The 72,089-nt window shown below is 35.0% G+C and overlaps 1 protein-coding gene across 2 annotated transcripts; it reads left to right on the top strand.

The window, feature by feature from the left end:
- The first annotated feature begins 26,986 nt into the window (after positions 1–26,986).
- On the top strand, positions 26,987–64,678 carry LOC149547894 (DNA glycosylase superfamily protein). Of its 2 annotated transcripts, none has more exons than XM_089791945.1 (4): positions 26,987–29,945; positions 30,133–30,333; positions 63,995–64,051; positions 64,198–64,678. In XM_089791945.1, exons 1-4 carry the CDS (start codon positions 27,318–27,320, stop codon positions 64,420–64,422), a joined length of 3,111 nt encoding a protein of 1,036 aa, XP_089648071.1. In that variant the 5' UTR covers positions 26,987–27,317; the 3' UTR covers positions 64,423–64,678. The 2 variants fall into 2 exon arrangements, with proteins under 2 accessions (XP_089648071.1, XP_089648072.1); XM_089791946.1 differs by having other exon boundaries at positions 27,170–29,945; positions 30,133–30,316.
- The last annotated feature ends 7,411 nt before the right edge of the window (positions 64,679–72,089 follow it).

Below are 72,089 nucleotides of genomic sequence, written 5' to 3'. Positions count from 1 at the left end.
AATGATGACACCTTTAAGAATGTGCAGAGAGGAAAATATTTGACTGTTGTGTATAATGGTCTTTTCTCTAAAATAAATTTGAATAGGGGTTAATAGTTAGGACCTAAAACAAAAATTTCACCTTAATAATATGGAATTTTTTTTTATAAAGGAAAAACATTTCAAAATAAGAAGTTTTAATGCAATCTTCAAGTTGTAACAAAGTCTTTGATTTAGAATAGTGAATGTAAATGTAATGTACAAAAACTATTGCAGTCATTTAAATTGAATAATTTATAGAAATATATAGGTCTACTTTGCGTGATAATTAGACACTTGATTTTATTAGTTCCTACCGATAGGAAAGATACTTACACAATCATTAGGTACCTATTTTTTAGGTTTACTTTGTCAGGGAAGCAATCACTATGAAGTATTAAATTTTGTTGTGCAAAAATATTATAGTTGAATATAAATCTTTGATTTTAAGTATTCTAAAATATGATTTTTCTTAATTTTCTTTCAGTCAAGCCAACATAAAAATATTTTTTGCTTAGAAAAAATACAAAATTTTCAAAGATTGCAGCAATGGAAAAAAATGGAGAACATTCGAAAAGCTTGTTGTCTGCCTTGTTAGCCATCTAGATACCATGTCGATGTAGTTCATGCCCAAAAATATTCCTTCTTCCCACACAATCACCTCCTGCATATCTAAGCTTGAAAGAAAATATGTGTAGAAATAGTATGTGTACTTCTTGACACTAGTACATTTGAGACCATTTTTCGACCATTAATGGTCGAAATTTCGACCCAATTTTCGACCAAACTTCGACCAACTTCAACCAACCCATTGGTCAAAATTTTTTTGGTCGAAATTTTGACCAACCTTATGTTGGTTGAAATTTTGACCAATACGTTGGTCGAAAAACCTCAATTGCCATTTGCAAGTTTTGACAGGAATTGGTCGAAATTTCGACCAATAAAGGTAGAAATTTCCACCAATGAAGGTCGAAAGTTTCGACCAAGCAAGGTAGAAATTTCGACCAATGAAGGTCAAAAATTTTGACTGATGAAGGTCGAAAATTTTGACCAATGAAGGTAGAAATTTTGACCAACAAAGGTGAAAGAAGTTGAACCAAAAAAAGTAGAAATTTTGACCAATAAAGGTCAAAAATTTTGACCAACGAAGGTAGAAATTTCTACCAACAAAAAGGTGTAAATTATTTTCAGGCATTCTATAAAACAGTCACATGTCTTGCATATGATATGACATTTTGCATGCATCCTACACTCTCTCATCCGGCTGATGATAGATTACAGAGAGTGATCTGAAACCATGATGCTAAAAAACACACACAATCAAATCCAAAATGAACTTGCATTACAAATGGATTGTGGAAATCTGATATTGTTAATTTTGCATGCATGTCTACGAGGACAAATATATGTTTAAGTTGTGATTGTCCTGGTAGACATGCATGCAATTTTACCAATATCAGATTTCCACAATCCATTTGTAGTGCATGTTCATTTTGGATTTGATTGTGTGTTTTTTAGCATCATGGTTTCAGATCACTCTATGTAATCCATCATTAGCCGGATGAGAGAGAGTGCAGGATACATGCAAAATGTCATATCATACGCAAGACATGTGACTGTTTTATAGAATTCCTAAAAAAAAATTTACCAGTGAGTTGGTCAAAATTTCAACCAAATAAATTTTGACCAATGGGTTGGTCAAATTTGGTCAAAAATTTGATCAATGAAGGTCAAAAAATGAACCCAAATGCACTAGTATGCTCGCCAAGTTGACTCTTTGAGTTCGATCATCAAGTCACCCCACCAAAGTGCCTCAACAAGGTCAATCTTTAGGTCTGCTCATCGAGCTTACTCCCCAAGTTAGCTCGCCATGTCACATCTCTAAGTGGCCTCGCTAAGTCGGCTCGCCAACTTGGCCCACCAAGTTGCCACTTTAAGCCCACTCACCATGTTAGATTGCCAGGCCGACTCCCAGCCAAGTCAGCTCACCAAGCTGACAATTGAAGTACGCTCACCAAGTTGACTCTCTAAGTTCGCTCACCAAGTCCGCCCCCTAGGCCAACTCTCCAGGTCAGCTCCCCAAGTCACCCCCACCCAGTCACCTCAACGAGTTGACTCATTAAGTCAACTCACAAAGTCGACTCACCCAATGGTTTTACCACCTTGCCCCACCAAGTGAGCTCACTCAGTGTGCTTACGAAGTTGCCCCATACAGTTGCTTCTCTAAGCTCGCTCACCATGTAAACTCACTTGGTTGGCACGCCAAGTTTTGTCATCAAGTCACCCCACCAAAGCACCTCATCAAGGTTAGTCTTTAAGTACACTTAGTAGGTCAGCTCACCAAGTTGCTTCGTGAAGTTGCCTCACCAAGTGGCCTCGATAAGTCAGCTCACCAACTTGCACCACCAAGTTGCCACTTTAAGTCGACTCGCCATATCAGCTTGCCAAGCCGACTCTCATAGTCAGCTCGCCAAGCTAACAATTCAAGTACGCTCACCAAGTCAACTCTTTAAGTTTGCTCACCAAGTCCGCCCTAGGTCAACTCTCCAGGTCAGCCCACCAAGTCACCCACACCGAGTCACCTCAACGAGTTGACTCTTTAAGTCAGCTCACCAAGTCTACTGTTCAAGTACGCACGCCAGGTCGGCTCGCCAAGCCCACCAAGTCATGTCACCAAGTTGATTGTTCCAACTTTGTTACTTTTATACCAACTAAAGCTTGTGCTTGGACTATTGACTTGACCTATCAGAGGCTCTACAAATGATTCTTCTTTTACATTGACTGAAGGAAGTGTATAGGCTGAAATTTTTTTTGTACTTGCAGAGTTAAGGGCACTACTGAAAAATGGCCCAATTCCTGATGTTGATGGTTGAACTTCCTAAAATAAGAAAAGATGACATCAATGCATCAAGAAAATTGTTATGTGCTCTACTTTTCTAACAGAAATATTGGAAAAGCACCCAAATGCTATTGTAATAATCAATAAAGCACACAAAATAATAATATGAAAGATTAAATTGTATAATGAACATATAACCCAGTCAGACTTAAGCCAAGAAATATGACATAACTTCACATTTCATTACTTTGTAAGTCCAATAAGTAGGAAAGCCAACCTGATTTAATATAGTTTTTCCAATTATAGTTACCTTTTGGTCAACTTAACTAAATTGCTAATATAATAATATTTTTAGCTCAAAAAAGGGACATGTCCCCTTCTCAGTCTTAATGCATATTAAAAACTTGGTGTATGCAATGTAAAGGCAGAAGGCGATTCAATGATCATTAGCCATGTCATTCAAAGCAGGAGATTTTCAAACTGGACAAGCATCAATATTAAACAAAAATATTGACTTATCCTATATCGTCAAAGCCCTTTCCCTACACCATGTATATAGACTTTAGAGAAATCAATGATGAAGCAACTAATCAACTAACTATACCATTGATAAAGAAGTGGAGTGCATAATTGACAAACATGTAGATGCGTAGAAATCTTTTGATACTAAGAAATTATTAAAAAGTTGCTGTCTCCAGCATTGATCTTCAATCATATAGTTTGGCAAAGGGTAAAATTTCATAGGATTTGGCCTTACACAATAAATTATTGATGAGCAGCATTGGTGACTTGAGAAGCATGCAAATAAACTGATTTCATAAAGAAACATAATGGGTGAGTACAAAAACTGTAATGACATTTATGTAGGAAGAATTATGAACATTAAGTTGAAAGTGACTTCTATGCTAGTTGTGATATTCATATCTGTTGATATATGACAACTTCGGTCAGATTATCTTCATAACAAGTCTGAAACTATACCAGCTTCATATCTAAGTAAGTTAAACAATGTGCATAATATATATATTCAATATCTTGTATATGGATCAATTATATTGGATTCAGTGAGTTACTGAACACCAACTAATCGTGACCTTTCACAATTAAGAGCCATGACCGATCCTAAAGTTGCTATTAAATATAATATATATATGCTTTCCTGATGGGAAGATACACATTGAAATCAATAAATGTGACATACTTCCTACAGTTCGCAGATCATCATATTTGCAGAACAATACTTATCATCTTAATCGACTATCTCATTTTAGCTGGTATCAGAGCAAAATCTGGGAGACATAAAAGTTACAGTAGGATAGTCAATTGGCAGGTGAAAAGGATTCTAGTTGTCCTATATGAAAATAACTTCATGAAGCGATAATGGAAGAAGGGCATTAACATTAGAGGAAGTATTTCAACACCTTCTTAAAATTGCAATATTAGAGCCACTCGATCTTAGGGGTCTTTCGAAGGACTAAAGTTGAATAAAAAATGGATTGTTAATATAATGAATAGTAATTGTATGCTAACATTGAAAATGACAAAAATGACATACCTTAGCATATGCAACATTGCTACATTAGATATACCATTCATAACCTTTAAGTTCACCAACAACACTATAGCCGAGAGTAGAGTTGTTTGGGAGCCTTCGTATAAGGGCTCGTGTGCCTTCTCAAGCAAAGGTATATCAAGACCATCTTCATCATCATTATCAGATTCACTAGTACCATCATTGTGAGCCTCTTCATCACCTGCCCCAATACCATCTTCTTCAATCATGTCCCTTAGCACATTATCATCTTCTTCCATGAGAGTGTTATCCTCAACTTGGATATTCACACCTCCATCTTCCTCCAGTAGGAAATCCACATTTAGCAATGGATGAAAATCGTGGCCCCCTTCAACATGACCATGTTGCCTACAATGACTCTGGGCTGTTGTGATTAGAATTCTTCGAGTCTTTAAGCCTTTACACTTCTTGCAAGGACAATAACATTTATTAGGTTTTCTTCGAAACTAAGCCCACAACGCAGCCATTGTCTCATTTTGTTCAGCGTTCATATTGTCAGGCGTGGTCTTTCTTCACAGGAAAATATATCTACAAATAAATTGGACATCATGTGATTAATGTTTATATCTGCATATATGGTTTTTCTTGATTAATGTTTTCAAATGTAACTAAAATGATCCTATAATTTCTAGAAGGCGTAGATGTTTGCAAAATGTGCAGTACCACCCTTCTACCAAAAAAATACACCTAGTATAGAATAATGGATAAGATCAAGACAACAATAATACTGGTCCTTCTATTGATACGCCTTTTGAAGGTTGAATAAGGTCATAATTTTGCTAACCCACTCTGTTTTATCTGTTATACTTTCTGCTCTTAGCACAATTGCACTATGTGCTGGAATAGAAAGCCATGAAACAAAGATCAGCAACCATTTGAGCATAGAAGGTGCCAATTTAATATACAAATATGTGCACTTGCAGTTTGAAACTTGAACCCTAAAAAGACACACACCTTTTAGTACTATTCTGTATGAAACCTTGTTGTTGATTTTGAATGTAAGACTTATAGCTACATCATCAGAACCATTTGCCTTTTTTGAGTTTTTAGAACTTGATTTAGCTAGAGTTGGAGAATCAGAAGTACCATCATTAATTCATTTATTCAAAGACATTAATTCATTAAAAAATTTTGTGGTGCTTGCTAGATAATGAAGAAAACCAAATACTCCATATAAAATTACACAATGGATAAACAGATAGAAACAGTCAATCTCATTTTTCCATTACTTGATTTAGAAGTTTAAAGGTTCCAATTACAAAACAATTTTTGTATCCTTCGGGGAACTTTTGAAAAAGACCAAAAGCCTTTACAATCACAAGAGATCAACTTATAGTATACTTAAATGTTAGTAAAGATCTGCATTGTAAAGTTTCCTGGAAGTGACTGGCGCATATTACAATTACTATGCCACTTAGGCACCACGATATTGCCACATAGGCACTATGATAAACTTAACCATTTCTATTACTATGCCACTAGCGTAAGAGTCCTACACCTTATCAGTCAAATCCTACAACTCTTGTCATCTTGGTGTGACCCTTGACTAGAGGTGTATCCAACATCTTAGGATTGTCCTACAGTTGAACTAGTGTACCTAGGAAAAGGATTTCAGAACTATGAAGTTAACCTCTCATCCTATCCCACTTGAACTTAAGTCATGTTAGATCATGGGGTTACTAAGGAATAAGATTCCCTCCTTTGGTATTCGAATCCTAGAGATACATGAATTTAACTTCTAATTACAACTACTGAAGAACATCATCTCATAAATTATAATGATTCTTGTCCATGGATTAGTTTGGTAAGTGTAATTGTAATTTAAAACTTGGCTCCAATGGATCAAATGTCGCTATACTTGGAATTGCCCCACATCTTGTCCATTTGTAAGTTTGATCTGATAATTTAGAATTCATAAAATAGTTGAAAGTGTTATAATTTTCTAAATAGAAGAAATATCTTCTACCATCATGCTACATGCTAGAAGGGAGAGAGAACATACAAAATTTAGTTGTGTTACTGGTAGAGTCCTTTGACTGTTAAAGTATCACTTTCATATGCTTTGACTTTCGAGACACAAAAATTCAAAGCTCATTGTTAAGATAGTTTCATATTATAGCAGATGATTTTTTTTCCATTTACATATTTTATTTTCACATTAAATTCAGTCTCTTTGGTTTTGTCCATCCTATTGTCAACTGATGCAATGGTTTCTTCTTCTAGAGTATTTAGTCAGTTTTCTTATTTAAAAACTATGGTGATTAGCACTACCATTTTTTATTAACAAAAAGGATATACAACATACTAGTAAATGATGTCATTACAATTTTCTCAAGGTTTATTATTTCTAGGTTGTGTATGTTACTATCTAGGCTCAAAAGTTTAGTCTTTTTGAAGATTATCTTATAGGAAGAATTATTAATGTTTATATTTCAAGAAGAATGTAAAGTAAAAATGTAGACATGAATACCTTCTTGGGCATGCTATAACTATAGAAGATTCGAGATCACATATGGAAAGTTTTAAAGTAGAATAAAGAATTGATAGTCTCTAGGGAGCTACAGCTAAGAGGTTAGGAATTTTGTACATTCTAACTATATATGTTAAGTAATCTTAATGGAAAGATCAAATTAAAGTAAGATTTTAGAGAGATTGGCTACAATTAACATGCCAAAACCTTTGAGAGTTATACGAGGCATAGGTGACTTGTAGATGGAAATGTATGCTAGAAAACTTGGTTCAGTTCTTTATTACTTGAGAGGGGATCTCAGTGATAGCAATCGGTCACTACCTGTGCAGTATTCTAAATTAATGCAAACCTGCACCGAACACCAGCAAAAGGAAGGAAACAGAGCTGAATTTGCATAGTCTACTCACATCACCCACCTGTAGACACTTGGACCATTCTTGGCTCAATTTTTAAATCTCAATAAGAATGGTTCCAATTTTTGCCATCGCTAGATAACAAAGAGGGATGTCAGAGTCATTGCCAGTTTTTTCACCATTCTTTATGCTGAAACAGAGATTCAAAAATGCCTGTAATAAAATCTATCGGATCGCACGTGTAAAATTCAAAATAATATACATCCACTATTCATGTCACGTCATCCCCAAAATAAATGAAGATGCATAAAATAAATGCAACAATACTAATAAAAAGAGGATGAGGATAAACTAAACGTAGAAAAATGCTTCTAAATTGTCTGAAAGGCTCACTTAGATATAAACAGTGGGGAAAGACTTCTTTTGAAGGCATAGAAGACTGGATAATCATAAGATAACCATAGTAAATTCTGGCCTAAGATATAAGACAGTTCTGATATGCATAAAGGGAGCATAGGAATTAAGGAAGGATTGATGGAAGAAGGGAGGGGAAGATAGTAAGTAAGTACCTTCATTTGGTCAACAATGATGAAGAGTTTGACCTTATTTTAAGGGTGGTAATTGTGAAAGGCTGCGACCAATGCAAGGGGCACATGTGGTGAATAGAAGTGACTCTTACATTGTAAGATATAAAGAAGAGGTTTTGTTTGAGGAGGGCATCCAAGGGAGATAAAGTTGGGGAATAACATATTAATTTAAAGTGGTGATTCAATTTTTATGACAGGTGTTGAACCTTCCACGAATAATATATAAAAGAAGAAATTTTTTTATGATCATTTACCATTCATCACTTCCAAATACATTAAATCAACACAAAATCATCACTCCTCAATTTATGAATTACAACATTCATTTAGTTGTACTTGCATCATGTGTCTTAGTTTTTTTTAGATTAGTGGAGTTGTGCTTGCATCACCTGACTTGTATTTTTCTAGTTTGGTGGAGATATTCTGCATGTATGTGACAACATCTCCTATCAACCCACATTGGTTCTACATTTGTATCTTTTAATGGTGTATTCTATATATCCCCATTTGCATCTTATTGTGTAAAACTGATAATAGATTTTTTTGTATTGGTTTTGTACATCTATTTTATAAATTTGTAGAATTTGGTCAAGGTGTTTGATCTCTTTAGAAGTTTCAAGAATATAGTAGTGAACAAGAGAGTATTATTAGAAAAGTTATGGTTTATTGTGGTTGATTCCTCTTTTAATTGTTGGGTGTTGTATTGCTTCTTTTATTCATTAGTTTCAGGAATTGTTCTACGTAGTTTCTCCCACATTATTATAAACAGATATGGGCCTAGACATATCCTTTTTTGAGTTCTTCAAAGAAAGCAAAAATTGTCCTACTTCTCCATTAAGCTTAGTTCTGTAGGTGGGAGTGTAGGTGCAATAGTCTATCCACTTGATTGCTGACTGATTGAAATAAAAAACCCATAGTTTAATGTTTATGAATTGTTGGTTACACAGATCTAAGGATTTAAATATATCAAGGTGGTCTTAAACTCAGGTCGAGTCTACAAGAATGAATCAGTTTTAGTATTTGATTCCTTCTCCAATTGTTGGCATGCCATTATGTTTCATTTGTTCCTTGGCTTGATACAAGGTTTTACATAGATTCTCCTATGAGGGGCTCAAGGGATCTTCTGGTTGGAGCTCTAGAGGGAAAGCTATATATAGATTATTTGATCTTAGTATAAATGCACAGGGACTCAAAGGATCTCCTGGTTGGAGTCTTGTAGAGAAGGTGATAGATTGTCTCATTTCCCCATCAATGGTAACTTTGTGCATATGCAACTATTTAGCCATTTCATTTCCAATTTATTGAAACAAAATGCCCAAAAAGTTTCAACTTTTATTCATTGGTTATGGACTGAGTCTATGAAAGGATTTGGGGATATTTAGCTTGATCACAAATTGGGGAATTTTTTAATTTCCTAGAATAGATTAGATCCTTTAGTGTGATAATATTGTTTTTAATTTTTTTCTAGGTGGAATAATTGAGTGCGTTCACTCTCAGCTCAACAAAGTGATGCTTTATCCTTAAAGCCATTAATATTGGCAGAAATTAACAAGACATGCTACATTGGCTATAAGGTTGTATTGTTCCACTTTTGTAGCTTGGGTAGCCTCTAGGATAAGAGTAAGCTTTAGTATATTTAAAATAGTTGAGTATCTTCTAATTGATGATTTATTGTAACTTCAAAAACTTGATTTCCTCCTCAATCACTAGTTTAGCAGTGTATTTTTGTTCATTTAATTGATAATGTTAGGGTGCCAAAGTAATTCCTATTGGAAGAAATTTTTTTTTTATTAGTAGGGTTTTTGTTGACATCTTGGAGATATTCTCAAGGACTTTAAATGTAATGCTAGTTTCGGTCCTTTAAATAAGGTAGACAACTCTACTAATGTAAATAAAATCAAGATAAGATATTTCCACATTTCATTTATGATACATTGGGGTCCCAATGCAGACCCATCACTTCTAATGCAATCAAAGAAAAACTAAGTGAAAGGCCACCTTTCAAGTAACTCTTTACACACAATCTCTTCTAACATAAAGAAGGAATATAATTAACTCATAACTTGCATTTCATTTGAGCAACCAAGATCAACATAACATAAAAGTATTCAAAACTCAAGTTCTAATTACAAGTTGTGATCCATGAATCTAGTTGCAACTACATTTATTGGCACTTAACCAGCATACAAGGTCACCAAACTTTAGTACCCTTATTTTATGTACTATACTGTTAACAAATAACATCATCCTTAGTTTCTTTTTCTAACAACCCTTGTTGTTCTTTCAACACCATAATTGATAATATCACTGTTTACCTTCAGTGTTACCTCTATCTTTTCTTATTTTTAATCTACCTTGGCAGGATTCTTGGCTTATAATTCCACCAAAAGTAACCCATCTTTTTCAACGCTTTTTATCATGTATAGTATAGTCATCTACATACATGGTCAATATGATCAGATGCCAACAACTACACTCAACCTCCACTAATATTAGTTGTAGATAATTGTAGGTAATAAATATTATTATCTATACCAACTTCATAGTCAACAGTTAGAATATTGCCTAACATTCTTTAAAATGCTCAATAGTATAGTTGTTGCTATCATAATAGTTGCCAAAGGTCATGTAGTTCATAGGCTATGCTTGCAGAACTATCCCATTAAGAGCAAGTAGACATGAAGTTTGAAATGATAATATCCAATTATAGTTCTTGCAACAATAAAGAGAACCCAAGAAATTGCAACAAAGAGAACATATAAACATTCAACTGGATTAGCAACAACTTTTAGTAGGAATGCACAAAAGGTCCAAATGATCTTGCACCATCTTATCCTTATTGAGATTTCAAGTCATTGGTTCTTTTCTTTCAAGGAAACTAGCTTTTAATTCTTGTCTTTGCATGGGTACACCCTATTCTCCATTCTAGAATGTCCATGCTTTTTGGTACATTTCCAAGATATCTCTTTGAACAAATGATTTTTAATGCAATGAATAACCATGGTACTAAATGGTGCAGACGTTTGAGATCCTTGCTTGGGGTTTACTTATTAGGCATGGATTAGGAGGGTTCAAACCATTAAGCTTTAACATGTGATTTAGTGAAAATAGATGGTCCCTTGATGTGCCATCTAAACCAAAATTTTCACCCCACCTCCTTTGCCTCAAGAATATCTTCAAACTCTCCTAGTTTGTATATAAGTTTCAATATATAGGTGATTATGCTTCATCCTTTTTTGACATTTCCTTCCTCTTTGGAGATTCTCCTTGGGTCCTCCAAGCATTGGTGTTCTTGGTTTTTAAGGTCACTTTTATTTTCTAGTCTATTGACATTTCTTTGGAGAGGTTTCATCGTCTTTCAATCTAGAGGTTTCCCTCCTCATCTCTTTTTGGCAAAGAGGTGAGCAATCAATCCATTATAGGATATATTTATTGTTGACACATCTAGATCGCTTGGACCTCCCTTTGAATTTTTTCATCCTCAAATTGGCTTCCAATACTTTTGACATGTTGTAAATGGGAACATAGTTGGACCCAACCATCTTCAATATCATTGTTCTCATGGTTTATGGATCCCACTTAGTTGATGAATGTGTATTTACAAAAATTATAAGTTGAGACTAAGCACTATTTTTTATAAATTTAAAAGCGTGTCACATTGTTCTTTTTAGGAGTGGAAATTTGGGAGGATTTTATTTTTGTAGTGTCTTGTCTGCTTTATATGTGTGGGTACCATTGTTTATATAGAGATTTTGGTAGATCTAAAATGCTTCTATAACCTTGATTAGAGATGCTTGCCTTATTTTATTCTTAATGTCACCACACTTTGTCATATCTATCTTCATGAAGGCCTAGAAACTACAAAACTTATTACTTCTTTATTTTAACTTCTTGTAGATGCATTTAAGCACAATTCCTAGACTTGCCAAGTCTCACTAACTCTTAACATGTTCTTAGTTGAGTGACCTTGGTCGAGTCCTAGTGGTGCATGAAAATCATCTAAGATAAAACTCCTAGAAACTTGTTTTTTGTCAAGTCCTACCAAGTTTTAGCTAGTCTTGTTGAATTTTTTTCAAGTCCTAAGTTGGCTTAGCCTTGCCAAGTCTTGAGTTGGTTCAGCCTTACTAAGTCCTAAGCTAGTTTATCCTTGCCAAGTCCAAGACTTACTTCTAATCATTTAGTGCATTTTCGATACTCTCAATACAATCATAGACATTGAAGTCAGACTGATTGCATAAGCAGGAAAGTGAGCATGCTTCTATTGCAGATGTTCTTTTAGGATGCCTCACGCATCCAATATGGTTGTTGCATGTTGTTTACATGAATGTTGCCCTCTGAAGCATAGGCATCGCATAACCTAAATATTTTTCAAAATGTTCCCCAATGGATCTAGAAGAGGCAACATGGATGTGCAGATCGAACGACTTCATAATTCCCTTGTTTTATGACGTGCAACCCTACGATGTTTGATACTCTGTTTTATGAGGTGCATTCGCTCAGGCATTCTAGAAGCATTGCAGCCATTTAGAGCGACAGGATGAAAACACTATTGAGGAATGGAAGAGAGCTCTTCATCAAATCTCTAGTTTCTTTGGTTGGTCCCTCCAAGAAGAATCTAGGTAAGTAGTTAACATAATCTTTTAATTGTCAGGTCAAGACCAAAGATATATGGCAGAATCGAAATAACCATGTACTACAATATAGAGAAAATTTTCCCATTGAGATGTATTTTACATCCTATTTTTCCTTCCTTTTAAATCAAGAGGAGTAGAAGCCATGGCCTTGCTTGCCTGAATATAAGTAGATTTAGTGTTGTTGAGGAGCTTCTCCATTTCATACACCGAAACTTGTATTCCTTCAATGAGCAACTCTTCAATGGGGCTTTTGTATTTCTTACAATCATAATGTTCTTCATATCTTCACCTCCTTGAAATTATTTCTTGAGAGCCAATCCAACATTCTATCCTGTTTTCGTGCTAGATTAACCATGACTATTTTCCCTTTTGTCTGAAAACCAAACTAAAATGATTGAGTAAAACTAGTTGTCAAACTTTCATTGTTAAGAGTAAAGAATAGAGTAGGTGTAAACCTTAATAACAAACTATAGCATGTATTGTGGAACGGTGTCAAAAATTGATTCCTTTCCTCTGGTAATGGGAGATACACAATCAATAGCTAATGAATGCTACTTATTAGGGATCCACCTTTTCCCACGCCTCATAACCCTACAATCCTATCAAATTTATTTCCTTTTCCCTTCGTTTCTTTCAGATCATTAAAAACAAAAGGACGTTCTTCATAAATTACAGAGAGAACACAAATTAATGGCCTTAAGAGGCAGCAGGCAGACCACTTGTGAGGTTTTTAAGAATTAAAGCTAACAAATGCAATGAAAGATGTATCTTATTTGGAATCTTTTAAAAAATAGTCCGGAGCAAATAAAAAATTAGATTACATTAAATTATATAAATATGGCCAACTCTTTATATATTCACTTCGTATGAACTGAGAAACTGAGCAATGTAAATTCTAGCATTAAAAGTATCTGGCATGATACAGTGCTATATCTCCAAAGCATGAAAATATTGAGGGTTTTAATGAACGATGCAGCCTATCACTTTAAAAAAAAATGTATATGCTACCAGATCAGGTAATGACATGGACTTACCTCACCTCAAAGAGCTCCCGCACGTGGTGCACATGCAAACAAACCCTCCTTTGGCCGACGGCAAAATGACGACTTGTTTTTCCCTTTTTTTCTTATGATGAACCTGAGTTGGTTGAAATTTCAACCAACTCGGGCATAAATGAGTTATGTGAACCCAAGTTGGTCGAAATTTCGACCAACTCGGGCATAAAAACAAAAATAATAATTATTCATTGGTCGAAAATAAAGGTCGAAATTTGATCTAAAATGTACTAGTGTGAAACCACAAACAATTTGTGTAAAAACACCATTAGAAAATTGTAACCCTTGCCATATTTGAGTAGTAAAAAGTGTGACATCAATCTTTTCTAGATGATTTCCTAACAACACTAAGTTGTTGCACAAATGCAACTCCCTGACTAATCTAGGCAACTAATGTCATTCATATATTCATTAGCATTTCCTCTGAGCTACACACTGTGTAAAAATATACATGCACAATGAAGAGAGTGACATGATTGCAACCAATAGAAGATTTGATCCAGGGCAATTCATAGGATTTTTTTTAGACAAGTGGAACAAAGGATTGCATGATTGATTGATATGTAAACCCCCAAATTCTCAGGGTATATTTGTATTAGGCATGGAAGGTCCATTCCATAATGATTTTGATGGGGAGCTACATTGGGGATGTTTAGGGCCGAATGGTGACAGACGTGGGATGGTAACTTTGCTCTGGATATGCTCTTCTATGGGAAGTTTAATGATTATGGGCCTTACATAGATTTCTCTAGTAAGAGTCTCCTGGTCTACTCACATTTCCTTGTGTGATGTGGGTATTTACTCTCCCTCCTCTAGAAGATCAAATTTGTAATTCATTTTTTCCTTCCCCTTTCTAGTAACAAATTAGTGGGTCCGAATGGATACATCAATCAAATAAATAAAGATAATACATTAAAAATATATATAAAAAATTGCATTATAATTCTCTTAAGTAGTTGAATTTCAAGAGCTACATTCTTAAAAGATACCTTTCTATAGATGCCAAACCTCTTTTGATGAGGTGTCCTACATAACTATATGGTTCATGAAGCCTAACTAAAATTCTGATCACTAAGTCCAAGTGAAATTATCGCCATAAAATACAAGGGAAAATTTTAACCTCACCCACCCCCAATGAATTGCTGCGAAATCCTGAAATAGGGCAGTGACAACAATATGACGTATATTTGTTCATGTTTTATGAATGCAAACATCTTCTCAACAATGTAAAATAGTTTTAGAAAAAAATAAAAAATAAGAAGTTAGTTTTAGGAAAAATTTAAAAAGCAGATACCTACGGTATATTTGTAATAATAGCATGATAAATTTCTCTCCTATTGTCGAAATCATAGGTTGCTAACCTTTCAGCCCTTGTATGGACATTTCTACATAAAAATACATTCTATTTTGATGTGACAATTGGCACACGACCATTTTTTGTTTTGTTTCTAATCTACCATATACCTATACCTCCACATTCCATCTTTGTTTAGCCCCTGATACCCTACGTGCCAGAGCATAAACTGCCATAAATCCTCACTTGAACCTAAATTATATGTTAGGTAAGCACATAATTGTCTTAAACACTCCACATGCCTATCAATAGGGAACTTGTCAATATTTTTGTTGGTTTGGAGGATCTAATATTTTCTACATGTAATAGAAATATTTGTTAAAATATTTTGAAAAGATAGGGAGATGCCCAACTTATAATTTATATGCTTAAAATTCTACATTCATAGTCAAATCTTTATTTAGTTGTTTGTAATCATGTAGTGAGAATATGTTATTTTTCTTGAGCATTATTTTGTCTTTTTACCCTTTATGTGTGAGAATATATGATTTTAAACATTTGAAGTTATATTCTAATTTCTTTCTATAATTTTTAGTTGTGTGTTATCAGTTGTCTTATTCTCATATAATTTCTTCACCATCAAATTACAATGATTCATCAATCAAATGTACATTATTTCCTTTTTCTTCTAGAGTATAGGTACTAAATCACTGATATTTGTCTGTGCTCATGAGAAAAAATTAGACACAAACTTCTTGATATTATGCATACAATTATGAGTTGTATTTCTATGATAAGTCATACAATCAGTGTTTGTTCGTAGTCTATGAATATTGTTTCTTTTGTTTTAATTTCTATAATTTAGAGAAATAAATCATTCCTAACTAATCCAATAGAGATATTAAAACAAAAGAAATGATATTCACAAACTATGAACAAAAAATGACTGACAAACTTCATTAAAAAAATGCATGGCAAATAAGACTCCTAATTATATGCACAATATCATGAGTTTTGTGTTTTCTTTGATTAGGAAAGGTTCCACGACTTCTAACTTTAGTCATGCAAGTATCTTTTCTAAACTAACCAAAATGTAATTTAAAGTTTTATTTAAATTGTTGATGTTTTCTTTGGCCTCTATATTTAACATGAAAAAAATTGGACTCGGATAATTTTCCTAATTTAATTACAATAATATATATACATTCATTTAGTAGGCTTGTGTTATAAATACTTGTGCAACATGTATGATAACAATAACATAATACACCCATGGCACAAATGTTATAATTTTAACAAATGTATGATTTGGATCTAGCTATTTTGATTCTCTCACCAACATTAACTTTCATCAGATCTCTACCATCTCTACAAATAAAATTCTCTCATCTCCCCCTTTATATACATTTACCTACTACATTTATTTTTACCCCTTTTAAACAATCCCTTCATATCTCCTACCCTTCTTTAAAGATACTTCTTGTGTTTACTTATGGTTGTAGAAAAGGTATTTATTTAGCAAATTAAGTGAACATATTGGAGGATTTTAAGTAAGATTACATTTAAAATAAATATTTTAATTTGTATTAATTCAAAAAAATTAAGATCTAATTTAGCCATAAGCTATTATTTCGGCAAATTGAACTCTCGAGAACTCCATATAAGGTATATATAAAAAATAAAAACAATAAAGAATTATTATAATCATAATTCTCTTTTTAAAAAAATTAATATAATGAAATTAGTTTATTTTTTATTTTGTTTGATAAAGTTTTAATTTTTTTACACTTATAAAATTAGTTTTTTTTTTTTTTTGCTTGAAAGAGTTATAATTCTTTTACATGTTTTTTAAAATATAAATTTAAATGAATAACTATTTTGGCTCAATATACCCAACTTTCTAAAAATACAATACTTATGTAGTTCTAAAGAACTTGATTGATGAAAGAGTGAACTTGTTCAAGGGTGACAAGTGAAATTGGTAATTGTACAAGATGACAAACTGTGACATTATTGAAAGTGTGCTCGAAGTGTTTGAAGGAATATTTGTAAAAGATAATGTCTCATAATTGTACAGGATGCCAATACTTGCAGCATTATTGAAAGAAAGATAAACTCTCACAAAAGAGAAGAGTGAACTTGTTAAGGGTGACAAGTGAAACTAGTAACTGTACAAGATTAACATACTTGCAACATTATTGAAAGTGCGCTTGAAGTGTTTGAGGGATGTTTGTAAAAGAATGTCTCACAAAGAAGTTTATATGATTAAGTCAATAAAAGGACTACAACTCAATTTCAGATTAAGATATAAAAACTCATAATTGCTTTCATTCAATTCATTTTTTTGACCAATCAACTCATAGAATTTAAAAGATTAAAAGAAACTTCAAATGCTTATATCTTTTTCTAATTTTTCATTATTTTATAAATCACATTTTTCATTCATTTTGTTGGACCATACTATTTTTGGTAGGGAGAAAATTCAAAATTTTCAACAAAAATACAAATATTTTCTAACAAGTCTATCATGCATATTAATGAATGCATTAATTACAACTTTATCTTCCACTTTTACAAAAATAAATGTCTAATCAATATTAATTATCACAATCTATTTTTCTTACCAAGTGCAATTATAGAATTAAATATTTTATATTTCTTATTTTAAATTTATTTATTAGTTTTACATTGATGTCTATTTTTGCCAATTGTAAAATGTTATTTATTTGAGTTTACACTATGTTTTAATAGCTACTATTTTACAATCTTGCTCTATTTTTATTTATTTTTATCATTTTACAAATTGTAAAACTAATACTACACCTCAAACTTACTAGATATTTTAGTAGTTTAAATTAAGTAATAAACAATAGTTAAATATTTTATATTTCTTATTTTAAATTATATTTATTAGTTTTACATTGATTTTATTTTTGTCAACTGTAAAATGTTATTTTTTTAAGTTTACACTATGTTTTACTAGCTACTATTTTACAATCTTGTTCTAATTTTTTTTAAAAATCATTTTACAAATTGTAAAACTAATACTACCTCTCAAACTTACTAGATATTTTAGTAGTTTGAATTAAGTAATCAACATTTTTTTTAAAAAATTAAATATTTCAACTTATAATTGAATTGGTATAAATGAGTAGTTCATTCATATAATATAATATAATTTTTTTTGGTGGGTAATAAGTTTATATTTTATTGATATAATAAGATTTACATTAAAACAAAAAGGCCCATATTCCTCTATCTTAAAGGGCCACCGTATCAACTACATACTAATTCATCCTATATTGCTAATACATAGAAGCCTCTTCAACTTGCTTATAAACTTAGCTTAAACACACCTAATATCTATGTGTTCACTAAACCTTCCACCTAGGTCCTAATGACCTTAGCATGCTCGAAACAAAAAAAAATTCACAATAGTGGGAGCCAAAAAATGTTTCCTTTTATTATAGGCCGCTTATCAAAAAGGTTTCACATTCTTCAAAGCCCCTTCATTCTGGAAGACCATGGCATCTCTCAGGAAACTTCATCCCACTGTAGCCAGCAAAAACCCTCCACCGTTGTCGCCCTTTTTGCAAAATGGGTTCAAAACATTCTTTGACAAAATTTAGTGCCCTCCGTGCTACTTTAATCTTTGCGAGTTCACCTTTCAAATCACTTTTTCTTTAGGAAACTAGTATGAATTGTGGCTTTCCTCTGTTGCTCATGGTAAAGTCGGATTGCGGCCTTCAATCTTTCCCATGCCTAGCGTCGCTTATTAATATAAGCTTCTCTGTCGACCTACACTAGGGGCCAATTGACAAATGGAAAAATCCCTTTCTCCCTCCCTTCGTCTTCATCTTCATAGCCTTTACTAAAATCAAAGGCCCATTCGAGGTGTGCCCATTCCAAGAGTGATGCCATATCTGGAATTAAGGCCTTTTCAAAAAGTGCCTCCATTACCCAAGCTACATTTTGCTCATGGTCGCCAACTTGTAAGCCCCATGCCATCAACATTGTTGCAATGTCAACCTACACCTTCCATTGATGGTCTACCTCTTAGAAGAGGGGACCCAGGGTTTCCTGCATGGCATAAATTACCCCTGCTGATGGGCATTTCACCATTTGTTTGAGACGTTTATCCTCCACCTCCCCAAACAAGGCCTTCTGCTACTTCTCTATTTTGAAGGTAAAAGTTGGCTCCATTAAATACTTTTAATCACTCTTTTCTTAATTCAGAGTTTTGCATTAAGAAACTGCCCACCACTCCTATTAAAAGAGCCTTTCACACATTCTTATTAGATGCGGCTCTATTTTGATTTAATGTGCCATTGATCTTTTTTCTAAATCTCCTCTATTGCTGCATGTTTTTCCCTTCTAACACAAGCCAAAAGGACCATTTACACCATTAAAATCTACCTTTAAATCCCTTTTCTAACTATTCCATCCTTGGGAGTCCTTTTCAATAAATGATTTCTACATTAAATAATCATTAATTCAGGTGATTCAATTCCATTCCATTGTTGGAATTATAGATGGAGTAACTGAGAGGGAGGGGGTGAATCAGTTACCACAAAAACAAATCCATAGATCCCTTAGATGTCTTAAATAACTGGTTACTGTTGATACTCGGTAAACATTGTAAAAATGCTATAACTCGATAGATTAACTTGTTATTGATCATCTAGCATTCATAATTATTAACATGTATGCAAAAGTTAAAAAAAATGAACACAGAGACATCAGATTTAGCGTGGAAACCCAATATGGGAAAAACTACCAAGTAACTAGCTACCAATTTTCACTCTTCTGAAGTGAGCCCTGTTAGGAGCCAACCCTGTTAAAGGTTACAATACACATTGTTAGGTGTGACCCTATTAGAGGATTTAATCACCCTATTAGGAGTGGCCTTGCTAGAGATCTTTAGAGCAATTCAACTGAACTGTCACCTTGTTAGAAGATTTACAAAAATGGTTGTTAAACCAACCCAGTTAAGAGATTTTGAAATCATTGCTACAATGTTAGAAAGTAACAATAAATTGACCTAAATAAGATGCAACTGAATTTGCTGATTACAGATCTCTATTCTGTACTATTAGATCCTTTCAATAATATATAGCTTTGCCACTCCTCAATGATCTCTGATCATCCTTCAAAATTCGCTTTCACAATAATCGGTCTTCCTTCTTATTCACATTACATCAAATCCATCACTTACACTTAGAATTCGCAACTTGACCTCTTATATATACCATTCAGATTATCAAGTTGGCTCATTCATAAGTTACATTTACCAATAAACCATACATCAGTTGGCTACAAATATTACTTTAAACAAATAAACTTTATTTCACAAAACAATGAAATCCTTCACTGGCCGACCCTACTCGAAAAATACTGCTTCCAAAAATAATTTCCTAAGTTAACCATCTTAACTCGGTTAGCACTGCAAAATCCTTTGGTTGCCGAGTTAACTCGGTAAGAACTAAATTTCCTTCATTGTTTATGAAAGCTCGATCTGCACTATTTTCTCTTGATGACCGAGTGAGCTTGGTAGCAACTAAATTTTCTTTGCTAACCTTGAAAGCTCGGTAATGACTGAATACACAAGGTAAAATCTAAGAACACTTGATAGACATTGTAAACCTTCTTTGCTAACCTTCTGAACTCGGTAGACTCTGTCTGATGACTAATATGACATTTGTGTAACATCAAAGACAACACACAGTTGAACAATTGTATCCAACATCCATAATCTACATACTCTATCCTCACTGATTCATCATTTAAGGAGGTTGCTCATTTTGATAGAGTATCTGCCTTTGTGTTTCCTTCACGCCTAATATGAGTAATCTTATAATCCTTAAAATTACTCAACTCTTGCAAAATTAAATCAATTACCATTTGGAGATGCCATGCATGAATTTGCAACTTTGATAATGCCTGCACCACTATGAGGGAATCACCTTCTAAGTGTAGCTTTTTTATCCTCTCTTTTCTAGCTAACCTTACTGCCAATAGAGCAGCTTGACACTCTATTGTGTTATTGGTGCCTATGGGTAGCTTTTTTGCTCCTTTCAACAAAATGTGGCCTACATTGTCTCTCAAAATAATGCCAACTCCTTAAGCCCCTAGATTACCACTCGCAACTCCATCAAAATTTCCTTTAACCCATCCTTCCATTAGGGCTCTCCATTCTGTCCTTACAAACTTCAACTTTTTCTTATGAGTTACTAGTGCACCTGAGGGGGATTTAAACCTTATCCCTAGCCATGAGGTTTGTATCACACTATCCTCCTTTGTATATGGGATCTGTATCACTTGCCTTTTTTGTGGCTGAGACACTAGATGTCTCGTCTATAGCACTGATGATCTTGCTTAAGCATCTTCTCAGAGTCTCTTTCTCTCCTTGAAAAATTCTTATATTGCATTCCTTCCATAATTCCCATATAATCAGTGATGGGATAACTAACCATATGCTTAAGAGAGTTGTTTCGCTTTGCTCTCTTGGCCATCCATTAAACACCTCCTTAACATTTTGGGCTCTTGACCCCTACCATCCCAATTTAAATTGGACATAATCCCAACATTTCCTCACATATTTACATTGAACCAAAAGGTGATCAAGTGTTTCCTCGTTCTTTTCACACAAAGGACATCTAAACGGTCCTATTATGCCTATTTTCCTTAGCCCTTTCAGTAGTTAAAATTCTACCATTGTAAGCCAACCATGCAAAGGCCCCTACCTTAGGTAGTATATCCTTGTTCCAACAGAGATCTTTTGAGGTAAAAGCTTAACTGTTTGTTTCAGCCAGAATATTATAACCAAGTTTGACTAAATAATTTCTTGAAAGGGATCCACACCATATAAATTTATCCTTCTTTGTGCTCAAGAGTAGTCTCCTTTCATCCAAGATGCTCTGCATTTGTTGTTTTTGCTGTTCTATCAAGCCTTCCCTTGAAAAATCCTTCCAACACCATTCCATCCCTTCCAAACCTTCCTTCTCTACCACATAATCTAACACAAAATCCCCCCATCTTTCTTTGAAGTAGACTTTTAACACATTAAAATTTTCGTCACACCCCAAGAATTTATGACCATTCCAAGAATCCTCCCAAAATTTTGCTTATTTCCCATCACCAATATGTCATGAAATGTGCTTCACAATAATCTGTTTGCAAAAGAGCATAAAATTCCATATTGCTGACCCTCTTGGCGGATCCCGCACTGTAAAAATCATGTGGCTATCCTTTGAATCTAAATATTTTCCTTTCAATGCTCTCACCCAGTAGAGTTGTGGGTTTTCATACATCGCCCATATTAGTTTGGCTCCCAAAGCTTTATTCATAAGTTGCCAGTTTTTAATCCCTACTCCACCCTTTTCCTTAGGACTGCATATATTTTCCTAGGCAAGTAAGGGTATTTTATCTCCTTCATTGGACCCATTCCAAAAGAACTTTTTCATTTTCTGCTCCAATATTTGAACAACTTTTTTGGGTATATCTAAGCATATCATTGCGAATACTGGCATGGTTGAGATTACTGTTTGGAGCATTAAGATTCTGCCTGCTGAAAACAACCATTTACCTTTACATCCCTCCATCTTCTTTTGGCATTTATCTATCAAATTATTCCAGAGGTTTGCTTTGTTTTTGCCATCAAAAAAAGGGATCCCTAAATACTTGCTAGGCATTAGTCCGATTTTATATTCATAATCCTACAAATTCTTATCTTAACACATTGTGGGGTGTTGAAGAAGAAGATCTCCAATTTACTCCAATTGATGAACTGCCCTAATATTCTTCCATAAAGCTCTGGAGTTTGCTTCATCACTTTAGCTTTTGATATATGTGTTATTCCTACTAGAAAGTCATCTACAAATTGTAATTGAGTTAAAGCTTCCACTGCCTCTGTAATTTTGATTCCTTTCCATAGCCCCATTTCACGTTGCCTATTAATTAACCTTCCCAAAACCTCTACCATAATAATAAAGAGAAAAGGGGATAGGGGGTCCCCTTGTCTAATGCCTTTCTCTTGTTCAAAAAAACCTTGAGGGCTTCCATTTATCAAAATTGAGAAATGATGTGTAAATATGCAACTTTCCACCCACTGCACCCATTCTTGTCCAAACCCAAACCTCCTTAACACACTTAGTAGGAAGCATCTATCTACCTCATTATAGGCCCGCTTTATGTCTAGTTTAACCATCATATTTTGCATTTTTGAGGCTCGAATTGTGTGGACTGCTTCATGTGCAACAACAACTCCCTCAAAAATGGATCTTCTTGGCAAGAAGCCACTCTGTTCTACCAAAATGATCAATCCTAAAACCTATTTAAGTCTGTTAGCCATCACCTTTGAGATAATCTTATATATTGTGTTACATAAAGATATTGGTCTAAAGTCTTCAAAGGTCCTTTGTGTGGCTTTTTTGGCACTAGAGCTATGAAAGTATTATTGAAGTCTCTAAGAATGAAGCTCCCCTACCGTGATTCCTCTACCACTTCCCACAATTCTTTTTGAAAAATAAACTCCAATTTCTTAAAAAATATTGTCAGAAACCCATCTAGGCCTAGTGCTTTATCCCCACCTAGATCCTTTAAAGCTTCATCTACTTCACTCTCCATAACTGGGACCATTAATTTTTTGTTCTGAAGCTCAATGCTCATAGCCAGAATGACACCCAAGACCTCTTCCACCTCATCAGGGTTCTGTTCTACCTGCTGTTTCTTTTGAGAGAAAAAATTCACTACCTTTGCATTGATCCCCTCACTATCTTGTACAAGAAGGCCCTCTAGATTTTGAATCTCAAAAATTTTATTTGTTGCCCTTTTAGTTTTCATCGGATTATGAAAAAATCATCTATTCCTATCACCCTCCTTTAACCATACTTCCCTTGATTTCTGTCCCCAATAAATTTCTTCTTTGGCTAGACGCTCATCTAATTTATTTCTTAGAGCTTTCTCTTCCTTATAGTCCTCTTCAAACATGACATATTCAATGACTCTGAGGCTTAATTTTTTTAATTTCTCCTCTATATCTATTTTTTTTTATCAAAAATATTACCAAAGTGCTCTCTATTCCAAATCTTTAGCTGATCCTTAAGAAATTGTAGTTTTTTGAAAAAAATGAAAGCTTTATTACCTTTTCTTTTTAGAGCTTTGTTCCACCATTCAGCGATCAAATTTGCAAAGCCTTATGTTTTAATCCACATCGCTTCAAATTTGAAAGGACATCTATCGGGAGTTTTTTCATCTTGAATTCTCAAAAAGATAGGGAAATGATTTGATCCATGAAAGGGAAGAATCTCTGCTGAACATGACCAATTTGCCTCCGCCCAATTGCCTGCTGCAAAGAATCTATCCAGCTTTTCTGCTATATTCAAAAAACCTTCTCTTCTATTTGTCCATGTGAATTCACCTTTCTTGAAATGAATCTCCACTAGGCCACTGTTACTAACAAAGTTGCTGAAGTCTCGCTGGCTTTCCGAGCTCCATCCTTTTCTACCTTTTTTGTCTTCAGGACTCAAAATTGCATTAAAGTCACCTCCTAGAATTGCCACCTCATTGTCTATGCCTTGCAATTCACTTGCTATAGTTTATCATAAGGTCCTTTTATGAGCACTACTATTTGGACATATATGTTTATCACTGAAAAGGAATAGTGGAGCTATTTAACATTGGCTTTTACCCATTGCCAATTTGTGTCAAGATGGATATCAGTTACCTCTAAAAGATCAAACTACCATAAAATAGCCATACCCCCTGAAGCTCCCTGAGCCCCTGTCAACAAACATTCCCATCTTCTAAATTTGCTCTTAAACATTGCAAAATCCTCCTCCTTTATCTTAGTTTCTTATAATAGCACCAAGTCTGGTTTTGACTGATCAAGACATCTTTTGATCAATCATATCTTGTTAAGGGTAGTGTAGCCCCTGACATTCCATGACAGGGTTTTCATGGCTTGCGGGAAAAGGTTAAACCTTTTCCTGATCTCAAAATTTTTTATTTACTAGTTGCATTGCCTGCCAATTCCAGCTTTGTCTTGATAGATTTAGGTCCTCTCTTCTTTTTGCTCCCCACATTTGGTTTCAGCTTTTTAGAGCTTGTTTGCTCAATAGATCTCTCTTCCATAATGCCTTGATGCTCTAATAAAGCTAAGTCATTTAGGTTACCTTGCCCATCTATCTCCTCTTGAGATGAATCCCCTGCATCCCTCATACTACTGCTTTCCAAAGCTTCCCCAAAAGAGTCATTGAGGTTTCAGATTTGGGAGACCTCTATATCCTTATAGATATTGTTGCTCTCTTCTTGCATTTCCACTTCCCTTTATGTTGGCATCATCAAGGGTGTCTCCATGAACCTTCCCGAAATATCTCTGGAGTATGCTTCTAGGTTTAATGGCAGACTCTTATCTACGAAAATTCCATTCTCAAAGATTTTTAAAGGAGTTTCGCATACCTTTTCTAACATAGATGTTTTCTTTTGAGGATCCATAATTTCCTTTTGCGGCTCAACTCCCTCTTGTCCTTGCCATTGTTCCATAGGAGTTTCTTTGACCACTTGAGTAGAAACCTCTTTAACCCCTTGCTCTCACTCCTCAATCACCATAATGTCACTTTCCCTAAAAGTTGCTGCTCTATCTGTGTTGCTTTCCTGTAACTTGTTAAGATCCTTAGAGGAGTTTTGTTCCTTTAAACTTTTCTCCACGTCTCTCTGACATTCCCGCATTTCAAGCTCATCTAGTAGTTTGTTAGCTTCTAGTCCCTTTCCTTTTAAAAGCTTGTTGTTTTGTATCATCTCTTCAAGAATCAAGCTTTCCATCCCTTCCCATTTTTCAATAGGCTATTTCCATACTCCTTTATCCATGCATAAGGTGATGAAGTCTAGGACAAGGTTTCCTTCCTTCATGTTTATAAGAACCCTTGGGTGAGAGGATGAGTCTTTTAAGTTTAAAACTTCCTTTGCTTTGATAAAAAGTTCCTATCATATTCTCAATTTGTGCTAAAACCTCACCACCCCCCCCCCCCCCCCCCAACAAGATTCAGTAGGCAGATTATAGAGATTTATCCACATAGGAAAAACCTTTAGCTTTTTTGTGCCTAGATCAAAATTTGGCTACCAGTCTTTCAGATATATTCCTCGACCTTCTAAAAGGTAAGGACCATTATTTAGGATATCTTTTTTATATTCTTTACTAGGAGCAATCCCCATATAAAACCCATTTGCTAGGGTTTTTAACCGACATTCCTTTCCCCAAATTGCTTTACATCCCATTCTTATCATAGTTACAGAAGGCCATGGACCAAGCCATTTAAAAAAGAAAGCTTTCTCTTGTAGCTCTACAATAGCTTCTTGCCATTTTGGATTACTAATCTGAATGGAAGACGTTACCTAATAGGTGATGTGAGCATCTGGTTTTTGGGGAGAAACTGCCGTTGTCTTTGCCTCCTTTGCCTTTGCTTGCTGATGTTGCTTAGGTCTGTAAAACTTATGAGCTATTTTAGTAAAGTCAAATCTATCAAACTTTGTGTAGATCAACTTTTGGCCTTGCTCCTGTTTTCCCCATTTCCTCTCATCCCCCATTTTTGTCTATAAATCCTTTGTGGTGGGATGAAATGATCACGTCTTTGTGAGAAAGGCAAGGTTCTTTGGTTCCTTGTTTATTCATTTTTATATAAAGGCCAACTACTTCTGCTATGCTGCCTATAAGACCACCCTTCATGTTGTTTGAAATTCGATCATGCATTTGCTTGCCATCGTTCCTTCCCTGTCCAAGTTGCAGATATCCGTTGCTGCCCTTGACGATTCCACTTCCACTCCCGCTCCATTCTCATTTTTTAAAATTATTTTATAATATAATTTTTATTGTTATTTATATATTTCTTAAAATAATATAATTATTAAGATTTATTAAATTCCCTTCAACCCTTTCTATCATTCTACCTTTACTTGTCCTTATAATAACATGTCATTTTCTCTTTTAGCTCTGTCTTCGTATCCTTCCTTTCTATCTATAAATCTCTATTTTCCTTCTTTTCTAATTATTAGGAAGAACCTTGAGGCATTCAATCTCGTATAGTGCAAGTACTCGTTTAACTAGCTTAAAGGCGCTGAGATATTTGCATCTCTTGTTTAGAGAAACAAGTAAACAACACAACTGAGTGAGTGCAACTGAGTGAGTGATGAAAGTTCACCTTCCAAGAACAAACTTCGGAAGAAAAAATTGGCACCCTATTCGGTGCGTGCGTGCTATTTGTAAGAATCCCATAAACCCCTCTGACCTCACGGATGTTATTCATGGTCTTGAGTCCGTTCCACTCCTCCAACACGTAGGACGGCATGTGGGAAGGGTTCTGCCATTCACAACTCACCACCTGCAGCTGCTATTTCCCGCCTCCGCTGCATGCAGGCCATTCTCCACAACATGACGAGGAGGAGCCGAACAAACGTCTTGCTTCTCACCGGGATCACACGAATTCCCCAAGAAAAATACAATGTCCCCAGAATACAGTTCAAATTGCGGCAGCAATCAAAGTACAGGGAAGACGGGATTGAGCAATCCCAGAGCGAAACGTAGGCTTAATTTCGAACAGCAAGGAGACGCAGAAAATGTTACTTGTTCCTCCAGAGATGAGGCCTTTCGGGACTTGGCTTCTGTTCTTCGCGGGGTCATGGCTCTCAAGAAACAAAAACGCATCGCCTCTCCCGTTCAGGATATGCTTCCAAAACCTCACCATGGCGCTCCTAATGCGAAAAGACGGCTGCATTTAGAGTCCCTGCAAAGTTTCCAACAGCGATCGAGGCGCCCATGTTTGAAGGGACCCAATAAAATAACCAAAATAAATGGACGAGCTTTCCAGGATTTGGCTAAAGATATAGTTCATAAGCTGCCTTTTGTTAAAGATACCAACGAGGAGCTTGGAGATAGGATTCGTATTCAGAAGTTGCAAAAACGGACCAAGGTTTCTCTTAAAGAGCGTGGAAATGCACCGGTGAGTTTAGGTTTTCACGTTTTAAGAGAAAAATCACCTAATAAAAGTGAGATTATGCAAAGTTCTCAGAAGTTTGGTAGTTTGCTTCACAATTTAGTTCGTATGCCCGACGTAGAGCCTTCCAAAGGGAATGTGAGAGAATCTAATGACAACGCAGGCACGCATTTTGTAGATGAAATTATTGATCAAAGCTCCAAGAATAACAGCACAAGTTCAGGAAAAGGCCTCGAGAATGCACCTTATACTCAACAATTTCAGGAATATTGTGCAACCTTACAATTAGAGCATGGCCGTGAACCAAAGCTTGAAGGCAGGTGCGAAAATGGCAAAAAGTTGTTTAGTGGTTCGGTTCTAGAGCCCATGGATGGGAATTTGTATAAAAAATTGAAACTTGAAGGAAGTGATCGAGATGACAAAGATCTGCTAAAGGTTTCGGTTCTGGAACCTTTGAATGAACCGTTGAATGAGAATTTGAATAAAGAACTGAAGTTCGAAGGAAGTTGCCAAAATGGCAAAGAGTTACTTAAAGGTTCGGTTCTAGGGCCTGTGAATGAGCCCCTGGACGAAAATTTCAAGAAAGAACCACAATTTGAAGGACATTGCCAAAATGTCCAAGAGTTGTTCAAGGGCTCGGCTCAAGGGCCTATAAATGAGCCGTGGAATGAAAATTTGGAGAAAGAACCAAAGATTGAAGGAGCCTGCAAAGTTGTAAAAGATCTGGTTAAGTCTTCGGCTCTAGGGCCAGTGAATGGTCTGTTTGACGTAAATGCGAAGAAATCTGGGGGAGATAGACGCAACGAGCTTAGAAATGAAGCCAATGACAAACATTTCCAAAAATATAGCAGGATTTCAACCAAGAAATGCAGCAGTCGAGTTTTAGGGAAACCCTCTGTTGTTTTAAACCAAGGGCTTGGGAATGAAAGGATCAGTCATGATCTCCTGGATTCAAGCAAAGATACAGTTCAGGAGCATGTAAATGAGTTGGTTGACCAAAAATTGAAGGTATCTAATCAAGACAGTAGTGAGCAGCTTGGACTTTGTATCAATTTAAACATTGAGAATGGCAAGGGTAATGGAGCTGAAGAACTTGCTAGAGAACCTTCAAGTCAAGGTCTTGAGATGCCCTGTGAATTTTTAAGGGAAGGGCTTCACAACGATTCAAGGATGAATATTTATAGTAAAAGGTTCACGGATTTAGGCATTAATTCAGTTCCAAAGGCTGCATATTTGCTGCTTGATGAATATGTGAAGGAACCTTGTGAAGTTATAAATCAGAAGAGTGAAAATGAAATTGTTGATTGTGGATTCAAGCAATACATTAGAGGTTCAATTAAAAAGCAGCGAACAGAACCAGTTAGTCAAGTTTCCTTGACAGCTCGTGCAGTTTTGGAAGGAGGACTTGGTAGCAAACCAAGGATTGAAAGCAATAATCAAGTTTTAAAGGTTTTGGATAAAAATTTAGTTCAACATCCTGTAAATGAATCGGTTGATGAGAAGATATACAATGAAGAGAGAAGCCTGGAGCCTGTAAGTGATGTTATTGATCAAGTCTTTTTGAAATGCAGCAAAAGTTTAACTAAAGAGAATGGAGCTGAACATGCCAGTGAAGGTTTTGAGAACTCTTGTGCAGTTTTACAAGATGTATTTGGCAATGAACCAAAAATTAAGAACTCTGCATCTTCAGTAGGGCCCAAATTTGAAATCAATTTAAATCCTGCCAAACCATTCTCAATTTCACCTGTTGCCAAGAGTAAGGGGCCTTATCCTGATTATGTTAGACCCGTCTCTGAAGAATGTAGAGAAATCAGAGACCGGCTTCTTGAATTGCATGGATTTCCTGAAGAATTTACAAAACTTAGGTCAAGATTAAAGGAGAAAGTTGATTTCCCTTTGGCAGCACGGCAGCAGCTATCGTCTTTGGATGAAACGAATGGTACAGAAAACATGAAGAGTGAAGGCAATGGTGAAATGGTTTCCTGCTCCGAGACAAATCCTAAACTAGTGCCTTATGAAGTGCATAAAACAATCTTGGATTCTTTGATGAGTACTCTCCTGTCACAGAATACAACAGATGTGAATTCTAGGCGAGCATTTGCTACACTTAAAAAGAGGTTTCCTACATGGGATGAAGTATGCCTTTTTGTCAACCCTTTATGTTTCAATAAAATCTTATAAATACAAACATTTATCCTTTAATTTTTCTTGATTGCGTCTGCCTTCAAGTAGAGTAATGATAATTGGAACAATGTGTGCCTTGTTCATTGATGCTTGTTATTTTGCATTTTCGGTGAAAGATATTGATGAAAAGAACGTACAGGTCTACAAGGCTGATCCAAAGGCTGTAGAAGATGCCATTAGATGTGGTGGATTGGCCGAAATAAAAACTTCTCGAATAAAAAATATTTTGAAATCCTTACTTAAAGAGCAGGGAAAGATATGTTTGGAGCATTTGCACAATATGCCTATTGAGAAGATCAAAGCTGAGCTATCTCGTTTTAAAGGTGTTGGTCCCAAAACGGTAATTTCTATACAATAATGCTGTGGTTCAAGTCCTAAAATTACATATATGTGTAGTATTTTGCAAGATCTAATTTCCCCCCACCTTTTAATTATAGGCTTCTTGGATGTTAGCATGGACTTTTAGTTATATCAATTTTTTCAGTAGTTAATGGTGCCCTTTCTGGATACACTCCCCATCTGTTTCAATGTTGGATTTGGTGAAATGGTGCTTGTTTTTTATAATGGTAAATCTTTTAGTTGAATATTGTTTGGGGGGAGTTATTCACTTGAGTAGACTGTACAAGTGCTAAGTTGGTTTCAGCAAAGAGGAACTTGCTTCGTTTGTTTCATAGCATTCATTTAGCTTCTCTAGTTAGAATTCATGGTTTGACTTCGTGACTTGACAAAATATGGCTCCTTATTACCATGCAAAATTGGTGGAGTATTTTTTTGATTTCAACTAACAAACTATTATACATCAAAGAGAGGTGAACTGAATAGAATAAGTAATACTATTCTTAGACAGTTGCCTGAAATTTATAGTTTTCTAAACAAGGTTTTTTCCAATTCGGGATCAATGTAGGAAAGTATCATTATTTATCAGCGTTGGCAAACATTCTGTGCAAAAATGAATTTAGAGCTCAGAAAACTCTAAGCTATGGTTTCCAATATTGAACTTTGAAATTTAAACCATAACAGCACAAGTCTTTTGACGAAAAAATGTCAAACAAAAAGAGGGGATTTAATTGGAGAAAAGTCTGGAGAAAAGTGGCTTAAAAATAAAATAGAACTACACAAAAAAGAGGAAAGCATTTTTAATTTTTTTTATAATCAAAATATAGAAGATATAGAGAGAAATAAAAACGGGAAGCATTTTGTTCAATATTTTTATAAAATTAGAGAAGATATAGAGAGCAATAAAAACAAGAGTGTAGCCCAAAGTTTTGGAATATAGATGTTATTAGATATGTCCATATCATTGATTACATTTTGTTGCTTAATGCATAAATGATAGCTAGATACTAATAGTTTTCAAGTTTTCAATTGGAAACTACTTTGTTTAAAGTCAACTTCCAAACTATGTAAAAAATCCAATAAACTAGACATAGCCAATGACTTTTGCTGCTGCATAGAAAGCTCCAATAGAAGGCTGTAGGACAATATGGTGAAGCTCTTGGGTTAGAGCCTCTCCTATGTTAGTCAACGACACCAATGTCAACATTGGTCATAATTGAGAAAGACATTATCATTTGCAATTCACTCAGAATTTCAATCAATCTCGCTGGGGTCAATTGGCTAGTCTTGCATAATGGTACCTGATCTTATTTCATATGAAGCAATGTTCCACAAGGACCCCCCCACCTCCACCAAACAACAACAAAATCCCTGTGTCTGTAGGGTGGGGACATTTGTTATTGGGTTCAAACCCTAAGCCTTTGAACTGGATCCGGGTGCATTTGCTGGTGTGTGTTGGTTGTGCACTTTGTGTGCACATGATGCAAGCTTAATAAAGTGGGCCCTGTTAATGTTTAGTGTCAGAATAAGTAAAACATGGATTATTTAATATACTGTGATCAGGTTCCATTTGTTATCGGCAGCCATTTATTATACTGTGATCAGGCTCCATTTGTTATGGGCAGATATATATTATTCATGTCTCATTACCTGTTATTGGACTAATGGTTGTTGGGTTTATAATTAAGCAAGTTTTGTTTGTTATGAAGTGACATGCCTCCGAAGAGGCATGCCTCTACATGGCCTTTGGGCCACGTAGAGACATGACTCTTCGGAGTCATGTCCTCTTGCAACCATATTAATATGCCATTCTGATTGCAGCGAAGAATATCAATTTACAGTAATTTCAGTACCTGTGATCAGAGCAAAGACATTGTTTAACATTTCATTTTTGCAGATATAATAACATCAAACATATATTACCTCCATTCATTTCAGTCTACAGTCAAAGGAAGGCTAACTGTGATCGCTGAGATCCACAAACCTTAACATGGTATCAGAGCCAGGTTCCTTCTATAAAGCCTAAACAGCTTAAAGGTAGATCCTGATTAGATTTATTTATTTTGTGCACTAAAATCTTTACCAATCAAAATGGTTAGTGGTATCAAAGTTGAAGATAGACTTGAAGGCGACTCAAATTATACAGCATGGAAATTACGAATGAAGGTAACCTTAAAAGATAATGATCTCAAACAATTCATGGAAAAATCTGACCAACCACCAAAAGGAAATGATGAATTGAATAAGTGGGAAAAAGACAATGCTAGAGTTATGAAGTTGATTGTTGATGGAGTTAAGGATCAGCTACTTCCTATTATTTCTGAACTAGACACTGCACACGAAATGCTTCAAACACTTGAAGAAATGTTTAAGATAAACAATACAACGAGAATCCTAAATTTGAAAGATAGTCTCTCCAACATTAAGATGAACAAAGGAGAAACTATTGCATCCTATTTCATGAGGATAACTGAACTAAGGAACCAGCTCTCTTAAAATGGCCACGTTTATGATGAAAAGGAATTAACCATGATAGCTCTAAGAGGATTGCCACAATCATGGAAAACCTTCCGTCAAGGAGTATGTGCTCGATCCAAACTTCCCAAGCTTGGTCGACTAAAAGATGATTGTATTCAAGAGGAAAGTATGTTAATATTACAAGATGATACTTCGATTGGAAGCGATCTTCATGCTCTTTCAACTCATGTTGATAAAAGGAAGAAACCGAATTTCAAAAGAAAAAGAAGGCATGTAGATTACTCTAAGATGCAATGTTTCAGATGTGACAACTATGGCTACTCTGCCTTTCAATGTCCTGATAGATTGAAACATCAAGCAACTTTCACCAAAGTCAATGATTATGATATAATGTCAGAGAAACAACCATTCTAAAAGGAATTTCTAAGTATCCTTAACATGAGTGAAATATTAAAATAAGAGGGAGTTCTTTATTATATTCATGTAAATAAATGTTAAATACGTCTCAAAAGTAAATTTAGTTGTTATAATTCTAAGATAGAGTCTTAGAATATGAAATAAATTACTATACTTTTATATGTAATATTTGCTTCTCATGTAAGCTATGTGCTTTGACCTTTCTGTTTTGAAATGTACTACAAAAAGAGGGAATTAAATGAGGAGTCTTATTTATTATTTAGAGGGAGAAGACTGAGGATGATATTTTGTTAACCATAGTAAATCTGATCTTATTGATTAAGAGGGAGTAAACCATGTTGAGATGGTTTCCCTTATGATCATATGTTATCATAGTCATGAGGACTATGACCATGTGACTTTTATATGGGCCTATACCTTGTGTACATCATGAGGAAGTGACGACTTCCAAATGATCATCACTTGTATTTGGGAGAAGTTGTTGTAAGGTGACAATCTTACAATCAACTTGTACTATGAGATTAAATAAATTGAGTAAATGGTGAATGTCCTGTATCTCAACATTTTGGGAGGCCATTACTCTTAGAGTACTTGGTGAATATCATTGATATTCTGGGAGGCCAATACTCTTGATATCAAAAATCATATCTAAAACGTTTTGAGTAAGTGGTGCATATCATTGATATTCTGGGAGGTCAATACTCTTGATATCAAATGTGATATCTAAATGTTTTCAGTAATTGGTGAATATCTTTAATATTCTGGGAGGCCAATACTCTTGATATCAAATGTGATATCTAAACTTTGTTTTGAGTACTTGATGAATATGTGATGTCGATACTCTGGGAGATCAAGACTCTTGATATCAAATGTGATATCTTAACCTAGTTTGAGTAATTAATGAATATCATATGTTGATATTTTGGAGATTAATACTCTTGAGATTATATGTGTCATGGACATCTCTAGACATTGCTTAAGTGCAAGTGGAGATAATAGGATATACTTTATATTGTTCAGAGATTTTAATACTTATTGTGTTGATTACATGATGATTTTGATTCTAATCTTTTGATGTTTTACTTCTCCCTTGCTAAAGAGGGAGTGTTATTGTTTTAGCGTCAGAATAAGTAAAACATGGATGATTTAATATACTGTAATCAGGTTCCATTTGTTATCAGCAGCCATTTATTATACTGTGATCGGGCTCCATTTGTTATGGGCAGATATATATTATTCATGTCTCATTACATGTTATCGGACTAATGGTTGTCGGGTTTATAATTAAGCAAGAAAGTTTTGTTTGTTATGAAGTGACATGCCTCCGAAGAGGCATGTCTCTACGTGGCCCAAAGGCCACTTAGAGACATGACTCTTCGGAGTCATGTCCTCTTGCAACCATATTAATATGCCATTCTGATTGCAGCGAAGAATATCAATTTACGGTAATTTCAGTACCTGTGATTAGAGCAAAGACATTGTTTAACATTTCATTTTTGCAGATATAATAACATCAAACATATATTACCTCCATTCATTTCAGTATACAGTCAAAGGAAGGCTGATTGTGATCGCTGAGATCCACAAACCTTAACAGGCCCAAACTTCATTAATTTTTTTTTTCCTAACCCAAAAACGCCCTAATTTGAGGCCTTCAAACACACTTCCATTTTATTTTTATCTCTCATTTTGCTCTCACAATATTTTCTCTCCATTTTGGCAGTTTGAAGTGAGGTGATTGTATTCAAAGGAGATCAATTATAGATTGCCAAGTAGCTTCCACAAAGCTTAAGTGCAAAAGGTATGCATTTAAACCCTATTCTTTACTCTTTCGATAGATTTTTTCAAGTTTGTGAAGAAGTTTTTGTGTGTTTTGTTTTCCATTTTTTCTATAGATTGCAACAATGAGCCGTAAAAGCTTAGTGGGTGGGGAGGGAAGTCAAAAATTTAAAGTTGATTTAGGGTATTCTTAATGGAGACATACTGCAAGAATTTCGCAACTTCCTGGAAGTGGGGGGTTTATTTGGAATGTAATTTTTGCAATGCACAATATAATAGTTTCTATTACTTAGTGAAACTTCATTTTTTAGGCCTTGAGGGTAAAGGGATTAATATGTGTGAGGTCTTAGGGTTGAATAAGAAGGGTTGTTAGTTAGACAAATATTAAAACTTATAAAGAACAAGAAGATGTTGACATATTGGTTGCAAAAGGAAAATAAAGTGGTCATAGTTCCAAAAAAAGAACAATAACACCACCCTCTCAACCAGTTACGACCTCCAAACGTCCGTTCTTGCCTATGTCCTCTATGGAGGATGAAGATGAAGAACCTCAAATGTCCACTTGCAAGGGAGGTCCATTAGAAAAGGTATTTATAAATTAGGCAAGAGATTTTGTTGATGAAAAAATTGCATGTTGCCTCTTTGCAAATGCTCTTCCATTCAACTTGGTGAGATTGCCATATTGGAGGGAGATGGTTCCAAAAAAAAGAACAATAACACCACCCTCTCAACCAGTTATGACCTCCAAACGTCCCTTCTTGCCTATGTCCTCTATGGAGGATGAAGATGAAGAACCTCAAATGTCCACTTGCAAGGGAGGTCCATTAGAAAAGGTATTTATAAATTAGGCAAGAGATTTTGTTGATGAAAAAATTGCATGTTGCCTCTTTGCAAATGCTCTTCCATTCAACTTGGTGAGATTGCCACATTGGAGGGAGACGGTGTCAGCAATAAATAATGCACCTACTGGTTATACAGATCCTTAATTTGAAAAGGTGCATACCACTTTATTGCAAAAAGAGAGAAAATCTGTAGAAGCCCAACTAAAACCAATTAGAGATTCTTGGGTTCGAACCTGTGTATCAATTATTTTTGATGGGTGGAAAGATTGCAAAAATCATCCGTTAATCAATGTTATTGTAGTGTTCCCCAAGTAGGCAATGTTTTTGAGGGTGATTGACTATGAAGGGGAAGTGAAAGATTCAAAGTTCATTTACAAGAATCTCATTGACTCTATAGAGATGGTGGGTTATGATAGTGTTGTCTAAGTAATTACAGACAATGCAAAATTTGCAGGGCTGCAGGTGCTTTCATAAAGGCTAGATTTGACTGTATCTTTTCAACACCATGCACCATATATTCGCTCAATTTGGTGATGCAAGAAATTGACACCTAAATAGAGTGGGTGCAAGAAATATACCAGGAGGCTAAGGAGATTGAGATGTTTGTGACAAATCACCATATGTCACAAGCAATTTTTAGAACTTAAAATTAGAATTATTGAAGGTAAATTTTATTTATTCAGTTTCATTCATCATTTTAAGTCATTGTTGCATAATTGAATAAAATATTTTGTGCATCATTTACATAATTTAAATGTATTAATAACTTACTATGAAAATGTTATTAGGTTGTTGAGACCCGGTTTGCATTTCAAACAATTGTTCTTAGATGACTTGTGAAGGTGAAAGAGGCATTTGGTCAAGTAGTTATGAGCAACCTTTGGGGTATTTGGAAAAAAGGTGAAGGCTTTTGTTCTTGGATGATGATTGGTGGCTTCACATGGCATACGTATTGGAATTCATCAAAACTATCACGTTTATTCTTTGGTTTGCTTATACGGGTGAACCATGCTTGGAGGATGTCTATGATAGCATGGACACAATGTTGAAGAAAATAAATTTGGTATACGAAGGAGAGGATAATCTTGAAGACGCTATTTTCCTAAGGGTAGAAGCCATTGTTCTACATCATTGGAACAAGATGACCACACCATTGCACCTCATTTCACATGCTCTTGTCTAGGTATTATATCTCACAAGTATTTGCAATCCCAGGTAGAGTGCCACCATATAGAGATTTTGATGTTGCTAATGGGTATAAGAGGGCATTTATTAGACTCTTCAGTGATCCAGATGTGGAGTCAAGTGTTAGGAAAGAATTTGGATTGCTTGTCTCAAGAAAATACCTTTCCTCTTGTATTGTCAACGACTAACGCAAATTGTATACTATTACATGTTGGCTCCTCCGTAGTCAAGATTATATGTACCTTTAACCTATTGTAATCAAGATTCTCTCACAAAGTTTTTTTAGGCCACTTGTATTGTAGAATTTAACACTTAAAATTCTTGAATTTATCTTTTTCCTTTTGCAATTTGCAATTTTTCTTTTTTTCTCTTTTGATTGCAAGCTTTTCTGTCACAGAGTGAAATTGGATTACATACTCCTTTATCCACTTAGTGAAGCATAACCGGTTGGCTGCAAAAAAAGGCTGAAGACTTGGTGCATATTTATACTTCAGTCATGTAAGGATCCCCAATACAAGAAGGGGGCAAAGAAGTTTTGGGATGTAGCACCCAAATTTGCCAACTTGAATGCAACCATTCTGGAGCTTGCTAAAGCTACTATGGTTGATGTGGACGATGATGATTACATGCCATATGGTGCATCTAGTGCCAGTGGGCTTTGAGTTCTAATGATGACGATGATCTACTTGCAACAATTGAAAATCTCGTGGATGATTTTTTTTGATACCCTATGATGATTGATGAATCTTGAACCTTGAACATTGAGTCATGAATTGCATTTTTTATTTTGTAATTTAGTGACTAAATGTAATGATTTTCATTAGAGTTGTGAACATAAATCAACGATCAAGTATTTAAGTTTTAATGTTTATCTTTGCCATTTGGCATTGGTCAATGATCAACCGTCATACTATGAAATGATTTAGTTTTACAAATTTGTATATTTCTCTCTCTTTTTTGGTATATATAATGCATATACATACAAACACACGTACCTGAACATAACCAAACCCCTAATTTTTTCTTCACGGATCTACACACTTGGTTTTTGTACACAAACCTGAATTGGTAACTTAGTTTTTAGGATGCATGGACTTGGGGAAATGGTTCCCTATTACATTGCCACCACCATTGGGATGTTGAGGATGCCACAAGACGTGTGATGAACTCCTAGTAGTCCCCTATTGTCTTGGTGGTGTGTAGATGTCTCCCACGTCTGGTAAGCCTAAAGTAGTATTTCTTTGGAAAACAATGCCTAGGGCTAAATCCCAATGGTCCATGGGCCTCACTTAAGCTCCTCAAACTCTATAAATACTCTAAAATCTTCATTTTTTCTCACAAACTCAATTCACCAACAAGGTTAAGGTAAAAAAGAGTGAGTGAAGTGGTACAATTGCAAGAGTGTTGAGGAGGAGCAAGAACAAGAGGAAGAAGAGGGATACATGAAGTCACAAGGTTTTTCAAGCATAAAGTAGGATTCTATGACTCTTTTAAAATTTTTAAATTTTCTGTTAATAGTTTCATGTTCATTTTTTATTATAGATATGGCTGCAAGTGCATATTGATTGTCCATATTGTCATCAAGGTTCAACATTGAAATTTGAAAAAATATACAAGTAAAAATAATATTCATAAACATGACAATCATATTTTTTTTAGAGTTATTTGTTTTGTAGATTGAAGTTACTTTTACTAGTGTGTATTCAATTTTTTATTTTTTATTTTCTCAAACTAGGATGAAGCTTTCGTGCCTCTTTTGCTTCTATGCTTTGTGCGACCTGAAGGGAGAAAAACAAAAGTGAATTCCTTGGTTGACAAAGATTAAGAACATATTTTTATTTGTGTATTCTTGACTTTTGAACTTTGTGCGATTTGAAGTAAGAAAAAGAAAAAAAACAATCTTGGTGTCTTATTCCTTTGCATTATGTTGAATGTATAGTTATAGTTTTAATATTTCAAATTATAAACTTACAAATTAATATATTGTTTATTGTAGTAACACCATAATTTCTCATGGCATGAGTGAGAATGAGTTTGAGGTTCGAAGTGAAATTGAATTTGATTATGCACTTGAGGGGAAGGTTGAGAGGGGTGACCATGATGGTGAAACCCAAACTGCTAGTTCCATGGAAGGTGTAGTTGCAAATATGAATTGCCCCTCCTCAACATTGACAGATTTCGCCATGGGTTGCTTTGATCCTAGGTTTCCTTTGAAACAATTTGCAACAAAATTACAGAGTAGGCCTAGGACATCTAGGGGCACAAGGTTGTGGATGTGCCACTTTTGTAGCATTGAATTTAGGATAGAATGATTATAATGCCCACCTCTTTCATATGCAAGGAAAAGGTGCAGGTGTTTGAGAGGTGCTAAAGACTAACCTGAAATTAAGGGTCGAGATATGTAGGCTATGGGGTGTTGGGTGAAGATAATGCAATTGCACCTAAATCTGCTTCTTTGTCTCATTGGCCAAGGGGTCATTAGAGCTAATTGCATAGTTCTACTTCTACTTTGTATAGACAAGTTGCATGTATGCCAACTTCTTCAACTTTAGGGGTCCATGCAAGAGAGTCTAGGGGGAAATACAAGTTGACAAGTGATGCTCCTAACCCAATAATTGAATTATTCAATGTGGAGGTGATTGCATTTTGAAAATTCTTCTTTGCTAATGGCATTCTATTCCATTCGGCTTGATCTCCTTATTACAAGTTGGCAATGGTGATGGTAGGAAGGGCACAACCGTCATATGTGCCACTAGGGGAGACAAAATTGAGGACCACAATTTTGTATAAGAATTATTCCAAGATAAATGTTTTAATGAAGAAAATGAAAGAAAATTGGATGGTAAGTGGATGCAGTATAATTACGGATGGGTGGACACTGGACAAACATGAGGCATGGTCCATTGATTAGTATCATGATTACATGTTCAAAGAGCCCATATTTTCTCAAGGTAGTTGATTGTTCATGCCATTACAAAGATGCCAATTATCAATTTCATATCCTCAAGGTGCTATTGAGGAGGTTGGGCCACAAAATGTGGTCCAAGTAATAATAGGTGTGGTCCACGTGTGCAAAGCTACAAGGAAAGTAATTGAGTCAACTTATAGGTATATTTGGTGGACTCTTATTGTGTGCATGTCATGAATAATGCAGTCTATGACATGGGAAAGTTTGGTTGGATCAAAGTAGTGGTCAATGATGCTAGAAATGTGCATATGTTTATTTGTAATAACCACTCCATATGCACTCTTTAGGATCTTCTCTAAGAAGGAATTCTTGAAACCTATTGAGACTAGATATGCATCCTATCTTATTCTTTTAGAGAGAATGTTTGAGTTGCAATAGGCATAGTAATTAATGGAGAAGTACAGTGGAATTGATGGCTTGAGTGCAAGACAAAGTAGAAGGTGAAGGATGTAGTGAAGAGTGATGTTTTTTGGGTGATGCAAAATATATAGTCCTTATCATTACTCTAGTTTTATAGGTTATTAGATATCGGGATACCAATGCACCTAGCCTTGGACAAGTGCACGAGTACATTGATTCTATGTTAGACCAAATGAAGGTTGCCATGCGAGAGAAGGGCCCCCCATCAGCATTCTACAATGTGCACACTTAGCCAATCATGTAATGTCCACCTTTTGGGACATTAGAAGTCAATTAAATAATTAACTTTTAGGTTGTCAAATTATTAGATTTAAATTTAACTAAAATTATATCAGATTTAAGGATGACTTAATTTAATTATTTAATAAAGTATTAAATGACTTTAATGGTGACTTTAGTGTAAAATTAATAAATTCATTCAATTACAATTCTCCTAATTTCAAATTAAAAGGGGATAATAAAAAGAAAGAAAGAGAATATCAAGAAACAAGCAGAAGGAAAATGGAGAGTCACAAGATGTGCTATATAAGAACTTTGAGAAGCTCATTTTATGTATGCTTGGTTTATTATTTTCTTTTGGAGATTTTGAGAGCTTCTAGCTTTCAGTTTTGAACCCTGAGGAGTTCTTGGTGGATTGGACGTAGACTCAGTTCATTTCTTTGGTGGATTCACAATGGAGTTCATAGCTGAGCAAATTTGTGAAGTATTCATCTGAAAACAAATTTACAGTAATAGAGGTATTTCGTATCTGTTAGGAAAAATAAGGTTGTACTGATCTGTCTCTTTTGATGTTAATTTTCATATTCAGTTTTAGATCTCTATTTCAGTTGATATAATATGATTTTCAAAATAATATGTCAGATGAATAGAAATAAATTTGCATTCAAATTGTTTGTTTGAATTCCCATGGTGCATTTGGGCAAATTTGGAGCAAATATCCATAGGGGATATTATAGTGGTATTAGAGATGGTTTTCCTGCCAGCCTTAGAGGTTTTGTGAGTAACATAAATTAAAGTATTTGCAGTATTGAAGTTATTTATTTGATATGTGGAAACAACTAAATATTTTATTCTGATTATATATGATGTATCCTTGACATCAAAAGTGGCTTTTACATATTTGTATTTGTTTGCAAATTATTATTGGAGTTGATTCAAATAAGAATATTTCCTGAACGAAATTGTGGGCACGATTATTTGGTGACATTGATAAGTAGTGGTACGAGGATTTTTACGAATATGCCCAAACCAGTTAAAAGGAGCCACATTAAATATTATATTTCTCATATGACAAATCACATAGTCTAGTATCGAATTACAAATATTTTGTTTTGCGTCTTTCAATTTAATGTTTACTCGTCTAAGTTTATGTGGCCCAAGAAAGTAAATTGAAAATCTAATCATTACTCTATCAAGTTTTCTGCTGAGGATTTTATTGCAGTGTAACACGAGCACTAGGGGATGTTGGGGCGTTGGAACGTCAGGATGAGGAAAAAGAGGGCTTTAATTTGGGGACAGTGGGGGGACAGCAGCCAGAGGCAGGGGTGCTGTAATATGCTATACATATGGTACTTAGATTGCTAGCTGTGAATTGATGTATAATTGTATAAGAACTAATAAATTATAATACAAAATACTTGAACATAGCAATATTGCAACATGAATATCAAAAAAATCATAAAGATGATTACAATGAGTTGCATGATATCAAACAAGTACAAAATCATGTTCATACATTCATAAATATGCGTATCTAGTGCGCACGCGTGTGTGTAGCAGTGACCTTTATGGTAGCCAGTAAACCAGCTTTTTATCACAAGTGCTGCAGCTGAAACTTTTGACGGCGAGATGGTGGCACAAAGGCAGTGGTGGGGGGACTTGGAACTGCCAAGTCGCCGACCGGGTTCGTGGGGGTTTTGGAGGGTGGATGAGTTCCTGTGTTATAGTAGTTTATTGTTATTCCATTGAGTGGTGATATTGTATATTGGGCTTATAATATTTATGCCTTAATGAAGCATTGATTACTTTTGGGGGAAATAAATTATGAAACCACTCTATTCAGTGATTGCACTTGACATTGGGAGTATTTTTTTTGGTGTGAAACATTGGCACAGCTTGTGGGATCTTGTATACACAAAGGAAACCCCAACAAAGGAAACCATTTAGACTGTGCAGAGATTGGAATTTGAGATTAAATTGTTCCATGAATGAGGACAATGGGTTACTCTCATTGAGCTTGCATTCATGGAGTCTCAGTCAATTGAAGGCTTTATTTCACGTAGAGTATTCCTAGATGCGTGGAACGGTATTGTAATAGCACATGGATGTTTGGCTGTCATTTACCTGCTACTGTTATGATTTTGGCTTGAAGTATTGGGACTCTTGGTGAGAAACAACATAGGATCCTTTGCGGGCTGATGAGTAGGCAATTATTGGAGAGTTAGGCATCTTTCTAGTGGAGACTTGCTTGTTGACTACATAACATTGGACAAGTGTCTCCTGATTTTTACTAGGATTTCGGGCTTGGTATTTTTGAAGAAATCAAAAGAGCACATTTCCGCTATGAAGCTAGTACAGGAGAATACCAAGCATTCGTTCTGACTGTTCTTGTGAAATAATAGAGTGCTGGGGAGCAATTCTCATATATGCATATAGGTGGTTGTAAATAAGCCACTGCTGCAATCAAAACAATGAATCTGGGAAGTCGGATTTTTCTGTATGCAACTCTGTGGTTGTAGTTGAATCTCAGACTTCTTTAACTATTGAAACAGGTAAGAAGTCTTTATGTATCTCTGTGAAATTGGTAATAGAAATCAAGTTGTGTGTTGCAGTCAATGTCTGTTATTTATTTACAAGGTGCTTTGAATATTTTGAGCATCACAAAGATTGCTAAAACTGCTCAGATCTGCAAAAAAGGTCAGAGTTTCTCTTTATCAGTTTATAGTTTGCAAGTTGAAGGAATTCAGTGTTCTTTCTTATGTTTTGTGAGGATCTCAATGTTTTTCCAAGTAAAATTAGAGTATATGCATGGTATTTATGTTTTGAATATGAATGTATTTTCAATTGCAAAACCTACAACAAACTACAAAAAATAAAACAAACACTCATTATCACTGGTTCTACAATCATTCTGTTTGACTTAAAAGACTCCCAACTAAACTTGAAAGATCTTCAAAAATTGCATTAGAATAGGGCAACATCTTATAGTTTTCTCAGAGCAGGTGTTTCCTGCCACCCTGAAGGGGCCAGAAAAAAAGATGATGGGGGCAGATCTAAAACATAATTTCTTTCCAAAAGAGTTTAATAACTCATTTAATGATAATCAACTAAGGGACTTGAAAAAGGAAAAAGAAATAGGAAATTGGCTCTATATAATTGGATTACAGTTGGAGTCCATGAAAGTACCTAATGGTGTTTTCTCTAGATTAGAGGAATTAGAGCCATATTGTCTAAAGTTGATCTGCCAGATTGGAGGCTTCTGAATTGGGTTTTGTATCCCCCAATGCTTTCTTTTGTCTAGCATGGGTTATTGGAAAACCCTTGTGAAGAGGTGTGATTTGTAGTTGCTTTTTGTCACAGTGAAATCATAAGAATAACATCTCACCTGTGGCTTATGTGTTCTCTATGCTGATGACATTATTTTTATTGCTAAATTTGCTCAAGGTTTGAGAGAGCATTTGGAAAATTTGGGGCTCTTTTGCTAGGAGGTAGGGATGCAAGTGAATACCTCTAAGACTATAGTCTTTGATCGTTTCTTTGAAAAGAAAAAGCAACAACATACATTTATATTTGAGGGAATTTCATTAGAGATTGTGGACGAGTGCAAACATGTAGGAATTGATTTCCACTATAGACTAAGTTGGGAGACATGCAGATCAAAAAAATAATAAGGTGGATGGAATGCCTCTTACCTTCTCCAAAACAGATGCAAGAAAGCGGAGTTGTGGGATGCAAGACTAAGAAGACCCTCTTTGGTCTTTTGATGGTTTTGGTTATTCTTTACGAATGTGAGCTTTGGGGGAGAAATATGTCAAATCACAAATGGCTGTAAATAGAAAGAATCCAAAAACATCTTATTTCTAGTAACCTCAAGGTCAATTCAATGGTTTCTTTTGAGATCCTCTTGGCAGAGGTTGATATGTTTTCGATTGAAGCTTTGGAGATTATTTGCTTAGTAAGCTACTAAAAATATAGGAAAAATGGATTAGCATCACTGGCCTATAAGATGGTGGTTGAAGAGGAGTTAGAACACAGAAAAGAAACGTGGAAGAAACAAAATATCAAGTAGTTAAACCAAAGGAACATAAATCTCCATGAGTGCCCAAACAATAATTTAGAGATAAAAAGTGGGTATAAGACAAATTCAAGACTGCCATGTACACGGAATAGATAGGATAAAAAAAAGTTTACATGTTGAAGAATTTAACTCCACGTGGGAATATGATAATAAAGAATATTTACGATCCACAATTAAAGGCAAGGCCAAAATTCTAATCGCTCATCTGAAGGCCAATTCTCATCATTTTAGATGTGAAATTGATAGACGGAAAGTTCCCAAAGAGGTGTGGGAGGAAATAACTTGTAAATTTTTGCAGCAAAGGGGTGGTGGAAACAGAGTAACATTTTATCAAAGAACCCGTAACTTATAAAGATATTCTCAGTCAATACGAAGACAACTTACAGGTGGACATTTTGAATTAACTTTTCCAAGAGGCAAGATTACACAAAACACCAACTTTCTTAATGCGGATCCACAACAAAAGGGTCAACTTGGAGAAATTTCAGCAGACAGATTAGTCGTTTTCTCTTGGTCCCTTAGACTGCTAGTCTTGTGGACGTCATTTAAATTCCTTCATTTATTCATTCAAAAGGGTTGGCTGAGCAAAAGTTACAAAAGTTCAAGAAACACATGACTGAAAATGAACAAATCTCAATGGCTTATAAGTTGCAGGGTCTTCCAAAAAGAGTAATAACAAAATGAGAAAGGGGCAGTTTTTTTTCACATGCCAGGAGACTTGGATACTTGATCACAATTGTGGGGATAGTAAAGAAGAAAAGTTTGCTAAAGAAGTTTGGAACAAAGATGAAAAAAAGGTGTCCGACAGTTCTATTCCAACACAATAAAATAAAGGTTGTCTATTGAATTGAATTTTTAATGATCAAAAGGTTGTCCCAACTTGTGAGTCTAAAAATTACAAAAATGTTTACGCTTAGTGGGCTGATTTGGAGGATAAATAAAAAAATGCAATTCTAGTTGATGGTGTTGATACATGTACTTTGAAGGATCAATTGAAGATCACCGATGATATTGTTGTTGCAACTCTAGTGCATTACAGTGACATTCATAGGATCATTGAAGATCTCTACGGGAAGGCTTAGACTGAAAGGGAACAAAGGGGAATGGAAGGTGATTCTTATTTTACAAATTCATAGGTTGTCAAAGTGGCACTTAAATCAGTGAAAACTTAATATTCGTATTTACTTTTAGACAGGTTTCATATCTTAAAGGTTACTGAAGTATATGCTGCTAAATTGAAGGAAAAGGAGGATGAGATCAATAAGATCATCATGGAGCTTAACGATACACACGAGATATTGGAGAATACGCAGATGGGTTTTCAAGAAGCAAAAATCAAATTGTTGCCACGAAATCATTTCATGGAGCAGGCCAAAGGAATTACTGAATTTATCAAGGAGTTGATTAAGGAACGTGACAATTCCACCCTAAAGATCTAGCATGGAGTTTGGAGAGCAAGTCAAATTGGAGGAGGACGGACTTTTAATTGAAATCTGATTGGGGGAATTGAAGGAAGGCAAGTTGATTTAATGAAAATGCACCCTTCTTGGGAATTTTTTTGCCCAAACCTTAATAAATCTTTTTTGCCCAAACCTTAATAAATCCCGACCTTTTAATCAGGCAAAGTTCCATATCCAAATCCATTTTCATTGCCAACTAGGAGGCATGGTGAGACTTTGTTTGCAGTCCAAAGCAAGTCTGCAAATCTCATTTTTGTGTTTGAAGGTATTGCCCAAGAGAGGGCATTTTCTCCCAAATATTGATGATTTCTGCCCCAACCATTGAGTAAAACTAAATGTCTTTACCTTGGGCTAGTCAGCCTTGAAGTTGGGAATTCGAGATTTAAACAAAATAAATGCCATTTCCTGTTGCGAGGTGGGCCTTGGTAGAGGCAAATTACAGTTTGATATAATTAAATGTTAATTGGTTAACAAGGAGTCAAGGTCGGCTTCCTAGGAAATCACATCTTTCCAGCTAGCCATTGTATATAATTGCAAGGTGAATTAAGTTCATTTAATGCCAATTCAAGGCGATTCACCTCTGCATGAAGAAGCAGTGAAAGCAGTCAAACTAGCAGGGAATTTATCCTAATAAGCAGCGATTTGATCTTGAAAAGGGCAGGGAGTTTAAAACTGTAAATTATTTCCGGGGGGGCTGGGAGGGGCTGGGACGACATAAAGTCTAGCCAATCTGTTTTAGTAAATCAAACTTGAACGGTGGTGAGAGAAATAGAAATCTGGGTATATCATGTATTGTCTAGATTCTTCTGAAGCATTTCACTTCAGATTACAATCAGAAATTGGAACTTCAAATAAAATTGCAAAAAGGAAAGGTTAAATTTTAAGGCTAAGAAATTTCATTTTTCGTCTTATATATTAATGCAATTTATTTCAATAAAAAGTTTCATAGTTATTTTTACACTCACGTAAACTTAATGCTCCTCTCTTTCCTCATTGCAAGGAGGATGGGGCACGAGGTTGCAGGAGGGATGCTCCTAGCTCAAGCTCGAGGATTCCAAATCAGAAGAAGTTTCAAGTCAAGTGCAAGTTCAAGTTCAAGATCAAGAGGAGGCTGAAATACAAGTGCAAGATCAAATCATCCAAGTACAAACCCAAACCAGATCCAGTTACATGGAGACTTCAAGAATTAAATTGGTTTCACAAGTACAATGGAATTCTGAATTCGAGCTTACCAATTCAATTCAAGCCATGACAAAACTCAAAAAGAGCAAGTTAGGAACGTTGACCATCACATCTATCCTCTAAGGGTTGATAGTTTCAAAAATGTTAATGGAAGAATCAATATATTCTTCATCAAGAGTTACCTATAATTGAGCAAGAAATAGTTTTGGTTTTAACAAACACCTTTTATAAGCCAAGCTTCAAAGCACATCTTCTTAATTAAATCTACAAGATAAGGATGATGAGGTGGCCTCCAACTATCTCTTCCAATCACAAAATCCCAGATTCAAGCACAAGCAATCATGTCATGCCAAGTGTTTAATTTTCTCATTGGTTGTAACAATCATTGTAATTTTTTTATTGCCCTCATGTAATTGGCTGTAGATTTGGCAAACTTAATTAGGGTTAGTTGAGTTAAATCTTGGCCTAACTGAACATTTATAAAAGGCCGAGGTCTTCTCATTTGTAAAGTTAGTAGCAATGGGATTAGCATTAGATTACAGTGGAGAAGAGTAGAAGGTTAGTAGTGTAGGCTAGCTAAGGGGGAGACTTGATCAAACTGTTGCTATGAAGCTTCTGAAGTAATGGATGATTTATTGTTGGTTCTTCATGGTGAATTACTTAATATTGCATTGAAGTGTTGCATAGTTTCCTCAATCTTTCACTTGGATTAGATTTCTTTTCATGGTGAAGTAGTTTAGTTGAATGAAAGCTGGATGTTTACTTGCTTGACTTGAACAAATCTGAGCCACTTGTCTCTTGCTGATGGTAGGAGTGCCTTGTGTGGTAAGCCTATGATCAAAGCACTTAACTTCTATTGATATTAAATCTTGAAATCCCATCCATTTGATGGGATTGAAGAGGACATGCTAATCTGAAAACTATTTGAGTATTTCTTAGAAGCTGCATTTGGTGGGAGGAGTCACTAATTAAGCTACATCCTATAGAGTCCAAGTTCATTCATGATTCCTTGCATTTATAGTTAGAAGTAGAAGTACTTGACGTTGACTACTTTAAGTTGAAGTGAAGAGTTGAGAAGTCAAAATATATTTTTATTGCACATTGTGAAGCCAAATCTTTAGAAGTGCTAGCGGTTCATATCCATTGAATGAATAATGTAAGTCCCCTAAGTGATTGCCACCGAATCACATAATTTCACTCAGTGAGTATCCACACTTGAAGGGGACTTTGAAGTCATCTCATGATCTTACTTTGCAAGCTTAGCAGGAGAGATGACCTTATATAAATAGAGGATTGAGTATTTGGTGTTTCATTCTTAAACATTAGGTGTTCGATTTTGCATGGGTAGTGGAACAATACTCATATCAATACTACTCACCTTGGATGATTGATGTAGGAGTACCTGATGATCCAAGAGGGCAAGACAACCTAAGATGAATGTTCAAAGGTCTAAAGGACCTACAATGATGTAATCAAGCCTTTATAGGCAAGAGGGCAAGATGGCCTAAGATGAATGTTTAGAGGTGTAAAGGACCTACAATGATGTAATCAAGCCTTTAAAGGCATTAAAATGTAATAGGTTGCTTGAAAATGTTAAAGGACCTAAATGTCATGAATGTTGTAATAATAGTCAAAGGACCAAATTGGTGAAATATGGGTGTTTGGGGATTAGGAGTGCTAGGATAGATGTTTTTAGTCTTGAAAGACATATTCGAGGCTTTTTGAAACCATTCCAATAATTAGAAATGGTTAAATTGTGTTTGGAGGGAAATTCATAAATTTGAATTCATAACTTAATGGCTAGCTGGCCTAATTATTGTTTTGATGGTTTGTTATTGTAGAGGGTTGTTATGAACAGTTTGGTCAGGTTTGTGGTGACGTATAAGTCACATTTCCACACCTTAAATGGTGGTTGGAGAGAAAACTAAGTTTTTGCAATTGAATTGTACGGACTTATGAGAAATTTGAAGGAATAAGAGGTTTTGACTGCAATTTGATGGTGTTTTCTTGGTTCTTGTTGAAACCTTTTGTCAATCCATTTAACTTTGATAGGATACTGTTGTTTCATGTCAATACATTGATCAGACTTCACATTTCAATCCATTCTTATTGATTGTGTTGACTGAACTATGACAACTTTGGGCAGATTTGTGTATTTTTGAGAGTTTTATTGGAATGATGCCATCCCACTTTATGTATCTGTTGTTTCTTGTGGGATGGGTCAATGATAAATGTATGTTACCTATACTAACATGATTGGTTCAGGAGAAACAAGATTTGAAGGGTGATCATCCAAGATATGTACAAATTGGAGTGTGAAGGGTGCATGGAATGAAGGCATGGCTATTGGTTTGGACGATTTGTCCACATGAGGGCTAGGTTTTCTGATTGATTATGTTTGGTTATGTTGAGGACGAGGTGAAATGACCCTTTGTTGAGTTTGGAAGTGATTGGGAAGGTGGATTTGAGGAGGCCCTAGTTTTAGAGGCTATTTGGTGAGGGTTTGGTAGAAAACCCATTAGAAGGTTGTGGCTGACCAAATAAGTGCCAAAATTTGTTGTTTGGTGACAAAATACAATGCTGTACAAAGTGGGAAGTCCTAGTTCAAAGTCTAGAGGGTACTTGCTTTGTAAAAGTGGCCTAATTAGGCCCAAACAACACTAAATTGCTCTGTTTGGCCTGGTTGGTCCAAAAGAGTCATCTAAATTTCACATAAGTTGTGTAACATCCGAAAGGGTATTTGAAGCAGTCATTTTATTGTGGTTTGTTTTGGAAAAGTTTGACGAAAAGGGCAAAAAACAGGTTTTGGAGACCTAATTGAGGGATTAGGCTTGATTGTGTACCTAGTTTAGATTTTGAGAGCAAACCAGTTGTTTGGGTGTTGGAATTCTGTCAAGTCAAGTCCATTAGGGTATGTTAAGACCCTAGAAGCCATTGGTTGAGTTGATTTGGGTTTGAAACTAAGTTACCAATTCTAGTTCTGATGCTGATGCGGGTGCGGGGTGCTGATGCGTGGATTTTTTTTTCTTTTTTTGGATTTTGGATGCCTTTGGGTGCATCCATACATAAGTATATATATATTTTAAAAAAAATATATAATATACAAGAAATATCAAATATACAAAAATAAACCATTCAATGAATCATTATCATAATCAAATTGAAATAACAGTAATCAAAACATCAAAATTCCAATGCAATTTGAATTACAAAATCAAAACATAGTTCATGGTTCAATATTGATCAATCAAGAGTCAAGGCTTAGGATTCACAAATCACATTTAGTCATTCAGAATCATAAGGATTCTCAAAAAAATCCACATTCTCATCATCTCCTCGTATTGCAACACTTGCAAATTCATTTGAACCATGCATGGCTCGAATTGTGCTAGATGCATGTGCTATGATGTTATCAACATCATCATCCGTCATCATAGTAAGATCCTGAAGTGTTGCATCCAAGTTTGCAGATTCAGGAGCTACATCCTAAAGCTTGGTTGACCCTTCCTTGTATCCATCCTCCTTATGTGACAAAAGACGCAAGTTGGTATGTGTATAAACCAAGTCCTTAGCTTTCTTTGAGCCCAACCGGTTGCGCTTTACTGAATGGATATAGGAGTATGTACTGCAATTCCGTTCAGCAGAAGAACTTGCAACCTGAATAGTGTCCATAAAATTTTAAAATTAAACATACAAATGAAAAGCAAATTAGAGAATGTTAAACACTAACGTATAGAATACAATTGCTAGAAATAAATAAATAAATGAAAACTTGCTTGTGAGAGGATCTTGATTGCAAGAGGTTGAATGGCTGACCATACATGTACCACCATGTGATAGCTCCCATGTCATTTTGGTCCTTTATTGCATATGGAGTAAGTTTTGATCTTGAAGCAAATAAGCCAAATTCTTGCCTCACCTTTTTGTGTGTTTCATCATTTGGGAAGAGTCTTGCAAATGCAGTGTAGCAACTTCTTCATCCGCATATGGTGCAATTCTATTCGGCATAGCAAGTATTTCCTAGCTATAGTACCTTGGAGATAAGGCATATGCAAGGAGGTGCAATGGGGTAGTCATCCTCTCCCAATGATGATGAATGATATCCTCCACCTTTTTGCACAAGGCTTCACATTCTGTGGGGTTAGTCTCATGTGCTTGTATGGAAAGCTTTACCTTTTCTACCATGGTGTCCATGCTATCGTACACATCCCCCAAGCAAGGTGTATCTGTATTGGCAAAGCACAACATAGTCATGATCGGCTCGGTGAAATCCAACACAAATTGCACACGAGCCCACCAATGCTCATCCAAGATCATACCTCTGACCTTCAAGGCTCTCTTTGAATTTGAAGCCTTCCATATAGTCCATTGGTTACAAATAACCATTTGGCCCAATGCTGATTTCACCTTGAGGAGTCGTTTCAGAACAATAGTATGAGATGCAAATCTAGTCTCAGCTACCTATAAGCAAGTTGACAGTATGAAATCAAATATAAAATGAAGTTATAAACAAGAAATTTGATATTGAACATGAATATAAAACTTATTCAAAATAAATAAATAAATAAATGAAACTAAATAATTACAATTTTAAATCTACCTTAAACAACAACTTGGAGAATGATCTGAATATAGATTGTGACATGTGGTGGTTTGTCAGAAACATTTTTATCTCCTCTCCCTTTTGGTATATTTGCTTCACCCAATCTATTTGGGTGCCAATTTGTTGCATGACCAAGTTGAGAGAGTGTACGGTGCATGGTGTCCAAAAAATATGGTTGTATCGAGACTCAACCAAAGCACCTGCACCCCTACAATTTGTGGCATTATCTGTGACCGCTTGGACCACATTCTCACTACCCACCATCTCTATTGCCTCAATGAGAATTCTAGAAATGAATTGTGAATCATTAACTTGTCCTTCACAATCAATAGCCCTCAAATACATTGCCCCTTTGGGGGACATTGCAATCACATTTATCAATGGTTGGTTTCTTGTGTCTTTCCATCCATGAGAGACAATAGTTATGCCGGAAGTTTTCCAAGATGTCCTAATTGGTTGAAGAGCTTTGTCTATAGAAATCTTTTCTTTTTGCAAAGAGTAGTACGCACCTTTTCATACCCGGGGCTAATGTAATCAGCTGGTGCTCTAAGGATGTCTGCAACCATTTCCCTCCAATACGGCGATCTTACTAAATTGAAAGGAAGACCATTGGCATAAAGACAACGTGCAATTGCTTCATCAACAATCTCTCTTGCCTCTATTTTGAATGCTTGATCCAACATACCTCTTTTGCGAGCAATAACTTCTACTTCATCATCCTCCTCTCCCACTTCCAAGAATGGATGTTTGGAGGATGCAACATGATCACTGGGCACATTCACTTTGCTCCTTGTAGATGAAGGTTTGTACAAACTTGTTTTTGATTTGCTCACTAAACGATCAACAACCTCTTGTTCTTTTATGAATCCAGCTAACTGTGCATCGCTTAACCTCTTATCATCTTTACTTCCCTTGCATAATGCTATTCCTTTACCAGTAGAGCCCACAAAAAGAGCTTTGATCCGAGAATATGAGCTGTTGAATGGTTTACTATGACATATATTGCATCTCCAAATGTATGACTCACCTCTGGAAACCTGTGATGATCTTGTGGTGTGTCTCCATAATGGAGATGCCACATCAATATTGAAGTTATCACATCGTTCTTGCCTTGCTGTTGAACTTTGACTATCAGTAGTGGCCATTCTTGCACAATAGAAACTATGAATCTAATAAGAAAATAGAAAAAAATTAACTTAGAAATGTTTAAAAAAACTTTCTCCTTCCTTTCTTTACAAAATAACAAAAACAAAATATCTTGAAAAATTTCTCCTAAAACTTGAAAAATTCATGAACTAAAAAAAATCACTAAAAAGACCTCATGAAATGGATTGAATGCTTACCTTAGATGCTTATTTGCCCTTTGTGGAAGCTCAGTAGACACTCTACGAATGATCCTCTTCAAAACTAATGACCTTGCTTTCAAAATTTCACAATGGAGACCAACTGAGAAGAGAGCCCAGCTGAAAACAAAATGGGAAGAATGGGCAATGAATGGCCTCTTTTAGGGCCGTTTTAGGGTTGTGAGGCAAATAGAAGGAGAAAATAAAAATAAAATCATATATAGCACATGTTTTTTAAGTCACTTAAGTGACTGGGTGGTGGAAACAGCCGGATGCTCACGGGATGCGCCCGGATGCTCTCTGGAGCACCCTGTGCACATCTGCAGGAGACAACGGCGCTTCCTACCAGCATCCACCACGCCTCCTCCCACATCCACGCACCCGTTCGCATCCGCATCTGTACCCCCCTCTTGAGCTAAGGCATCAGTAACTTAGGTTTGAAACACAAAATGGGTCTTTGAATGAAGGATATCAACTTGAGAATCTAGTGTACCTTGAGGGTTCTATAGTCAATTTGGGAAGATTATAAGAAGTACCTATTTGAAATGTTGTGGACAGATACCTCCACATCAATGACATAAGCTGATGCATAGATGGCTGCAAAGGCTGATGCATTGGTATAGACACACCTCTAGACTTGCTTTCTGCCTCCATATGTAATTTATAACACTCTTAACTTTGTATCCTCCTTTATATCTTTACAAAATTTAACTCTTTTGCTTGAAGCACCCAAGAAATGAGACCACACCTTTGTCCCTCCTGATTTTTCTTTTTGACATCTATGGGACGAACAAGGCAAGGAAGAGTTTATTTTTGGGGTTAAAAGGGCATTGTGCCCAGTCCTTTAATATAGTTGAAGGGCACTCAAATTTGTCAGATGCATGTTGTGCTTCACCCCCGACACTCACACTCCCACCCTCTTTTATTGTCCACTACTATCACTGTCATTGCTGCTACTCATGTCTTATCAGTGTAATGCAAATTTAAAAGGACTCACCTTCAGTGCCCCAACTCCTCCAATTGCTCATTGAAGCCCTGCTGTTACCTCCATTTTTTTCTTTGCTTCAAAGCTTCAAACCTCGCTGCATGTTTCTCCCTTTCTGCTCTTCAAAATGAGATTGAAATGAGAAATTAGGGTTGCTTTGCCCATTTTAGGGTAAGTTGGAAATGTGGGGGTCACTTAGAATTAAAAACAGATGTTCTTTTGCATTCGGTTTCACCAGGGATGGTTAGCAGTCACTAGGATGGTTGAGGGGCATCTCAGATGTCCCTAGCTGTCTTCAGCAAAACTAAATGCCATTTTCGAGTACCGAAGGCATTACCTCTTTCTTAATTTTACCTTATTGAGGATGACTTGGAAATGTTTCCCACGGTTCCCCCATCCTCGGTGCAGGATCCCTTTTGGGGTGCTGCTATTTGGGGTGGAAACATGTTTATGGGTTTTCCTAGTTTTGTATCTTTAAGAGTTCAAGGCAAACTTCTAGTTTAGTAGGATCTTATAATTTTCAAAATTAAACAAATTTCAGTAATCAACAGTTTCCAATGAGCTCTTAGTGTGTGTTTAGTTTTGTTATGACATCCAGTCAACAACAACAGAGTGCAATCAGACTTGCAATCTGGTTTAATTCATCTTCCAGAGGTATATTTCTAATTGGACATATGAATACTTATTTATATATGCAATTTGGTTCACTTTCGGGTCATCACAAGAGTCTTTATTTATGATCGGAACTTCATATCAGCAAATACAATATCAATCTTTCTATATTATGTTTGTAATGCATTTGATCTAACCTTGTAATAGCCTGGATGGTAGTACTGCAGTTATTAAGTTTGCATCTGTTATAATATCTCTCAATATCGAATAAGTGGAAGTGGCTACATCCATTGCAATTGTAGTCACTCATTATTGAATAAGTTGAAGTTTGAGTCTCTTGTGATTGCACTCTGTTAAAAAATATGATCAGATTTTTAATGCAATATATATTCTTTCATTCTTTCTTTCTTTGCAGAGTTATATAAGAATACAATAATGCAGATGTGTAAGTATATTTGTAAATCTGATATATATATAGTGTAACTCGTAAAAGCACTCAAATTGTATTGTATGTGTTTTCCAAGAACACTTTTAGATCATTTTACATATCAACATGTAGAGGCATGTCTTAATGTAGAGACATGTCTCTACGTTGAGACATGCCCCTTCATACTTGCTGCCGTTTCATAGCAGTCACTAACAGTAATCACCAATGCCATTTAAAACACATTTTGGAACATGTAAGTGCAATCATAATATGCGCCGTAATCTGCAAGTGGTATGTTCAAACATATATATATATGCTCGAACAGTAATATGTTCAAACATATATATTTGTCTTCATAAAACAGCAATGTAATAGATAGACTTTTTAAACAGTCGATTTTTTAGATCGACACTCAGAGTTTAATATGACTTTGGTTGATCTCAGTTTAATGATATTATTAAATAATTAATATTTATTGGATAAATAAGATCACATCACACACACATATATGTCAGTCCAATAAACATTAATTATTAATAATACACATAACAATATCACAAAAATGGATAGTCATCAAATGTATAAGTTAATAGATCATGTAATGATTTGATTTTGTTGATTGGACTTATCCAACCATAGCTACAAATCATTAGCACTCCCTCTTAGCTAGGGAGGATAATTTCTATTATCTCAACTATGTTCAAAGAACATCAACATGACGTCCATTATAATAGATGTTACCTCACGGTATCATAAGAAGTATGGTATGACCTTGATTATCAACCATATGATATTCACCATACTCATATCTTTTTTGGTATGTACAGTGTCGTCATGTCTCATGATGCTTGCCGAAGAAGATATTTGTTCATGGCATATCCAACGAATGCTATATCTCATAGCATCCACCATGACATATCTCCATAATACATCGTATTGTAGTTTAGCACTACTTAGTATTATGTAAGAGGTATGAACTATCATGATATATGCATAGATATCAACCATATGATATCCATCATGATAGTAGGTTAAGCTATTGTAGAAGTTGTCACTTTACAATATTAACCACAAATAAACATTAAAGAAAAATCGTCGCCTTTCATAATGTTTCTACAAGATCATGTAATAACACCCATGACAAAAGAGTTTATTAATATAAAACATTTTAAAAATATTTGTACAACAGATTTATTGAGACTCAACCTAAAATAAAATTTATGATTCTACCATACCAAGCTTACCTCTAAAGTGATCCACTTTTATCTTAGAGAGAGGCTTGGTTGGAATATCTGCTGTTTGCTCATCAGTGCTAATGTATCTCAGCTGTATAACATTTCTCTCCACCATATCTTTAATATAATGATAGGGAATCTCAATGTGCTTGGATCTATCATGAAACACTGGGATCACAAAATGTTTTATACAACTCTGGTTATCATGGTGTATAATTGAGGGATCCATGGTTTGTCCAAACAAGCCCACCAATAGTTTTCTCAACCATGCAGCTTCTCAAGCGCCCATGGATGCTGCAATGTACTCGACTTTGGTAGAGCTTTGTGCAATTGAGGATTGCTTCCTACTAAACCAGGAGATCATGGTTAATCCCAAGCTAAAACAACATGCAGAGGTACTTTTGCAATTAAAAACATTGCTGCCCAGTTTGAGTTTGAATATCCATATAGATTTTGATCTACATTGTTATACTTTAATTGATATCCAATAGTCCCTCGCAGGTATCCTTAATATGTTGTGCTGCAACAACGTGTATTTTTCTAGGTTCAAACGTGAACTGACTGAGTGCATTTGTTGCATAGCAAATGTTTGGTTTGGTGTTTACCAAATACATCAATGATCCAATTGTCTGTCGGTAGAGAGTAGGATTAGCAAGTTTTGATTTTGATGCTGCTTCTTTTAGGTTATGTAGATTTGTCTCCATGGGTGTAGACATAGGCTTATTGTCCATCATTTTGAAACTGCTTAGAACATCAATGGTATATTTACCTTGATTTAGAGTAATACACTTTTCATCCTACCATACTTCTAAGCCAAGAAAATAGTCTAGGGTACCCAAATCCTTCATGTCGAATGAGTTCTTGTTTACATTTGGTGATAGGATTGTCTTCTCCTGTGATTAGTAAATCATCAACATAATGAATGAGAATTAACATATCACCATTTACCACCTTGAAATAAAGATTAGGATTTGCATCATTTTTGGAGAACCCTAATTTGGAGAGGTAATTGTCTATTCTTTCATACCAGGCTCAAGGGGCCTGTTTGAGTTCATAAAGTGCCTTCTTTAACTTGAAAACATGAGAGGCATTATTATGAACAACAAATATTTCTGGGTGTTCTAAGTATACTTCCTCTTCTATGATGCCATTGAGAAATGCAATCTTTACATCCATCTGGTGAATTTTGATGCAACAATAGCAATTACTGCCCTGACTAAGGTGTCATGAGAAATTGGGGCGAATGTCTCTTCATAATCAATTCCTTCCTTCCATGAGAACCCTCTGGCAACAAACCTTTCCTTATGTTTTTTGATACTTCCATTTGTTGTATGCTTGATTTTTAAGAGCCATTTGGATGATACAATTGATTTTCCTTTCGGTTTAGGAATGATGTCCCAAACATCATTCTTTAGAATAGATTGATATTTTTCGATCATGGCATCCTTCTAAAGTTGATGTCATAGTGCTTCCTTAACATTAGAAGGTTCAGACTTGATAATTTCATTCATGAGAGCAACATACTTTGAGTTGCCTCTAGGTTTCTTGCTTTCTCTAAAGGTACCCTTTGGGGCTGAATAGTTCTTTGTTTCTTCAATTATTGTCCTTGCCTAGAGAGGCCTTTTTTGAGTAATAGTAGTATCACTAGGTTTAGGAGTAGGGTTTAGAGGTTCATTATCCTCTATAAGTATCTCCCTCTAAATCTCAGGGCTAAGATCCTCATCTATATTTGGTGGAAACTCATCATTCATTTCATTTATGTCTTTGGATCTTTTGAATGCAATATCTTCCTCAAAAATTACTTCTTTGCTGAGCTCAATTTGTTTCTAACTAGGAATATATATTCTATAGGCTTTGGATTATTCACTATATCCGACAAATATCCCTTTCTTCTGTGATGATTCTAGTTTGGACCTTTTCTCTTTGGGGATGTGAATATAGACTGGACAACCAAATATTCTAAGGTGGCTTATATCAGATTTGATTCCATTCAATGGTTCTTCAGGGGTTATATTATCTAGAAAGGAGTAAGGACATCTATTTTGTATGTATACAACTTTGCTTGAGGCTTCAACCCAAAATGAAGTGTAAGGTTTTGATCATGCAACATGGCTTTGGTTGATTCTACTATGGTCTTGTTTTTTCTTTCGGCTACCCCATTTTGTTGTGGGTTGTAAGGAACAATGTACTCCCTCTTAATTCCAATTGTACTACAAAATTCTTTAAAGCTCTTAGAAATATATTCTCCCCCATTATCTGACCTTAGGGTTTTTATTCTTTTCCCAGACATGTTTTCAACTAAGGCATTGAAGTCTTTAAATCTTGATAGGACCTCATTAGATTCTCTAAGTTTCAAGCAATAAATCCAAGTTTTCCTTGAATAGTCATCAACAAAGATAACATAGTACAAAAATCACCCGAAGGAGGATATTGACATCGGTCCACATAAATCAGTATGAATAAATTCAAGGATATTACTTGATTTACTCACGCTACGTGAAAATATCCTTTTGTATTCTTACTTAAAGCACACCCCATACACATTCCTTTATGATCTTGATTTAGTTTAGGTAAGCCTTTAACAATTTGTTGTAGAGATATATCATGGACTAGGGCTTGAGTTTGAACAGTGCATAGTTTGTATAGACATCCATCTTGAGTCCCTATAGTGTAAGCCTTATTTATATTTGAGTTCTTAGGCCATGTTAGAACTTTTCCTTCTTGGAAGGTGATTCAATATCCTTTGTCTTCAAGGGCTGAGATGGAGACTAAATTTCATTTGATGCCAGGCACAAATAGTACTCCTATTAGTTGTGAAGCAAAACTCCAGATTTTAATTGAATTGTACAGGTCCCAATTCCTTTTATAGGGTAGGTAGAATTATCACCAATGGCAACTTCTTTATTTGAGTTTTCATCTAGACTATCCAATTATTCTCTGAATCCTGTAATATGTTGCGATGCTCCACTATCAATTACCCAAGTGATTCTACTGGTGGATATTTTGCTTGATTGTGTTGAAAAGAATACCATTATTTTTGCATCCATATTCTTGCTTACTTCTGCTATCAAAGCTTGATTTTTGAGTTTATCGGGGCATTTTACAGCAGGGTGTCCATATTTGTCACATCTGAAGCATTGTACATTAAACATTTGCTTCCTTCTTTTTAATGAATGTTTTCTGTTGTTGTCCTTTCCCTTCTTCCGTTTGAAGTTTCCTTTCTTCCCTTTCTTGGGAGTATTTGTATTCAACATTTGGATCTCTCCACTAGAATTATTTATTCTGATCCCTCTGGTGATTATTGTATCGTCCCCTTGTTCGGTCCTATGAGATTTGGGACTAATTTAAGAAGAAACTAAGGATATGTAATATCTCACTTCCCTAACCTCACTTATAGGATCTAATATAATTTCTTATTTGAAACTAATGTTTTGCTTGACACATTCTTACTCTTTCAGTATATTGCCTTTTGAAGGGTTTGAATAATGGTAGATTGGAATATATCATAACAACTTATATCAATCTGCAATCAATATTTTGGATGGCAGCTTATGGGCTTGGATGGTTGGTTATGTGATCTGCAATCAATGGTGTAAATGATGGCTTATGAAATCTGCTTTGTAATTAATGCTTCTTGTATATGTAAAAAAATCCTTGAGTGACAATATGTTATTTGGATTTATTATTCCCTGTGATGACTTGATCTATTTAATATATATATGTGTGTGTGTGTGTAACACACACACACACACACACACACATTGGGTTCTTAATGAAGATTAAAGTTCCTTTGAATAACTAGCTTGATGTTTCACTGGTCCACCGTCTTAGACACTGCCTTGTCCCCAAAAATCCTACAACTATTAAGTAATCACAGATAAGCTTTATTTTCTGTTGTGATGCCGTGAATCAGGGAGAGTGACAAAGGTCTCTTTGATGTGGCTGCTGGCCCCTTGCTGACAGATCATTATTTTCTATTTGCAATTGTTAGTTCCCATTGTGTGTTTTAGACTATTTCCAATTTGATATACCTGCAAGTTAAATCCTGTATATTGCGTTTCTCCTCTTCAATGTGTGGGAATGCCCCCATATATCTTATAATGTGTAGTGGTAGCAACCCTTGCATGTTAAGAGATGTGTCTATGCAACCTTAGATCATATTGAGTCATTCTGTTAACGCTGATTGCATCCCTTCACTAAATGATACCTTCATAATCTATGTCTAATAATTGCTAATATAGTCTATTTTCCTCTCAGAACTCTCAGAATGTCCTTTGACGTGGCTGCTGGCCCCTTCCTTGCAGATCATTATTTTCTATTTGCTATTGTTAGCTCCCACTCGGGTGTTTTAGTCTATTTCCAATTCCATATACCTGCGAGTCAAATCCTGTATATTGCGGTTGCCCTCTTCAATGTGTGGGAATGCCCCCATATATCTTATAATGTCTAGCAGTCGCAACCCTTGCCTATTAAGAGATATGTCTTTGCAACCTTAAATCATATCGAGTCATTCCGTTAACCCTGATTGCATCCCTTCAATAAATGATACCTTCATAATCTATGTCTTATAATTGTTAACATAGTCTGTGTTCCTCTCAGAATGTTTCTCTTATCATGAACTGACTATCATAATCTATTTGTGCCATATTAATATTATATTTTGGCCTTAAGTCATCTGTTCCCATTATGGTAGCAGTATAATATCGGGAGTTGATGACATTGTTTCATAAACCCTCAATATCGTCAGCCCTTTCTACATTCACCAGTCTTCCATTAATCATTGCCCCTGGTGCTAGTCCATAGTTGCTACATTCCTTATCTTCGTCAGTGCTCACAATCAACTTCATTTTTGCCGATAAGATTGCCAGCTTATTTCTGAATATGATTCGTTAATCTTCTATTTTGATCGTTATGATTCTAATTTATGTCGTCGTAGTCTAATTCTTTCTTACGACTCTTAATTATTGTCTTCATTTTATTATGTACATTCTCTACTTTGAATATAATTGTAACGTTTAATAATTATAACTTGTAATTATTATATTTCATTTATTAATATTATTATTTTATTGATTTATTTATTTATATCTTAATTGTAAAATAATTGTTTATTTATTTTTAGTAGTTGGAAAAAATATAATAAATTATTATTTACCATATTATATATATCAATAAATATAGACTATAGTATATTAATTAGTATAGTCATAATATAGTATATTCGTAGCATAATTATTTTAATAATAATTTATATTATTATTTGTTCTTTTATTATTTATTATTCAATTATATTGTAGGAAGGGGATATTACAATTACTCTTGATTCCTCTTGAATACAGTCGTTTTTTAATTGGTCAAATTTTGGAAGTTTGGGTCAGGCACTTATTCCTTGTATGAATGATTCGCAGAATGTGGGAAGTCCGTTAAGAGCCAGCATTATTAGATCCTTCTTGTCAATTATATGGCAATTGTTAACAGTAACTATCAATGACGTTCAAAACACATTTTGGAACATGTAAGTGCGATCATGTGCTGTAATTTGCAAGTGGTATGTCCGAACTTATATATATGCTCGAACATATCGAACAGCAATATGTTCAAAGGTATATATTTGTCTTTATAAACAGCAATGTAATATATACAATTGACTTCTCAAACAGGTGATCATTATTCAGATTGATACTCGAGTTCAATATGATTTTGGTTGATCTCAGTGGTAATGATATTATTATATAACTAATATTATAAGATCACATCACACACACACACATGTCAGTCCAATAAACAGTAATTATTAATAATACACATAACAATATCACAAAAACGGATAGACATCAAATTTATAAGTTAATAGATCATGTAATGATTTGATTTTGTCAATTGGACTTATCTGACCAAAGCTACAAATCAATAACACTCACCACCAAATAAATGGAAGTAGCGATGGTAGTTGTACTTGCACTCACCAGTAAATAAGTGGAAGTGATTTATTATTTAATTGCATACTCTACTGAATAATTGAGAAGCATATGTTCTCATTGTGAGTGCATACTCTGCCAAATAAGTGAGAAATATATGATCTTATTGTAATTGCACACTTTGCTGAGTAGGTGTTGAAGTTTTACCCTTTTACTTCTTGCATAACGCACTCCATTGACAAAGTGGTTTTGGTTGGTGTTGCGGCTAAGTGTGTTTCTGTCAAATCACAGCATTTTAGATAGTTCGTGTGGTCCTATATAACATATGCTCTCCCCTTGCCCATCTTGTGAATTGGGTGATCAGAAAGTGATAAGGACATTGCTTTGCAGTTTATTTTAGTTAATTTAATTTAGAAAATTTATCGTGGTTACCATAGGAGGAGATGGACAGAAATGCTTCAAGATGATGGAGAAGAAGGTGAAGTCATGGAGGACATTGTTGCAGATTGACAAGAGAAACACAACTCCAAATGTTAGACATTTGATTTTGAGGCTAAAGAAAGTAAACAGTCAATTAAAGAAATGGAGAAATTCCCAAAATAGTTTGAGGGGGAAGAGATAATTCCATGGCAAATTTCAAGAGAAACTAGAAGATAGTTGATCTTGGGCTTTCAGTCTCAACTAGAATAATTTCTTGGTTTGAAACCTTGGTTATGCTTAAGTTGGAGGGGAACATGGTAGGCAACTGCTAAGCTCATTTTTTTAGTTGAGACAATGTTTTCTATCTTTCAATGTTTGTGATAGGGATTTTCTTCGTGACTTAAGCCTAAGTTAAAGACAGGAAAATTTATATGTACATCGAAAGCATGAACATGCATGGGAAGAATCAAGATAAAATACAATGCATTGAAAATGTATAGTAAAATGTGAATCCATGCATGCCAAAAAACAAAGATCACGCTAGCATAAATAGAAATACATGCGGGGGCGAGTAATACATCCATAGGAAAAAGACAAGGACCATGTATTTTTTTCTGTTCAGTATGGCGCTCTAACCATTTTTTGATATAAAATTCTTTTACCTCAAGAGACAAAATATGTGGGTAGCATTAAAGACAAGCAAACTCACCACACATGGAGTGGAAGCTAACTCAATCATAGATGTAATAAGAGCTATCCTGTTTAGCATTAAAGCCTGACTTGAAAAGCAATTTGATTTAAATACAGTGATCTTAGATTCGAGTCTTCTCTATGAGTATTTTTGATTGATAGCCTCAGCTGTAGTTTAAAAGTGTTATTGACTCACTAATATTTATAGATATCACTTCGTCATTGTTATCAAGTGACGATGTAAAAATTGTAAATTCATGAAATTGGTGTAATGATATGTATCATAAGCTTGATGTCTTTTCTTTTTTTCCTTTTGTTCATCAAAATGTTTTGGATTATATCGCATTCGTAGAAATTTTTGTTTCCTATTGTGCCATCCATTGCTAAATGTTGTAATATTACAGGTGGCATGTGTTCTGATGTTTCACTTGCAGCATGACGACTTCCCTGTAGACACCCATGTGAGTATGCTGGTTGAGCTAGTATAGCAGCTAGGCATTCTTTTTGTCAGCAGCATAAGTGGCTAGCTAAATTATCAACAATGGCTTTTATATTGCTATTTATGACACCCATTTTTCTAACAATTATATTGTTCTCATAATCGCAGGTATTTAGGATTACAAAGTCTCTTGGCTGGGTGCCCAGGGAAGCAAATAGGGAGAAAGCATATCTGCATCTAAATCAGCGCATTCCAAATGATCTGAAATTGGATCTAAATTGCCTTCTTGTTACGCATGGAAAACACTGTTCAAGTTGTTCTAAGAGAGGGCAGTTACAACGTGCACCTAATGGCAATTGTCCTATATTAAGAATTGGGGTAACCAACAACTAGTTATGCTTCAGCTCGACGCAGGACTTAGTGTGCTTGTCAGTACATGCATAAAACAAAGGATTATCTATGAATTTTTATGTTTACCGTTAATGTCATCCTTGACTTTCAAATAACAAAGCTGAGAGTTATTGTTTCAGAACTAAAACTGACCTCATTTGTAGTTTTTATTGTTCCCAGGGAAGATTATTTCCCTAGAACTGGTACATATTTTGTGCCTTTTTTCTGTTATATAAAGAGAAATTTAATGTTACCAAAACATGGAGTGCTGCTATTTGTGTATTAAATGACAAATCTTCAGAAACGAAATAAGGGGTAAGAATTGTAAATTGATTTCGAGGTGCTTACTCGTCACTCATCTAAAGAAACTATTAGTAGGGAGATGGTTGAAATTCAAGCTAATATTTATATGGAAAAGTAAGAAACTTGAAATAGATAATAATGAGAAATGGTTACTGGACATGCTGGAAAATTACTTTTTCTCTCCAGTAGAAATGGAGATTGATGATTCAACTTAAAACACACTTCACTAACTATTCGTAAACTAACATATATATGGCATCCATCAAACACATTATAGTTTCTTATACACAACATTATGTAGTGCCTACCCCTAGTTAACTTTTTCGATTTTATTGCCGAGTTCTTTTAGGCCAATTTATGTTTATGCTTGATGATTACTAACATTATTTTTCAGATTATTGGATATTTTCATACTCAGTTGATTATATGATGAGACTACTTTTGAACTAGTTATTTCATGTATGCATGATTATACTTTGATGATGATTGTGTACAACAATTTCAATTATTTGATGATGTTAGTTAGATGGATTATTTGTGTTTTTTTTATATAGATACTTATCTTATACTGCATGTGTATGTTGTGCGTGTATGTTTTCTTTATGTATGACATTTTTGATGTGGTCAAGTAAGGGAGTTGTAGTCACTTGCTAGTTGAGCTCTACACAATGCACCACTTTTTGCCATTACTTGTTTAGTTTAGAATGTGTTTGTACATGCATGAATTTTATGGAGATTGCAGGTATTGGGTATCGATTTCCTTGAATTGCCAGGATGAGCGTACCCTATCGCAATATCTCAATAGTAAGAGAAGGTAGATAAATTTTTGAGTTCAAATCCTAACTTTTAAATCAATTGTCTTAGAAAATTAAGATAAGTATATGAGATGATTACCATTTCGAATTCGTCGTATGATGTAAATTCGTGCTTTTAACCCTTGAGTTTGATCTTGTATGTGGTATTTTATGATGGGTTTTCATATTTGGCTTTTAAGTCTTTGGTGATTTTTTTGTTAATTAAGTCAAATTAAAAGATGAATTAATAATTTAATTTAATGAAAAACTATTAAGATAATTCTAATATTTGATTATATTTAATTAATTGAGAAAATTAATTAAATAAAAATAAATAAATTTAAAGATGAAATTATAGTTCTAACTTGAAAGCGTAATAATATTTATTTAATTTAATAATAATATATTTAGGAGATTATTTTTAAATAAATGTTAAATATTATTATTACTTAAGTTAATAAATATTATATTAAAAAAACTTTTCGAAAATTAATAAGAGTGAACAATTATTTAATAAAGTTTATTTTAATTAAATTGCATAAAGCTTATGCATGAGATTAAAATATAATAAATTAATTAAAAAAGAGAAAGCAAATAAATTTAATAAAGATATTTTATATTGGAAAAAGAGTGTATGAAAACGTAAAAAACAAGTTAATAAAGAGTTAAAAGATTGTGATCAATGAGTTCCCTTGCGTGATTGCACAATCAGTGCCTCGAATTTAGGAGAGAACTCCATATCATAGATTGGGAGTTCTTGCTGAGACTTGAATTTTTGGAGAAGAGGTTTTTTAGATAGAAGGTTTTGAGAGAAGAGAACTCTCTCACAATCTTCAAGTGATTGCGTATTAGCATCAGAACGAGGTAGAGCCTCGTGTCTTATTCACCCAATGAATTATATTTCTTCGAAATTTCTGTCTACATCATGTTTGTTGAATCTGTTTTTTAAAATTCATTTGTGATGAATCTTCCAATCTCACTGTGAATTACTGTGATTCATATCGATTTCTTCTGTATATGTGAAGAGTGACAATTAGCAATACCCTCATTCTGTAGATTTAAAGGTTGTTAGATAAATTGGAAAGGGTTTTGAAAGAAATAGAAATTTTAGATTGAAAATTCGATTAGTTTGTTGTATTTTCCTTATCTGAGTATTGTTAGAACTTTTATTAAAAAAAAAAAAATAAAAAAATCTTGGGGTGGGGGAGAGGAGGTGCGGCCACCAAATCTCCACCTCCCTTTCCCTCGTTTCGGTGGCCTTTTAAAGAAGCAACACGATAGGCCTTGTTTTCGTGCCAGCAGAGATACTACCGTGGCAGTATTTTGCTGTCACGACATCAGAGCTGCCATGGCAGCATACCCATCTATGACCTATATTAAAATTTGTAGGTGCAGTTTTAATAAAACTTAAAAAAAAGTTTTTATTAAATTGTTAATTTTAATAAAATTGTTATTATTAATTATTAATAATTTTAATAGTTTTATTACTAATTATTAATTAAGTAAAGTTAAAATTAGTTTTAATATAGTTTGCTATAAATAATTTTTAATTTAATTAATTTAGTTTAATTAAGTTACTAATTAATAATGAAATATTATTTAATAACATTTAAGTTATTTTCTTTATATAATTATATAATAATTTTGATTGACAATAAAATCATAGTGATTTTAATTAACAATCAATTATTATTATTTTAATAATTTATTGGAGATAATTATTTTAAATTCATTTTATGGGATCTAATAGTGAACTTTGAAATAAGGGTAGTTATGCGATATGTTCAAATACAAGAATGGGTTAATTTGTAAGGGCAAACTATGAATCTCTCATCTACTTGAAAACATACATTGAAATGAATACTTAAACCTTACTGTTAACTCAAACTATGTGTTTTCAAAATCAAACCAAACTATGAAATTGCACTGTTATTTGTATGTTGTCTTATGTTTTCAGTTTGAGTTGACTAGAGTGTTGACTAGTCTGAGTATGTTTACCAGAGGCTTGACAGTTCTGTGTTTGTGATGTCATGTTGATGATTTGATCTTAGATCTTTTAAAACTCAACCGTGGTAATGTGTCTGGTATGCTCTATGATGAGTTTGGATCTATTGTTCGTCATTGCTTTTAGTGTTCTTGTGTGAAACCGAGGTGAATGATGTGACCTATCTGATATAACCTTTGAGTCTTCGATCAGTTGTATTTGGATTGCTTTTCAATCGCTTGTATAGGACTAAGGTGTTTGTATGCTTTATTTTTGGTGATGTCATGTTGTGACATGGAATTGGTTTATGTGTACTTGATTTTGGGATCAGTCCTGTTAGGATGATCGTACTGGTGGAATATGTGATTACGATTAGTGATTTTTAGTACTCATCAGTTGCTTGTTTAAGAACTGATGTATGGTATGTGGTCAATTGTGATTCTTTGATTTGTACTTCTATGAGCCTAGGGTAGGTAATCTGTATGTTAAGTTGGGAAGTGGCTTGCAATGGAGGCCGGGGCCCAAAGTAATTGACAGGTTAACCCATTGTAAGTAGTTAATAAGTGAAAACACTACACTAAATGAGAGTAAAATGAACCTAATAAGAGTCTTTGTTTTTTCTCGCCCATGCCTCAAGTGCTAGTATAGACTAGGATGAGAGTAGAGAGGACACTTGGTTGCGACCATGCATTGTTAGTATGCCTTGTCAATACGAAAGGATACTAGTGCCACATAGAGTCATTAGGGGGCCAGAGGATTAAAAGACTAGCTGAGTAACCCTAGAGTTGATTTGTGCGATGACACTTGCCCACTAGCAGTATAGATTTCCTATGTGTCCTTGTTTGCCTTTGGGTTTAGATGTTTTATCTTGGAACCTTTGAGTTAGATTACTTTTAGGGTTTTCCTTGACCTAGATATTACTTTTGATTTTTGGGATTGATATCCTGTATGGGACTTGAGACTATCTCCTTAGCCTGGTGGGAGTGGACCTTTTGGGTTACCATGTGGTCAAGTGGTAGTGCTTTTAACTTTTACCATTGAGATCCGTCCGTAGATGCCATCGCTGGAGTTCCTTGTCTGCATTTAATTTCATTCTATCTTTGTGTATTATGATGGATGGTTATATCTATATGATGGATGATTTTACTTATTATATTGTATCTTGTTTCATAGATCCGAAAGGGATGATGTAATATATTTTATAAATATATATTCTTTCAGCTTTTCATATCCTGTGACATGTATAGTGGATGATTGTGCATTCTGAATTTATTGCCAAGTGGCATTTGGAATAAATGTATATTATTTAAATGGGATTGGACTTGTAGTTATTCTCTTATGTGGATGTGTTATTTATCTTAGTAATAATTAAAAATTAAACGTGACTCAATGTCTTGGGATCCTTAAGGAATGTAATCTAGTATGTTTGCTTATGTATGATTGTATGTTATTGCTTTTGCTACTTTATGATTGTTGTACATGTTATTCTTAAAAAAAAAAGTTTGGCAAACTTAATAAAGCTTTAGGTTAATTCTTTTGGATCCCTTGGTGGGGCGTTACACATTACACTAGTGAGAGTTCACATAAGAGAAACAAATTAATTAATGCCTAAATTTAATTGTTTTAATAACCTATTTCCTTTATGCATATGATATGTTAATGCATAGTGGTCGAGGAAATTCTTGTTTTGACATGATTGATTGTGGTATTTTGGAGGGGATCCACCTTTATCTTTCTCCCATATTTGGATTTTGTGATTAAAAATATCATGGCACCTCTTTTGATCTATCAAAAAAACTTACTGGCCACATTTTTAAATTTGTAACTTTTTTAAAAACCCAATAAAGTTTGATGATTTAGGAAATTCTTGGATTTATATAATTGATTCGGTTCTTTTTGGAGGACCCTCCTTATCTTTCTCCTTCCCATTTCTAGTTCATTCAAAATCTCAATGAAGGAAAATTTTGGATTTTGTGCTTAAAAATAATATGAACACTCTTTTTATTTATCATAAAAGATACCATCCACACATCCCAAACTTGTGAAAAATAAATTACAAATTCGAAAAATTTTGCTTGGCACAAGAAGGTGCCGAGTGACAGTTTGCTTGACACACAATGGATGCCCAGTGATAGGCAGTAGGTGCCGAGTGAACTTGGCACATGAAGGAGCCGAGTAGCTCGACACTAAGGGCAACTTAGCACAAGAAGGTTCCGAGTGAGCTTGGTCACTGAAGGGAAGGTTGAACTCGGCTCAGTGGTTGCCGAGTGAACTCGGTAGGAACAATAAAAGAGAGAACACAGTTAAAGAGTAAATCGAGTGAGTTGTTTAAAAGACTTATAGCCTGAGCATTTCTGCCATCAAAATGCAAAGGTAATAACATAGATTTGCATAAAACCTAAACCTAATATGGAATAGATAGAAGTGAAGAACCACGACAAGCCAAATATCTGGAGATTTGCTAATATGCCTACTTTCTATTTAAATACTGAATCAACTATTAGAAATCTGGGAGCATACGGTTTCAACCAGAGTCAAAATACATTAACCTAAAAAATATATTCTATATATGGTATTAACTTGCAGCACTAGATGACTGCATACAATAATGCTTGGAGCAATCATTGCTTTAACAAGTCAAACAAAATAACTTATGGGGAACAAGAAGAATTTGATCTTATGTTGCTGCTGCTCTGATCTTCTTCTTGAACCTTCCTTCTGCTCTCTGCTTGCTATGATATTCTTCCTTCTTCCTTTTGTTGCTCTTTATCTGCTAGCTATTGAAATAAGCATATTTGTCTTTTGACCTATCTCAAAAAACTTTCCCTCTAATTTTTGGATTTGAACTCACCTACTAGCATTCAATGTTTTTGACTATTGTTACTGCAGGTCATTAGGGTGGTAGGTGGGCATTTGGCTCAAGGGGCAACCACTCACGCATGAGATATTTCAGCACTTCCCCTTTGTCTCGAACCAAACAAAAAGCGAGGATCACTCCTGATCTAAATCAACTACACCAAGACACTTTCTTAGGTGCACAAAAGTTCCAATGCCTAAAGGCTTAGTAAATATGTGTGGCGGCTATTGCTCAAGCTTACAAAATTCCATCTTGATATCTCCATTCTATATCAACTCTCTGATGAAGTGATATATGATCTCTATGTGCTTGCTTCTCCCATGAAAAATTGGATTCTTAGATTGCAATTGAGGAGATATTGTCACAGTAAATTGTGGTTCCATCTTCTTGCCTTTCATTCAAATTTGTCAAGATTCTCCTTAACCAAATAGCTTGACATGCTGCTGCATTCGCTTCTATGTATTCAGCCTCTACTGTAGATTGAGCGACAATATGTTGCTTCTTGGATGCCCATGAAATTGGTGCTCTTCCTATCATATAAACTTCTAGCCAAATCACTATCTATGTCACCAACCAACTTGAAATCATTATCTGTAGTATACAAAATCCCAAATCTCTTAGTACCATTCACATACCTTAGGATCCTCTTTCTCACTTGCCAATGGGAATCCTTTGGTGTTTCCATAAATCTGAAAATCAAACTTACTGCATGCATCACGTCTGGCCGAGTTGTAGTCAAATACATTAAACTTTCAACTATAGTCTTGTATAATGTTGGATTCACACTTTTGCTATAATCTTGCTCAACTTCAGACCTACTACTATTGGTGTTGGGGCTACCTTGCCGTTCTGCATTTTGAATCTCTCCAAGATTTGCCTTACATATTTTTTTTGAGAGATGAAGATGCCATCATGCATTTGTTTTACTTCTATGCCTAGAAAGTACTTCAAGAGACCTAGGTTTGTCATTTCAAATTCATTCTTCATGGCCTCTTTGAACTCACCAATTAGAAAATTATCATTTACAGTGAAGATTAAGTCATCAACATACAAGACAACAATCAACACTTAAACATTTGCTGCCTTGATGTAGAGAGTGGGCTCACCATTGCTTTTGTTAAAGCCATTGCTCATCAAGTATGAGTCAATCCTGTTTTACCATGCCTGCGGAGCTTGCTTGAGCCCATATAAAGCTCTCTTCAATCTATACACTTTATGTTCTTCACTCAGAGCTTCATAACCAGGTGGCTGCTCCACATAAACCTCTTCTTTCAATACACCATTCAAGAAGGTGCACTTCATATCCATTTGATATACTTTCCATTTGTGTTGGGCTGCAATTGCTATGACAACATGCATGGTTTCCATTCTTGCAATTGGGGCATATGTCTCATCATAATCCTTGTCATACTGCTACTTATACCCCTTGACCACTAAACATGCTTTATGCCTATCTATTTTTCCTTCAGCAATGCACTTGGTCTTGTAAACCCATTTCACTCCAATTACTTGTTTCTTGGGAGGCAAAGTAGTTAACTTCCATGTCTCATTTTTTTCAAAAGCATCTATTTCCTCATCCATGACATTACACCATTTTTCTTCATTCACAACTTCCTCAAAATAAATTGGATCACTATGAGAAAATAATGCAAGATTTACACTCTCATCATAATCTTCCTCATACCTTTCTTCTTGGTATATTTCCTTTAGACTCTTAGTCTTTCTTAGCAAT

Source organism: Cupressus sempervirens, chromosome 7 (assembly GCF_028749045.1).
Source record: "Cupressus sempervirens isolate cs-2001-9-10 chromosome 7, ASM2874904v1, whole genome shotgun sequence".
Classification (NCBI taxonomy): domain Eukaryota; kingdom Viridiplantae; phylum Streptophyta; class Pinopsida; order Cupressales; family Cupressaceae; genus Cupressus; species Cupressus sempervirens.
Note: the sequence above shows the minus strand (reverse complement) of the source record. Positions and strands in the feature narration are given on the sequence as shown.

Coding starts and splice junctions, on each gene's coding strand:
- LOC149547894 (XM_089791945.1), top strand. CDS start 27,318: ATGTCCCCAGAATACAGTTCAAATTGCGGCAGCAATCAAAGTACAGGG. Junction 29,946..30,132: donor GGTTTCCTACATGGGATGAA/GTATGCCTTTTT, acceptor AAGAACGTACAG/GTCTACAAGGCTGATCCAAA. Junction 64,052..64,197: donor ACTTCCCTGTAGACACCCAT/GTGAGTATGCTG, acceptor TCATAATCGCAG/GTATTTAGGATTACAAAGTC.